A 72,089-nucleotide genomic window follows, 5' to 3' on the forward strand; every position below is an offset into this window, starting at 1 on the left:
TCGTGGTTCATGAATGGTGTGTGAGCCAGGGTTCAAAGGACAAGAGCTTATAAAATAGTTACTCAAAACTCCTCTCCCATGGTCTGTCTCTCGCCTATATATTTAAATGCAGTCAGCAATCACTGATTGCGTGATTTAGTTTTAGAAGAAGTTTCTTCTGAAAGTAATAAGGGAAATGTAAATCAGTTGTTTGTTTTTTTGTTTATGCTCCTGGACAGTAAGAACATAGGCAATTGTTATTCCAAGTATTTCATGGAATATATAAACTCTTTTCAGAGAGGATTTGTTTAACTAAAGATTATCCAGCTTGCAAAGAATTATTTTGTAGGAAATGAAATCTCTGTAGCTCTTTCAGTTCATGCCAATGCTTGCCAGTTGCCCAACCCAGCTCCCTCTCCCTAGTCACAATGCCCATAAATATCTGGGAAATTGTCCATTATAACCAAAGTTTTCATCCAATACTTGAAACCAGAGGAAAAACACATGTTTGCTGTGGGGAATCTGTTCATGTCCATTATCTCCGACGGTCCCTGATAAGCATGTGGTACCGTGCTAGCAGAAGCGTGCTGCACACAATGGAAATATTGCCTGCTTTCAGAAATTACGATTCCCCAGATGGAGGCCTTTGAAAGTAATTTAGTGTTGCCCGACTCCCTGCTTTCAACAGTGTGTACAATCTGGTACCATCTTGCCACTATGTCTGACTGGGAGCGAGGATCCCATTATAAACGCTTAACAAAGGGATCTCCCTGTCCTCGCTCTGTTTTTACTAAACTAATTACTTCATTTTTGAAAGGGGAAAAGGGTTCTCTCTGCATCAGTCAGCACTCACCCTCCCACCCCCTTTGCTGATTTGATCCTAAAGTGCATCATGCTTCTATGGTGAACAAGAAGGTAATATTTTTCTTTTGCTTTCCAGTTGTAATTTGAAGCTGGATTTTCAGAATGACCAAACATTCACCCTTTGCCACCAGTGGAGAGTCAAATGGCATTGGGAGAAAGTGAGAAAGCTTAATTAAAAAAAATCAATGCAGCAATACTGTTTGAAGCACTCTTATAATCATGGACTGGTAATGCCCGCTGCAGTTAGGTCTGAAAATTCTGGATATAGTCTCCTGACAGGGAAGGCATCATATAATCATCTGATGCAACACTTGATCATCACAATATTTGTGTCATTGTGCACTGTTATCTTTATGGATTTTGGACACCTTAATGCTCCTGACAGCTGGCACAGATTGTCCTCTCACCACTGGGACTACCCTAAGGAAGCTTGCAGCCCAATATGGGTTTTTTTCCTCTTTAAAAATAACAGTGTCTCTGATCTTGTTGAGGCGTCTGCAGGTCTTCCTCGCACGACTGCCTGGCTTACCAACGACCTCATCTGCTGCAGGGGAGAGGAACATCTTCTTACGTTGTTCCCAGAAGAGCTGCCTCTCTGAGACAATATTCTAGGGAATAAAACAACAGGAGCAGCAGCAGTCGACTCAGTGATGGCTTACGCACCAGTGTTTTTTCTGGAAAGCACTGCATCTTCTCTACCAATGTGTGTGTCCTTTGTATATGGTATCCAGCCTGACTTGAATTTAGGATAGAGGATGTGAGGGAGAAAGCAATCCTCTTCATCTGAATAAAAAGCTGAAAGCTTAGGTAACAAACAAATACAGTTAACCCCATTTTCTTAACATCAAAGCCAACATTTTAATAACCATTCATATGTTGGCCCAAACTTGATGCAGCTTGGGATGTGCTTGGAGTCCAAACCCAGCTCTGGATTTTGTGGCTTGTCCATTTCTTTAGAACGGGCTGAATCAAACCTCTAGATTCCAACACCCTCGACTTTGGGAGTTATGTTTTGAAAACCAGTTCATTTGCTGCCACACCCTCTTTCTAATAACGAAGGGCTCTGTGTCTTTTAGACTTGCTTGAACAATCTGGATTACATTTACACCATGAGGCAGGGTCTGTCACATAAAGGAACAGATGTTCAGGATGTATTATAAATGCACAAACTATGTCCCACCCATAATTTGTCATCATTTTACCCGCAATGGTCTGATCTTGCAATTATTGTTATTTTTTAAACCTTATGCTGGACTAGGAGTTTTGAGCATGCAGTGACTGCAGGGTGAGGTCCCGAAATGTTGACTCTGCACATTCCCCAGTTACTGCTGCTTTTAAAACTGTGACTAAAGGTAGTATCCTTTGACCCAGCATCCTTTGATGAACAAACAGCTACTTGCTAATGCTCAGAAAATGTATTTACTGAGCTCCATTTTGCAGCCAAACATATATTCTTTACTGTTCCTTTTGGCATTCTGCCCACAATGTTGATCCGTTCTCAGCCTTAACCCTGATAGACCGCCCCTCACCCCCGATATACTTCATCAACACAGCTGGATATCCATCTAGCTACTGTACCCTTTGCTGCCTTCTTTCTGCCCTTTCTTCCTTGGCCCGCATAAACCCAGTCTGTCAGAAGCTCTAAAATTACTTGTTCTGTGAAGTTAAATCTTCAAAGTCCTTTGGAAATCTAGTGTTTGAAAACTCGTCCCTTTATCACATTTAGTATTAGCACAAAAAAATGGCAACATGGTTTTTGCAGTCCTAAGAAAATTTCTATTAACCTTCAGAATAAAAGCAGGGACTGTCATGATGGTTAATTTCCCCAAGGAAGGTGGAAGCCGGGACAAAGCAGAAACCTCACCAACGAGTCTCAGAGAAGCAATGGCTACAAAAAGAAAGCAAGCAAGCTCCTCTGTACTTAGGAAGGAGAGTATTAAGATTGGACCTGAAGCAGAATTCCAGATTCAAACATCTCCCTATTTTGGATGCATCATAATTCCAAAACTGGATCTGTAATTTGCAAATGGCCCCTAACTTTAGCATGGGTTAAACTAAAATTCCAGTTCTAGAGCTTTAGGGTTCACCATCTGCTTCCAAAATTTGTGGTTTAAATCCCTGTATAAGTGAGACAGATACTCATGGCCTGAAAAGTGATTGAAGCTTCAAGCTGCTAGTGATAAGCCTTTGGAATAAAAGTGTGTTGTAGGCCTTAACTTTGTTGTATTTATAAATCTCAGAACATGGTTGGGCTGCTTAGAAGTCTCAAGAGGCCAAAAGTAGGTGGCAATAAAATAACAGAGATTGTTTGCATAACAATAACATACCTTGTTTAGGTACTTTGAAAATCTCAGCAGGGACGCTCACATTGGACGGAGAAAAACCCTTTGCATTTCTAGAACTGAGTGTCCGTTCTCTGAGCCTCTTTACTCCCGGTGCATAGACAATTCATGGGAAATAGTGAAAATAATAAACGTAATGTTTGTCAAAAATCACCCAACCACTGCACATCACCATGAGATTTATTTACCTCACCTTATGCCTCTATAGCACTAATTACTGAAAGTGGCGAGTGTGACTTATAACTTAGTGAAGGTTTTAGATTATTAACTCATCAAAGATGAGCTCACATATCAACGTCTTACTTCTTTTATCTTACAATGTGATTGATTAAGCTCTTGCCAAACCTCTGAGCCATCCAGCCTCTTTTCTGACCAAGAGATTGAAATGAGGCATTGTAGGCCCCAGTCTTGCAACCCTTTGAAGTTACTTTACTCCTGTGAACTTTCTCTGGGATTATTCACGTGACTAAAGTTACTCAGATGTTTGAAGTGTTTGCAGGATTGAGTTTCTGGTCAGTTTACTTGCCCTTTGTCCTGCTCCCGCTAAAGACCATGGTAAAATTCCTATTGACTTTACTGGTGCAAGATTTGAGCCCAAGCTCCCTTAACTGATTAACATACAGTGTTAGGCATGTTTGACAGACACCTACATACTGCCCAACATGCTGACCTTGCTATGTTCCCACCTTGCCATGGGGAAACACGGTACCTGAAGAGTGAGAGACTCTTGAGCGGCTGAGAAAAGGTGAAACTTTAGCAAAGCTGGAAGTAAATTAAATTTTTTCAGTCATCTCTAATGGCTGTGTAAAATGCCCCTATTGTGTTAGTAAATGTGAAACCAGTGCTGCTCTTCCACTGCGATTTTTATCATCCTTTTCAGGGGATTCATTTAGTACAATTAGGCTGCAGACGCATTTTGTTTTGAGTCAGTACGGGGCCACCCAGATGCACTTACATATTTATCAGTTTTCGTTATTGTGGTTGAGGATTTAAATGACATATTTGCATCCATCTGCATGAGAACACCCTATGTTACACAGCCAAACCGCTCCCAGTGAACTGAGCTATACAGGAGAGTTTACTGTAGGTTTCTGCGGAAACTGTCATGTGATGATCTGTGCACCTCCTGGCTGACTTCAGTTAAGCGACTTGACAGTTCAGGTGGAATGAAAAACGTGGTCAGTGGGGGCCGTGTTCCCTACACTCTGGTTTTCCAGCGGACCAAAGAATGACAAATGATTTTGTCATTCCTGCTGATGAGGACATCACAAAAACTGCCCACTGATGTGTATTTTTTCCAAGACAAGGGGAGAGGAGAGAATTTTGAAATCAGAGTGTTTCATGTTTCCCTTTGCTTTCATCTGTCCACAACTGTCATTCACCACTTTAGAGAAAAGCCAGAATCAGTGCCGTCCCTAAGCAGCTTGGGTAGATGTGTGCATGACGAGATCATACGATATTTGCTATTGCAGCCTGGACATGTTTTACTTAACTAAGGGGCAGTCCCAAAGGGTATCTGGGTTGTTAAAATAACAGCCCGTAAAATGTGTATTAATGCCCACAATGACTCCTTTTAGGGAGTAAACTGAATGAGATCCTAACTCAACAATCTATCCGTGTACCCCAGAAAAATGCACACAGAGAGGCAAGTTCTTGGATGCATGTAGGCATAATACCTGCTAGGTCCCAAGAGGCCTGGGGCAGCTAGCTTGTGGCCACACTATCCAAATAATGTATCTAATTCTTCAATTCTCAGCCTGGAGATTCCAGCCCCCAGGTTGGTTGTGACTAGATTTCAGGGGGTTTGACCCCCAGTCTTTATTTACGATTAGAGAGGAGAGGGGTCCTGAAGCTTTGGTAACATGAGGTCACAGTATGGGAAAGGCTGAGAACTACTGATGCACGCTAGTCTATTTAGGTAAAAATATTTACATGGCCCTTAGCACCATAGCATTTGGCCAAGGCCAAAACCCCATTTTCCGGTCAGGTCTGCCAGGTTTGGAAGCAGACAGAAAGGAGTTAAGTATCTGGGGAGTGGATGCAGCTGGAGTTTGTTAACCTATGAAGCCCAGGTGATGTATAAAAAGAGGAAGAGGAAAGGCAGGGGCCCTTGGTGGAAAGGCTGTACGCAATGCAGGAAGGTACTTTGATAGCCTGCTGAGCAGTGAGAACTTTTATTATGAAACCTGTCTATATCCCAGCAAGGCAGGACTCTTATTTGGACCCCAGGAAGGAAAGGAATTAGGCCCTTTTGTCATCTGTTCTGGGAGTGGGCTATTTCCATCATTGGGGAGAGGGAGTCCATGCAGCCACAGTTCACTTTGATTCTTCCATATTGCTATAGCAGCTTGTACCTAGCACTACGCAAGACTGTCTATGCTCATAGTTGTGGGTAAGTAAAGTCTAGAACAGGGCATCTGTGATTTGCCACCCCATCCAGTTAATTTAACCCCTTCAAGTGGCATATTGTACGGGAAACTTTTGAATAAGATGAGTTCACAGTCAACCTTTATGCGCCTTAGAGGGTGCTGGAGGGAGACCAGCCAAAAGAAGAATTTGTGCTGGCTACTCGCTTGGAGTATGATTACCCAGGCTCCATGTGGCGGACAGAACAAAGGGCTGGGGCTGCTGCTGCTAGGTAGTATGCCTGCAGTAAAGCATCCAGGGTCTTATACCCTTCTGAGAACATACAGTTGCTCCCTTGTCTCATCGCCTTTCCGAATCCTTGCACAAAATACCCCTCCTGCAGCATGTGCTGCCACCCTCTACCCTGTTGCAAGATCACTCCCTTTTCTTCTCAGGGGATGCTAGCAGCCCTTGCCTATCACGTACATGTAGATGATACGGTTCTCTCTCCCCTCTGGTTCTTGGCTTGAGGATAGACTGTGTGGTCTTATCCACTGCCGTGAGAACCCAGTACTGCCCCCTGCAAAGCTCTTCTGCTATATGTATCCATACATCAGCGGGAATTTTGGGGCTTCTCTTGAACTTTTGCCCCAGAAATAGCTAAGCCGGTAGGCAGCAGGGACTTCTGGCATCGTCTCTCGTTTGTTTATATCTTGGTATAAAAAAATCCTCCAATCTGCAAACTGTGCATGTAGCCAGTCTGCAGAACCACACCTTCTTGTCACTGAGTCACTCATCCCCCTCCCCTCTCTAGTTTGTTCCATCTATGTGCTGTTCTGGCTTAATTTAAACTGTAAGGTCTTTGGACCAGGCCTGTCTCTCGCTATGTGCATGTACAGTGCCTAGCACATGGCCTCTTCATCTGGGTGTTCCTGTAATGAAAAGAGATCAGTCTGAAGGTTTGCAGGGTGGGAACTGAAAGAGCGTCAGCCTGTCAGAAGCTGCCATGCCGTCTGGTGCACAACTCTTAGGGAAGTCCCAGAGTGTAGCTACATTTGGGCAGAGACTCTGCAATGATGCTGAGAGATTGACAAGTCATAGACCTGGGTTCAGTTCCTGTCTCTGCCACAGACTTCTTCTGTGACCCTGGGCAAGTCATTACATCTATGCCTCGCTCTGTGAAATGGAGATAGTAATCTTTCCTTTCTCCCACCCCTTGTCTATTTTGCCTGGTAGCTCTTTGGGGCAGGGAGTGTCTCTTGTTATATGCATGTACAGCACCTAGCACAGTGGGGTCCAAGATCTCTGTAGGGGTCTCTAGGTGTTAGCATAATACAAATAATAATTTAGTAATGCAGGGGACTATCACTGCTGGAGATGATAGGAGAATCAGTCCACCCCCCTTCCCTTCCCTGCCCCCAAGGATCAGACCTGCCACTGGAGGAGTGTGGGGCTGCCAAGCTTCCTCTGAAAACAAGATCCGGAGGCAGAAGTTCAGTGAAAGGAAAGAAGGCGACCATCAGGATCTGCCTGCTTCCCCTGGAGGTGAGCGAGCAGCTGAACCTGAAGATAGGCTCAGCGTGGGGATGAGTGAAGATCCAGTATGGGCCTTTTGCCAGAAATGGTTTGCCCATCCTCCTCCATGTCTCTGTGAATACTGTGGCAATAGATGGCTGAATACTTCTAAAAAGTGCTAGTGAATGTTCATCTGAACAACACTCAGTCAATTCACTGTGCAGGCTAGGGTGACCAGACAGCAAGTGTGAAAAATCGGGACGAGGGTGGAGGGTAATAGGAGCCTATATAAGAAAAAGCCCCGAATATTGGGACTGTCCCTATAAAATTGGGACATCTGGTCACCCTCGTGCAGGCATTTATGGTTCTTTTTATACACTTTCCATGCATGCCTGAGCAAATTTTTGTTTGCAAGAAGGTCCACACAAAGAGGGGACATCTTGAATATTTAGCCAAATATGTATTTACACAGGAAGTTCTTAATGGCCAACATAGTGGGTTTGGGAGTCAGCTAGTAAGGAAGAAATACCACATGACATCAGTGACCAATCACACAGCATGAATAATGAATATTTTAAGCACTAGCTGAGGCAAACAATTTGCAAGCTAACACATGGGCTGAAATATGTTTGCATAATCAACTTGGTAAATAATTTCAAACAAATTAATAAAGTCTAAATCTATGTAGTCATTCCCAAATAAGAAAAGCGACTAAATTCATCAAATAAATTGCTTGCTGCGAGTACTTCACACAACATTAAAATTGTTGATTTGAAACTGCTAATAAATTTAGCTGTGTTGATATCGCCATTGTATACAGGCCAGTCTGTAGAAATCCACCTGTAAGTCAACCCATCAAAGGGCTTAGAAATTGCAACCAAAAATGTGGAGCAGTTTTTGATACTTCAGTATTCTTCATAATACGCAATTGTTGGATTTGTTCGTTCCCTCCGAGACTTGGGGAAAGATGTGCAATTAAAGTAACATTTCCTTATCTAGACCTGTAAGATCCCTGGGAATTCCCCTCCTTTGTTCTAGCCAGATATATTTGCTCAGGCCTGCTCTTCTGATCTGCTCCTCTCTTTCCACTCCAATGGACTCACTTAAATATCGCCACCACTTGGCAAAGGCAGATTTGTGGCCCTGATTCTCAGCTCTCTGTCAAGGAAAGCAACTCATCTTTGCACTTGTCCCAATCCCAGAGCCTTTTGGCTCCTGGCTCCCCTGCACAGGGTGCAGCAGGACTTGTGATTGAACCCGTCAGGCGTTATGAATTAAACTAATACCTCATGGGGCCTATTCTGCCTCATTGCAATCAGCAGGAGTTTTGCCGTTAACTTCAGTGGCAGCAGAGTCTAGCAGTTTAGTATTTTATTATTTACCATGTCAGCTTTATCTCTGTATTACGTGCTGGTATGCTAATATTTTACTCTTTCCTGGGGTTCAGCATCTTGAGTTATAACATAGTACAATTTTCTAATCCAAACAGCCTACCTTCTGGAAAAGTATTTCCCCCAAATCACTGCAATAATTTTGAAATTCTTTCTCCTGCCCCTGTCAATTGCTTTTTTCATGGTATTCACTTCTTCTGGAAGGAGGTTGCGTATGTTTATTTGTTTCTCTCTCTTGGTCGCTTTTTTTAGCTTGCATTTCCCATTGTGATTATCCATGTACATTTCTAATTAGTTTTCAAGCACTGTTTATATTTGTCTTGATCTGTTCATGCATGTTCATAGCATTGTCTTGGTTTGTGTAACTGGCAGCTTTTCCACCAGGCTTCTGTTAGCAGTAGTCATCCTTGAATAGCAAAGATAAGTTGGGCAGTTAAGGAAAGGGGTTTTGGATGATTCCTGGAAGACATGCTCGGTATGTCTTTCAGTGTGGTTCTCTTTTTCTTTGTTTTGTTGCTTGCTTCTCTACAGACCTCTCCCTATGAAACCTTCTTTTTTCTGTTTCCAGAACACTTGTGCAAAACATTGTCTGATATTCCAGACACAGATCTGTGAATGGCTGCCAGCCACAGTCCAGGGTATTGATTTGGCTTCTCTGTGTGATTTGAAAAACAAATATGAAACTATTAACAGGAAAGTAGGAAATGTTCTCACTACTTTCAGTTATCCCGGAGGAGTTCTCTTTGGCATTTGGCTCCCTCCCAGTGGTCCCTTTTTCTGGATTCTAATTTCCCTCTGTCCCACAAAGGCCTGTTTTTGGCACAGGAACACGCATTTAACTCCAAAATCGAGAGAGAAATTTTTAGTCCCATAAAAGAATTTATTTAAAAAAATAGAATTTACCTCTTACACGCTCCACACCTTCTTCCAACTCTCTTTTTCATTGTCACTGATCGGTGGCTCTATATTTGATTTGCAGAGAGTGTGGCCTAGCTGATAGCACCCGGTGCTGTTAGCTTCCATTCTCAGCTCTGCCATTGGCCTGTTGGTGACACATCATTTCAGTAATCGGTGCCTCAGTTTCTTGAGCTGCAAAATGGTAATTACATCTTTTGGAAGTCTCTCAGAGAGCTATTGATAAAAAAAAGCCTTATTTTAAAGCTGTGAGGTAGTGTTATTATTTATTATAATAATTATGCTGAGCGGGTTACACTCCAGTGATTGTAGAATTCTACACAAACTATAAAGACCATTTTACATCGTGGTTTTGTTTGTTTTCCTAGTGACAGCTGGAAGGTTTTGTATTTTGTAGGGCTGGTTGAAAATTTTGGCCCATAAACGTTATCCATGATAAATCGGGTTTTCAACTAAACGACAATTTTCAAGGAAAGTAGCTTCTTTGGTCAAAAATGTGTGACTTTTCCTCAGAAAACCCAACGCACAAAACTTTCAGCGAGGCTAGTGGTCATACTTATTTTGTCTAGCTCCAACCCCTGTGAAGTTATATCTCCCACAATATCCTCACCACCTCCATCTAGGGTGACCAGATGTCCTGATTTTATAGGGACAGTCCTGATTTTTGGGTCTTTTTCTTATATAAGCTCCTATTACTCCCCATCCCCGTCCTGATTTTTCACACTTGCTGTCTGGTCACCCTACCTCTGTCATTCCATAGTGTCACTGTTCTGGTGGAATAATGCTGGTAGGGGAGGGTTATGGTCATGAGAGGAGTCATTCTCTGCAGTTGCCAGGTCAAATTCCATACAGGTCTTTGAAAATAAGGACAGAGACCTTGAACTCCCTGTGCTCAATAATATAGAGAGCAGTGAATAGGGGTGACATGTTCCCAGTGACCTATGTTACTGGGTTGCTGCATTCTGAACTATCTGGAGCCTTTTCAGGGCCTGGGGCTTCATTTCTAGATATATGTAGAGATTTGCAGGAGCCAAGCCTAGATGTTACAGATGCATGAACCTTTGTGACCAGATCTGAGTCCAACAGATTTGAGTGCAATTTTTTAGCCAGCCACAGAGGGGAATGAACATTTTCTTTTTGCCACTAAATCACACTTGTCCGTGTGTACTGCAGAGTCTGCTAAATTAGTCAGAAGCCTTGGGGTCCTCAATTTGAGGGCAGGTCTTGACAATAGATGGGATTTTTAGGGAGAAGATTTCTTCAAAACACTTCCCTCTTCCTACCAGCGTCACTTCAGTCTTGTCCCGGTCCAGCTTCCTCAGGCACTGATCTCAGCTAGGCATGAGAGAAGCTGTGAAATGGTACTTCTATTGCTGAATGTCATCTGCGTACTGCTGGCATTACAGCCCTTGCTGTCTCACCAGAGTTCCAATGTCTCCATATAAAAGTTGAATGAGGAGGGGAGAGAACTGACTCTGTAAATGCAGGCACGGTTGTCCATAATGCTTTTTTGTTTCTGTCTGAGAGGAAGGAGCGGAGCCATTTCAGAGGCTTTTTCCATAGGCCAAGTTTATTAGGTGTCAATTCATTCTGTAGTGCTGAATTGTTCATCAGCAGTTATTTGTGCTTTGCTGTGTGGATCAGATATAAAACCTGCTGTATTTCTTCCTGGAACATCCCAAGGTAGTAAACAAGGAAAAGCAGACGCGGGGCCTTTCCTGTGCAGCACTGGCTGCAGTGTCTGTGGTTTCTCATTTCTTCATACATTCTTACCCTTGACCCCGGTGTGCTATCCAGTTCCCTCTGTGTCAGAGTCTCCTGAAAGTTGTGATTTCCTCTCCTGACAGGCAGCAGGAAGAAGAGAAAGCTGTTGGGCAACCTTTGATCTGAGAGGACTGGAGGGTTATTAACAAAGGCAGGGGTGTGACAGGCAGGGTTTGGGAAATACAGATAAGATCAGGAAGAGAGAGGAAGGCAAACAAGCCAGTAGCTCAGGGCATAAGGACCGTTCTGAAAGTGGCCCGGACACACAGCTTGAAAAATTGCCCTTTCCCTCCATTGTCACATCCATAAAATGGGCACTGCGGACTGGATCACATCATTTCCATTAGCAGTGGATATGGACCCCAAGCCCTTCAGTTTGGATCCAGATCTGAGTTTGTCAAAGGTGTTTGGATTCAGGTTCTTGGTTCAGAAAATAATAAGGCCAAGCTCTTTCCATCCATAGATCTCAAAGCATCTCCATTATTTCTATCGATGGGCAAACTGAAGCACCGAGGGGAGAAGTGACTTGCCACATATTATGCAATAGGTCAATAGCAAAGCCAGGAACGGGAATTCATGCTACCCAATTCCAGTCCAATGACCTATCCACCAGACCACACTGCCTCTGGGAAGTCAGCCATGACATTCAGCTGGAGACCTTAACTCCCCCACAGCTCTGAGCTGTTCACAGCTAGCATTTTGATGTGGGCTATTTCTCATTATCAATGACTGGCAGATCCAGGACAAGATCAGGGTTTCTTTTTGTTTTGTTTTGTTTTGTTTTGTTTTCTTCTTCATCTTTCTTCCCATCACACCAGTTATCAGATCTAATTTCCAATGCATCCCCAAATCAAAATACCAAAGTGGAATGTCACAGTCGCATTTTCCTAGCTTCCTGATAAAATAACCCTCTTGCAACATCTCTCTACTAAGAGGGAGGCTTTTCTCACCTTAATGTAACATGACAATGGCACCTCCATAAGGCTTGGTATTGAGATTATATCTCTTACATCCCTGCAGTAACTGTTGTTTAGTATGGCTTGTCAGGCTGTCAGATAAAGGCACAAAGCTTTCTATGAGGAATTATTAATGAAGATTCAGCTAGATTTTCTGCTGGAAACGGATCACTTCATTCTTCATCTCACTGACTTTTTACATTAGAAAACTAAAAATAGCTCTGGGTTTACACGGAAAGACCTTCAATATCTGGCAGTTTTTGCCTTGCCTTCCAGTTGTCTGTTCAGTTTCTCGGGAGTGAGGCTAAGTATGCAAACCCTTTTTCTAACTGTAGATGGCTGAACATACCTACACCATTAACATGTATACAAGGTTCTATCCCTGCATGCCGAGCATGTTCAAGTCACCAACCCCTTCCTTCACCCGAAGGCACAAAACTCTTATGTCACATTTTTGAAAAATGGATGAAGCAAGTGAAGTTCTAATAACACCAGCTAGAAATAAGTTCACTGCTGCCAAGAACTGTGCAAATGTCTCTGTTCTGCCTAGTTAAGGCCCCTCTGTCCATTTCTACAACAGGCCTGCTGGTCCAATGCTGGTTCTTTCCTGAGCAGAAGCTTACAACACAATGTATGGTGGTGTTATAAGGTGGGCAGGTAAGGGTTTGTGAGGTGGACAATTGTCCACTAGTTGCTAGGTTCAGGCTAACAAACTCAGCTCTGCTGGTAACCCAGGCAGGTAGGATCTTGCTGAAAGCAAGAAAGGTGACTCCAGGCATGAAGTCAGATGTGTGAACTGCCTTGGTCCTCAGAAGTTCTGGGTTTCAGATGCTGAGAGATGTAGTCTGGTGGTATCTTTTTGTCAAGACGGTGGCCAGCTACTCAACCGGTATCAATGAGCTATCGAAGTCAGTGGAGTTATGACAATTTATGCCACCTGAGGATCTGGCCCAGTATATTACTAATTTTAATGAAGCAGGTCAGTGGGTTTCCCCTTTCAACAAGCACACGTGCCATGTTCCCATCTCAAAGGCCAAGTCTGAAATGCTCAGATGCTTGTTCTAAGGTTTTTCCTTAGTTTGTTAATGACATTTTGCTGAACTAATTTCCCCCATTCTCCCTTGGAGTATGTCATAAGATTTGTGTCCAGTGAGCACACGTCTCAGGTGTGGTTCTGCATTGCTCTACCTGCAGCTTCACTGGAATAATGGTTGCTGCTCTAGAAAGTCAAGAAAGGGAAAGAAGGCCAACCTCCAGTTCCTGCCAAAGAGCCCGAATGTGGTTCCACATGATTTAACAGAACTAACTGATTCTTTGGATTTGTTAGGGCTGCACTTTACATTAAGTGCTTTCCAAAACCAAACCGAGACCACTGGTTTCTCTGCAGTATGAAGCAAAACAAAAACACACAAAAGTTCATGTGTTGTCACCAGACAAAAATTTACTAAGACCCAGCAGAAATGAGGAGTTAATGGGTCCCATATGTGGCAGCTAACCTGGGTTTTATGAGGTTTTCAAGAGATTTCTGTAGCAGCAAATGAGATCAAAAACTCATTTTCCTGTCAAATAGGACAACTAACATTCCAGGACAACTAATATTCAGGTCACATTTTCTCCCGTATTTATGTCTATAAACACTGAAGAAAAACTTGGATATGATTCCCACTCTGTAAAGAATAGATCTTAATATTTAGTGTCCCTCAGCAGTAATATATTTGAAGATTTAAATAGTTTCCTCTGAGGAAGATTAGGCCATGGCTTTAGATACTAATTAAATTTTGGGGAAAAAACAAACAACATTGTTTTTGCTGATATAGACTAACACGGCTACCACTGTGATACTTACATTTGAGTGCATCGAGGAGAGAGGTCTAAATGTTAACTGCCTGGTGAGATATTTGCCTATTCCAGACACACTGTACCTTTCAAATAATATCTCATACCTTGCTTCTAGTACATCAATTGCTCAGACCAACTCAACTTGAGTGGTAATGCAGTCACCAGACATTCCAGTTTCACCACTGCACCAGGATTTCAAAATGCTTACTGGCAGTGGATACACGTGATATCTGGCCATCTAACCACACACACAGTGAAGAGAGCTGTTATTTTCTTTATAACTGTGTTCCAAACACCAGAGACCAGAAACATCACTATTTTCATTTTCTGGCATTGCTTCTCTGAGAAAGGTCAAACCACTGGAATGCTAGTTAGCATTGCTGGAGAGAGTAAAAAAACCAGCCAAGGATTTATTTCATATGGGTTCTCTGGGGCGCTGATGTGATGGCAGATTTTTCTAGCTTGGATAGAAAGGATTAGGGGCCCTTATCCTTGTGGGGATAGTATTTAGAGAATTTGAGTTGGCTCTCATGTCACCAGACATGCAGTATAAAGGAGTCAGTAGCATAGAATCAAGCTCTCTGAAGGACCATCTCTCTTTCAGAATCCACAAGGCCGCTACCACTAATGGAACTCAAGGAAGCTGGAGTACAGAGCCGGCTCATTAGAGTGTTGTACCCACTAAAGACATCTCGGTCCCAAAGGAGATTCAGAAGGGTCCTGTCCTGTCCACCTTCAGACCTCATTGCAAAACTCACCTCTTCAGTAAAACTTTCCCCAAGAAAATCCTGCAGTGCGCTCTAGTGTAGGACCCAACAATGAAATCAAAGAGCAGGACAGATAATTGCTCTCCTTTTGGGACAGATCCCACTGTCCTCTTTCAGCTTTTCGTGGCACCCAGATACTATAAAGGATAGGTACTTTGGAAATACTAATAGATAATTGCCACTTATCATACTCACTCAATTTCCCCATCTCACAGGGATACTGGGAGGCTCAATTCATTGTTTATAAGGTACTTTGTGATCTTCAGATGGAAGTGCTATAGAAGTTCAAAGCATCATTAATATTAAAGTGGAGAAGGACAATCGAGAGGATGGGAATCGGGTAAGAAGCAGAGGAAAGTGGGAGGACAAAGCATTGCAGGTGCATATGTGGGAAAACAGAATGATGCTGTCAAACTATTTATTTAGCCAATTATGTGGAAACGGACAAAATCTCCATTTCCCTGTGTCACAGGGTGAACTTTCCCTTTAAAAATGTTGAGACTCAGCTGTGTCTGTGCCAGACTATGGGGTTAGCTGCACAAACAGGTTGCAGCAAACTGAGGTGTGCATCTAACCCACATTAGCCTGCTGCAGACTGTCTGCATGGACCCTGCTTATGCTCATTAATAGTTCATCAGTGTGCTTTGATCGAGTCCTCTTTGAAAGTGCATTAATGAAATCTTAAAGTGTGTCAGGAGGATCCACACAGACAGTTAGTCCAAGGCTGGCTAGCGAGGGGGAGAGTCACATTGCAGCTGCCATGAACTAAATGCTTGTGTAGATAATCGCTTAGCTTACCTCTCCAGGTGTAGGAAATGAGCGACAAAGGGTCAGGTGACTAGGAGCAGGCTGCTGGAAGAATCAGAGCAGCCTGTAATTCAGTAAGGGGGAGATGAACAGGTACAGAGGAGTTCTAGAAGGAAAAGAAGACCTGGGAGACTGGTGGGAGACGAGACCTGGGCAGCCAGGAGGGCTGGAAGTAGCAAGGGCAGGGATTCAGAGCCTCAAGGGCTGGGAAGGGAACCAGTGAAGAAGGTGGGCATGGGATCCCTCTATACTGCCACATAGTGAGGGGGTGCAGGAAACTCTGCAGCTCTTCTGTGAAGGAGAGAACAGAGACTGTTAGGCTGCTAGCTAGTGAAGTGATGCAGGAACCCCTCTGAATGAGGGGAGGGTGAAAGCACTGACGGGAGCTCAAAAGAGGGGCAGCCTTGGAAAAGTGTGTTGTGGAAGAGCAGATAGACTCGTGGGAAAGAAAACTTGTCTTGTGTTTATATTTGGATTTGGTTTATACTCTAAAAAGGGGGGGGGCAAGTCACCTCAGTGACTTAGGCCATTGGATGCCAGTGACTGACAGGAGAGAGGGAAAGTGTGGTGTGATATTGAGAGGGAAACTGAGGCACTGGATGGGCCCAGAGCCAGACTGGATAGATGTGCTGCTCCCCAATAACTGGCCAATACACAAGGATCATCACTTTAAGAGAATAGTGCCAGTAAACTGGGACATCTAGACCCCTAAAGGAGAGGCTACGACTGTCGATCTTTGGCACTTCTGTATTCTGCTTTTACTACATAATTATGCTCTTGCCAAATCTGTTGTCTCCTCATGTACAGTAACTCTAAAATACATCCTTTCCTTCCTGATCCTGACTGCTGAAGCCCTGGTTCATGGCTCGGTCAACTTACCCTTCATTCTTCTCTTATTGCTCCTTACATCACCTCTGTAGATGTCTTGCCCTCAGTATGACACTTCAGTACTACCGGAAGGCCTCCCCTTTCTAGTCTATCCAAAACGTCACAGCTAACATCATCTTCCATCCTGGCTGAGTCTAACAATCTCTCCTGCTTTCCAAGAGCCTTCACTGGGTCCTTCTGCATCAAATCCAAAATCTTCCTCCTTCTCTTCAAGGCTCTACACACAACTCTGCCCTCGTCTACATCTCAGCTCAGCTAGCATGTTGAACATGATATAAACACCTAGACAGTCAGATCAGTGGATTTCATCTTCAGCTCCCATTAGCATGACCTACACTCGGAACTGTAGAATTCTAGCTAATTTTAAAAGCCTCAATCCTTCAAGATGCTGAGGAACTTCAACTCCTATTCAGTGCAATGGAAATTGAGGAAGGTCAGTGTTTTGAAGAAAGTGCTCAGCATCGAGCTAGGAATTACGAATACAGGCAAAATCCCATTCATTCAGAGCCATGAAATGTGTAACCAAGGGTCTATTTAACAGTGGAGATGCTTGAGAAATGGAGAAAATCTGCTCTATTCAAAACAGAGCCTCGTGTGCTCCCAGGCTGGCACACTGACAATGAATCAGTACCAGTCAAGGTCAAGTTCCGGAGCAGCCTGAGGCCAGCTGGGGAAGAGGTTGACATGGAGGACGTGTAAAGAGTCAGCATGATCCAAGGAAGTAATGGAGAGTTCCGTCTGACATCTGAAATGATGTAGCCAGGAAAAGATAAGGGTCTGGCTGGGAGGGGAGACAGTAATTGTTTTTAGCATAACAGATAACAGATTAGGCCTCCCTTTTGCGATCTGCCACGCTAGAAACAGTAGCTTCCTGTGCCGATGCTAAATATTTAAATTGAAGAATGTAACCGTCCAACCTCTCTCCGCCATCCATCCCTTGGGGGAAGGGCTGAGTCTCCTCTCAGCGCAATTTAATTTTGAACTTAGAGACGTAGATGCTGACAATTTTGCCTTCTTCATCTGATTATTTCTACATAGACTGGCCAAGAACATCCCCCCGCCCCATATGGAGTATTCAGAAGCATGCCAGGCAATGAAGGCCTGTGGAAAGCTCATTTGCCCTCCTTGGGGGTTCATCGTTGCACTATAAGGCATGCCTGGTGGGCTATTCTTAATCCTCTCACACACTGGTGCAGACACAGAAGGGAGACAGGAGGGCCGATTACAGAGTTTCCTCTCTCTGGGAGACAAGCTTTGCTGTTGATTTGTTTATCTCCCCTGAAGCGCTATTACTAAGCAGGGGCTCAGAAGCACTGCTTGGGTCTCATTAAAGTTCTGTTTGCAGTGTGGAACGAGAGAGGTTGTAGGTATTAAACGAAAGCTAATTTTTTTTTTTCAGAAAAGCAAAGTACCAGGCCTTTTGTGTATCTTTACATCCACCTGATGAGTGGACCTGGTGCCCTGGGACATATTAACCTCCTCCCAGGCTCTTCGACCCCCCCCACCTCACCCCAAACAACATACACACCAACATGTACACCAGCATCAATACTCAAATGAAGTACAGAATTGGATTATCTTTTCTATGTGAGGTGGATTTATTTCGTTTTCCCTGTGCCCCACAAGCATCTGCACCACTTTCACACATACCCCTCTCCTCAGGCCCCTAACACTTACACACTGGAAAAACAGTAGTAACTAACATTTGTGCCTTTGGCAATAAAACCACAGGCCTCACAAACCCCAAATGGCAAAAGGACATTTCCATTCCAATCCCAGTTTTAAATTAAACTGTAATGAAAAATCAGCAGTGGCAGCTGGGACCAGAGACACTGATTGTGTCTAGGAACAAAAAGGGGGGAAAGGGAGAGAGATTGAAAGGGAAGCTAGGTCTGCTAATAAAGCAGCTGGTAAACCTTCAAGTAAAAAGAAATTAGAAAAACAAATCTAGTAGAGAGACAAGCAAAGATGCCTGCTCTTCCTCACGATCACAGAGAGGCAAGAAATCAGCTTCTACTTTATGAATGGGTGCTGGGGGAGGGGAAGATATTATACAGTCCTGTGCTGACATCTGGAGGAGAGAGATGGGACTATTGGGGTAAATCCATCTCTGATGTAACTCCATTGACTTCTGCAGAGTTACACTGAGGATGGGTTTTGCCTGCTGGGATCCGCCCCCTTTCTGCTATGTTAGCATTTGAATTTTACTCATTCACAGTAGAAGTGGCTTCCCTAGAATTCTGGAACAGGGAAATGAGGGAAATATGGATCCCACCCCTGGCCTTATCCTGCTGGCACATTCAGTCACAAACAGAGGAAGAGGTAAGCAGGGGAGCGGGTCAGAAATCTTTTTTTGTTGTTGTTTTTAATTGAAAAACTGAACATTTTCAACTAGAAACAAGTCTTTTGTCTTTTGGCAGAAAAGTTTCTAGGCTTCAGTTTTTGGACAAGAAGCCCACATTTTTCCATGGAAAGCTGACACTTTTTGTGCAGAAAAAATGTTTTGGCAAAACATTTTTGCCCCAGTAGGAAGTGACGAAAAAAGACCGCACATCTTTGAAAAACGAGAGGTCTGGGTCTAATGTGAATCTGTTTTTGTTTTTACACTGATTCAGTAAAAAAGAAACACCTTTCCTTTGCTGTAGCCCTTCCTTGGGACACTTTAAAAATGCAATTATGTAAACAAACGGCTCCAGTTAATCCTCTTTGACCAATAATTAACGTATACAACAGCCCAGCCCCATAGATCATATTTAAATCTTTCTATTCTCCCACGCATCATATTATTTAGTTCTATTACAAAAGCATCTAAATGATATTGGGATACCATTGTGCTAGATAACTTATATCAGAGAATTCCTGTCCTGAGGAGTTTACAATGTAAATAGACAAGAGACACAGAGGGAGGGGACATAGCAGTACAGAGAGGAAGTGACTTGCCTAAGGTCACCCAGCAGTTCAGGGGACAATCCAGGTGCCAGAACCCAGCTCGTTGAAATCCTAGGCCAATGCCTTATCTGCTGGACCACACAGATTCTCCTTGGCCTCGGCCACAAGGAAGAACAAATGGACCTTGCAGTGCTGGGTCATCTATGGTGACGTTTTATAACGTGTGTCATTGCATGTATGCAAATACATATATAACTGAGTGGCTAATTCACTTAACAGCCATGACTGTACATGCTAACAGCAACAAACTTCTCATTTGCATGTGCAATTTCCCAGTTTGCATGCACAAATGCAGCACTCATGCATTCATTTTAGAGGTGGAAATGCACAACTGCATGCACACATTTTTGTAAATCAAGCCCACTTTTGTAATAGACTGAATGCGGTCTTGGTGATAAAATACAGTTGTTGACAATAATTAGTGGTTCTTTGAGATGAAAATCATGAAAGTATTATTATTTACATGCAATACCTGATTTAAGCAAATTTGCTATTTTTGTTTGCCCTGTGTTTTTATTTAACTTTCAGTGGTATCAAAAACAGAAATGAGTTGTAGCAGTTTGCTGAATGCTAACTTGGGATTGCTTATAAATTGTGTGATCGAAAAGGATGGTTAAATTTAGGAGCTGTGGCCATATTTAAGCACCTAAACAGCTGGCCTGAGCTTGAAACTGCCCGGAAGAGTTTACTTTGAAGTCTGGCAGTTTCTCCTTCCTCAGCATATTTGAAAACTAGCCCAATTATTTAGACTTTTAAATATGAATTTAGAAGCTTATGTTTAAGCAGTCAGATCTGAAAATCTCAGCCTGTAACTATGTCTCAGTTAGGTTATAAGGTTTTTGGTTTGTGTTTCAGTACATTTTTATTAAAACCCCACATATTCAAAATCTATTTGTATATAACTGTACGACTGTATATAAAGGTTTTGTTTAGTTCTACATCTAAAATATTTTTACTTTCTGTGATTTATTGCTTTGGGAAATGCTCCTGTTTGTACTTGATTTGTCAAGGCAGCCAAGGGACTTAGGTGTCCAACTTCCATTGAATTTCAATGCACCTAATTTCCTTAGACTAATTTGAAAATCCCAGCCAAAAAAGAGACGGGAATTTTGAAAAGTGTGCAAGTGTCAAGTCAATGGGACTAGTCACTTAGATGCTTTTGAAAATTCCACTTATAGATCTACACTTGATACTTTGCCCTGCATTCTAGATTTTAAGGAAGCTTCACGCACAGAACACCTCTGTTCTTTTCTTCCATCTCCTTCAGTTCTCCCTTCCTCACCCACCGCACTTCGTGCATACAGTAATTTAATGGTTCCCCCCCAAAAGTCCTTAAATGAGGCCCTGAGCACCAATCATCTTTCTCTTTGACAGGTTTATAACAGATGTTTTAATTAGCCATGGTTGAACCCCTAAAGGTTCAGCGATTCAGGTTGGATGAGCATGCAGTAGTTCAGGATGCTTATCTGAATTTTATCCAAATGACATCCACACCTCTTGCTCTGGCAAAATTGGGTAGTGCACTTTCAGGGGCATGCTTTCTCATTAGATTTCTAAGGTGGGTACTTGCTATTTCCGAATCTCAGAGGAAGTTTTGACTCTGGTTGCTTCTTACTTTACCCAAGCCCATTGCGCCTTCACTAATTTTATTGTCACGGAGTCCAGAGATCAGTTTTTTAAAAGATTCAGCCAAGAGCAGAGCAATATTCCACAGCTGGGTTTCCCTCTTCCACCCCCACACCCCCGTTTTTGTTTTTTTGATAAGGCATGGGATATTTGCATGACAATGGGCTTTATAAGTTGCTGCTGGATTGCACTGGGTCCTTTTGTCTGTACAGTTATTTGTTGCCTTTCACACTTGTCTACTGGCTGAGGGCCAGATTCTGCCATCTATTGTGTGCCAGCAGCTTCCTTTGATTTCAAGACAATATTCGGAGCCAATGGGAGTTTCCAATGGCTTTGTGCATCTGGGGGCAGATCGTAAACCTCAATCAGTGACTCACTAATTCAATACAAAGCTTCAAGCAATGTGCTTTCAGAAATCAAAATAAACTCATGCAAGTGTTTCAGACTGATACAATCTGCACTGTGAACCTTTACTTTTCAAACTGAGTTATTTGGATGGTTTAGGTTTAAAACGACTTGGGGAGACCACAACTAGTTCCTTATATTTGTTTTTGATTGTGTAACCTTTTGTTTAATGTACAACTCTCTGTGCAATGTGTGTGAAGGGTTTACTGACTCTGAACCATAGCAAAGAAGTTTCTCAGTTTGCTTTACTGAGTCATTTAAATTATAGGAGGACACGTCTGTGTACATTACTTAAAAGATCTAGAGGGCAAAGTCTTTCATGCTATGGAAACAACCCAGTGCACATACAAACATCCCCCCAGCTTTTGATTTGCGTACGCTGCTCAGACACAGGGCTGCTGTGAACTAGGAGTATGTGGAATACTAATATAACAGGATCTGATCCTGTTTCCATTGAAGTCAATGGCAAGAGTCCCACAGACTTAATTGAAAGCAGGTTCAAGCTCCAAAGAAGCACCTCATATGTCCTGCTTTGCTGCACATTTCTCATGTCCAGTGCTGTTGAGGAAGGGTGCTTCACTGGACTGTGACTTGGAAGATCTAGGTCCAGTACCTGGCTCTGCCAAAGACTCCCTGCATGAGCTTGGGCGAGTCATTTAATCTCTCAGTGCCTCCATTTTCCATCTGTAAAATGGGGTTTATTGTACTTCCCTTCTTCCACCACCTTTTATCCATTGAGACTGTAAGTTCTTTGGGACAGGAACTCTCTGTCACTGTGTGGATGTGCAGTGCCTAAAACAGCAAGGAATATTTGTGTATTTGACCAATTCTTAGCCCTTACTTTTCACCTTCAATGCACTTTAAGACATTAACTGTTCAATCCTCACAATACTGCTGTGAAATAGGTAAGCGTTATATCTACCGAGGCCATGGGCGGCGGGCGGGATGGAGGTCAGTATTAGAAGTGAGTTTTGATGACAGAGTTCCTGAATTCCTGGACTGCACCCAGATTAAATGGACTATGTCTCTCAAGACACTTTAGATTTCCCTGGCATAGGGGAATCCTTTATGTGGTATGGAGCTGAGCACCCAGCTCCTATGCCACAAACATGTCCAGCACCTGGTATTGGAGTGTATCCAGGGCCGGCTCCAGGCACCATCTGAGCAAGCTCGTGTTGGGGCGGCAGATTCTATGGGGCGGCTTCCGCCCAAACCTAGGGCAGCACGGCCGCTTTTTTTTTTTGTTCGCTGCTCCAGCCGCCCTGTAGGGGGTGGCGGCGCAGAGGAGGGGAGCGCCCTGCAGCAAACTCAGCAGGGCAGCCCGTGTCCTTCCCTCCCCACCGACCGGAGCGGTGCAGAGCCCTCCCGGCAGGCGGCGCGGCAGGCGGGGCCATGGGGTGAGCGTCCCACTGAAGCACTGGCTGCCCCCCTTCTCTCTCTCCCCACCGCTCCCTCCCCTTCCCCCCCATTAGACTGGGAGTGCACTCTGCAGCACAGGGAGTCCCCTGGCTCCGGCCACCCTGTACGGTTTTTTGTTTTGTTTTTCCCCTGCTTTGCCGGCTGGGCTGTTGTTTCTCCCCCCGCCCCCCCCCCGCTTTGCCGCTCCAGACACTCCGTGTTCCCTCCCTCCCCCCCTGCTTTTCTGCTCCAGCCATGCCGTTTTGTTTTTTTTTCCCCTGCTTTGCTGCTCTGGTGGCCCCCCCCTCTTTTTTTTTTGCTTGGGGCGGCAAAAAAGCCAGAGCTGGCCCTGAATGTATCCATTGTATAGTCAAAGCACTGTGGCATTCCAGCCATCCCCAGCCTCCGAACCAGGCTTTTAGGGCCATAGACATCTGGTGTAGTTTAGAGCAACCCTGAAAAAACACACACACACCCCAGTCCAGCTGATCAGAATTTTTTCCTCCCCATGGAAAAAATTGATTTTTCATTAGAAAAACAAAAGCCCCCTTAACCAAACATTTAACTCTCATAAACTTCTAGCTGAAATTTGGCCAAAACTTTTAGGTTTTCAGGTTTTCAAATTTTCTGGTTGGAAAATAGATATTTTTTTTGTTTTTGAGAAAAGCCGACAATTTCCACAAAAGTGTTAGTTTCATTGAAAACCCAACTTTCCCCCCACACAAAGAAAGAACAGTTTTCCCCCAGCCCTGGAGTCAATGCTGGCATAGGACTGGCCCCAGGATCAAGGAGCTTCAACCAACTCCTTTGTGTCTACTGACCCTACCTAGCTGTTCCTTGTGCTTATTGGATGCAGTGGAGATCTGAGCCAATTACCTCAGAAGCAGGTACAGCACTAAGGTAACGATTTAGGAGCTTGGCAATAACTGCACACTCTTGCCAATCTGTTAGACAAAGGATTCCAACTTGCCCAGTGCCGTTCAAACACCTCTGGCTCTGGGTTCATGAACAGGAGAATCTGAAAATCTAAAACACTACATATGAAACCCACTAAAACCTTTGTTGCTGTTCTGTTTCCTTAACTCGTTTAATATTGTAAGCTAGCAGACCAAAATATCATTGGAGGGAGTGAGCTGTTACTGGTTGATTAAGGAACTGGCAGTCAGGACTCCTGGGTACTGTTGCCAGCTTGGTCAGTCTTTCATACTCTTATTGGCTGAAAAGCTATCACTTTGGTAGACCCATGGAACTAAATGACCTACTTGTGAATCGTCAGAATGAGTAAGAGGTTCAGAATTATGTCCCGGAGCCAATTTGGACCTAGTTGATCAGACAATGCAGTGGGGATAATAAAATGTACCCATCTCTCATGTAGTTGTGAGAATTAATTGATTCCTGAATGTGTACAAAATGCTTTGAGATCTTTGAATAAAAGGTGTTTATGGAAGTTGAAAGTGTTAATAGTTTAGTTAATCTAACGCAGCAAGTTCCTTATAAGATAAAATTGTATCCATTCTATAAAAACAGATCTTCTTCTTTCTGTCTCAAAACTTACAATGGGTTAAAATCTCTTACATCCTTCCTTACTTCTCAAGAAATTCAGTCTCGTGTTTCTGAAGCAACATAAAGGTAATGACAACAAAAATCACCATTTTCTTGCTTTCTCTGCTTTTAGCAGCAGAAAATATAAGTCCCAGCCTTTACTGTTCTTGATCCTCTACATCACAAGTCATTTCAAGTTCATTTTGAAAACTGACTCACTAGTGTTTTTTTTAAAGCTATAATTACAATGCGTCTGTTTTATTTCCATTGGACTGAGTGGCCATCATTTATACATTTTCTGTATTGGGAGGGGGGAAATAATTTGACAGAAGCTGTAATTTGTTTGAGGAAGCCAGGGGTCATTTGATATTAACACAGAGAATAATTAATCAAAGTTAGAGTGGTCAACCAACAATAAATAAGGGCTGAGGTCTTTGGCAGGGCAAAACAGAGAAGCAAGCATTGCCTAAAAAAATATATCAAGGTCACAGATAAATGGAGGAACGTTTGGAGTTTTCAGTCATATAATCTTACAGAGACATGGCCAGCATCACAAAACTGAAAACATATGGGCTAGCCCCTCAGCTTGTGTGAAAGGAGGTAGGTGTTAATATTATTAGATAATATTTAGTATCTATTGAGCACCAAGTGTGTGCCTGGTTCTCCACAATTGCTCCGAAGAACTCACTTAGAGATCACAGCAGAGTCATAAATATGCCAGTTGGTCGAAGATGCTGCAGGGATTTTTAGGATGTGGTTTTATGGTGGATTATTGCTTCTGTGTTGGCTTGACAGAAGAAATGTGCTATTTGAATGATGAAGCTGCGCATTGGACACGCATGGAGATGGGATAAGGCACAAGAGATAGCACAACAAGGAGAGCAGGAGAAGACTGCGTAGGGTGCAATTAGGTGAGAGGATTGGGTGGAACAAAGGAAGTGCCCTTGACAGCCTATTTTTCTGGAAGAACAAAGGTTTAGGATTACCTGATGTTTTTCATCTTACAAAACGTTATCAGTGCTAGCTGGGGGCAGTGAATTGTTATATGCATGGGAACATCTGTGTGGAGGGAGTGAGCATTTGCTCAGCACTCTCCAGCTGGACAGTAGATATAGTCAGAACTCCTGAGTGCTAGGGTGGAGGAAATAAGCAATCACTGTTGTTTTTCAAGCACAGTTATTTAAAATCCTTTATCCATTCTACCATTGCTCAGTCAGCATTCACCACTTACATAAGATGGGTTGGCAACCTGAGTGATCTGACTGGTTACTAGTTGAGTTCAGAGTTTACCACTCAGGGTCAGAAGTCATTTAGTTCACTGATAGATTAGGGGCCTGAACCCTTCTCTGTCTTGGAGTCAATAGGATGTGACCTCAAAGGTTCCAGTCCTGCAGCTTAGATCTGTCTGGGTACTGAAGTCTGCCCAAGGGCAGGAATCCACCCGCATGGATCTAGTTGCAGGACTGGGGAAAGGCAGGCAAGCCATAAGCTACAACAGAGTGTGCATTAGCAGGCGACTGATGTCTTCCTCAGATGTGTTACACTTGCAAGGCAAGGGCTGAATGTTTCCAACTATCTAAGAAGCTCCCTGACATATATTAAATACAAAGCTAACTACATTTGTAATAAAAAATCCGTACAAGTCAAACCAACGAACAGCAATTGTTCTGTCTATTTTTAGTGTTGCCTCTTGCTTAAATCTCAGGTTCTTGACACAGCTTAGATATGTGATAAAGGCAGGCCTCAAGAACGCTATCATAACTCGGTAGGGTTGTGTTTTGGTCAGCACACTTTCCCCTGTGTCATTGGCACCTGAGGGTTTGAACCGTTTGCGGGAAAGTAAGTAAAATGCATTTCACAAAGAAGACTAGCTGAATACTTGAATTTAGCAGGCTTTTGATTTCTTTCCAGGCTGCAGGAACCATTTTTAGTGGTTCCAGCTTGTACTAACATGGGTGCAGTTTGGGAGTGTCCCCTTCCCAGCATAGCAAGACGGATTCCTGGACTCTAGAGACGAATCAAGAGGTTTAGCCTGTTCTCCCACACTGTTGGTTTGAGATTAGACAAAGAGCTCAACCTGTCTGAGACTTGTACGGCAGGCCTGGATTAACCAGTGTGCACTTGCTGCATTTGCACAGGGCCACTATCTCATGAGTCTTCCTCCAATCAGCAGAAAACCAAACAAACAACAAAACCATGAGTGGCACTGCAACCTGGCGAATTTTCATAGTCCACAGGGCCCACCATTTTTTAATTTGGGCCTGCCTGCTGGTCAGAGGCAGCCAGGTGCACAGGAGCAAAGGGGTCTCAGTATCCTCACCCCCTGAGGAGCTCAGCTCCTGGCAGGATCAGGCCTAAAACCATCAGCCATGACCTAGGAGCACAAACTGGCACTCCTCTCCTCCATACAGGGGAGCAAATACCAGTCCACCTCTTCTACCAGCGCAGGATGATGCATGAAGTTCCCTTCCCCAGTCTTTCCTTGATTTCAGTAGGAGAGGAGAGATCTCATGTCCACTGAGCTTCTGGTTCTCCTCTCCCCAACACCTTTTTGCCCCCACCAACAAGCCCCAAGCTTTCACCATTGATGTATTCTGGGAGAGGGTGTCAGCAACATATTCCCTTCCTCCCATTGTCTGCTGGGAGCATTCCCCTTTCCTGGCTTCTGTCTGTAAGGAGATGGCAAAGAGGCCAACCACCCCCTTCATCCACAGGAAGCTATTCTGACAGCTAGCAGTAAGCTTGCCCAGGAACCCTTCATCTGGCAGTGGCTGGACTGGGGAAACACTCTTCCTGGTCATGCTGCATTCTTGGTCAATGCTGCGTTAACCATAGTCCCCTGACTTAAGGGGAAAGCCTGAGCAGGCCCTCTCAGCCCTCATCCTAAGAGCAGGGAAACCTCCCAAACTCAGTAAACCTTTTGCTTCTGGCCACAACTTGGTTGATGGCTGTGCCTTAACCCAGGGTGCTATGGGCAAGACCCTGTGTACTCTGTGGGAAACTGGACCTAAACTGCGTGACAAGGTTGTCCGAATTCTCTGGCACCATCAAGTGAATTAAAGGACATGGTGGCATGACTAGTGTGTCCAGTCCAGGGCAGCATCCTTCTGCTGTTATGGGCTGTTGAACTGAATGTATTACACTGCCCCAAATGCTGGATGTTCCATTTGCCCTGTTGAAGCTGAAAAGTTGAGAGCTGGATAGGGCTGCCAACTTTCTAATTCCAGAAAACCAAACACCCTTGCCCCACCCCCTGTCTCGAGGCCCCACCTCCCGCTTACTCCACCCACCCTTCCTCTGTTGCTTGGTCATCCTAGCTACAGGAGACTTCCCGTGCCCATGGGCCCCTTACCCAGGGGCTGCAGCATTGCCATGCCCGGAATGAAGGTTGGACCCCAGAGCGAAGGGGCCGGAGACTGGCCACCTGGCACTGAGGGGGCTCTACTCTGTTCCCCTCTCCTCCCCTCCAGCACCCCCTTTCCCAGCACTGGAAGACAGGGATACATACCCCAAATTCCTGGGTGCCGGTGATGAGGTGACAGACGGGTCGCCATAGGGGCACACGCCGCAGCTTGAGCTCAGCCACAGGAGGAGCACGAGGAGGAGAAGAGGGCCGGCAGCAGCAGGAGAGGCACAATTGCCTGCTGAGCACTCATGAGTCGTGCTAGTTCGTCTTTGCCCTGACCTGGCCAATGGGAGCTGCGCCTGCTGGCAGGGCAGCACGTGGATGCCCCCTGGCCTCCCCTAAGCCTAAGAGCTGGAAAAGCTGGCTGCTTCCCGGGAGCCACGCAGCACAGAAGCTATCAGAGAGCCTAGAGCCGGACATTGTGGAAATGGGTGAGGGGACAAATGGGGCTTTAGGTGCCCTGGAAGTCAGGTGAGGCTTTTGGCGCTGGAAAGAAGAGACTCTCTTTTTCCTTCTGCTCTCTGAGTAGATGTGACTTGATATGTTTTGAAAGGGGCTTGAATTCCACTCAGAGAACCCATGAAGCAATCAACCCTGTGACTCTGGAGTTTGCTAGAGCTGTTGTAGGGAGGAAGGTCAATATTGTGATATAGAAGACAAAGTACTGGGAGTTGAGACCTTAGTTCTGTTCCCAGTCAGGCCATGGGCTTTCAGGGTGACTTTGAGCAAGTCACTTAAGGCCTGATTTTAAAAATTGCATGTGAGCAAAAAGGTGCGTGCAGTCATGGAGGATAGGTCCACCAATGACTAATAGCCAAGATGATCAGGGATGCAACTCCCATGCTCTTGGTGTTCCTAAGCCTCTCACTGCCATATGAGAGGACTAGATGACAGGGATGGATCATAACTGCCTTGTTCCATTCATTCCCTTCGAAGCATCTGTCATTGGCCATTGTCGGAAGACAGGACACTGGGATAGATAGGCCATTGGTCTGACTCAGTATGGCCGTTCTTATGTTATGGGCCTAAATCACAGACTCAGTTTCTGCAATCAGGCTTCTGAGAACAAACGGCTAGCCTTACCATCACTGTCCATTTTCATATGCAAACACCTCATTTGTGGTATTCATGCAACTATGTGCGCCCAGTTCTAGAACCCAGGCACTTGGGAAAATAACGTGATGACTCAGTTTCCTCATGTAAAATAGAGATAATATTCCCCATTTTCACAGGGGAGCCATGAGGCTGAATTCCTTAATATTTGTAAATTACCTTTAGCTTGCTGGAGGGAAAGTGCTATCAACACATGCAGTGTTGTTATTACCTATGCTAGTTAAAAGTAGCACTATCCGAGTATATGATATACTTGAAAATACTGTTAGTGTTATAATGGCATCAGCCAGGGTAGCGGTGAAGAATTTGTTTTTATGTCTCTGCCTTTAATTTCATCAAGATTTTAAAAAATCCCCAGAGCGTGTTGCAGCTGCTCCTGCATTAGCAGCCTTGAAATAGAATGTGTTACTTAGCAAAATGCAGCTGCACAGGAAAAAAAAAATTGAGTTGATTAATCCACCAAGATGGTTGTTCGTATTTTAAATTCATATTGTTTAAACTCAAATATGTTTGCCTCCCAGCCATTTTTTAGTTATGTTCTTCCTAAAGTGGTGACAATTTTCAAGATCTGGATTAAAAATGACCACCGTCCAAGCAGCTCAACACCTCCTGCTGCTTGTCGGCTTCTGCTCGTTTCAGTGTCACAAGCTGTGCTTCTGAGATTGCTCCTTTGAGGCTCTTTATCCAGTATGATGTAAATAACTATTCCTAGCCTTAGGTTCTTCCATGATCTTTGATCATGTCATCATGAAACTGGCCCTTGCAATGAACAAGGGACTTCATACTAACGTTATTAGAGTGTGGTGGAACACATGGTATATTTGAGCATGTCAAGGAAAACAAGCCCTGGGAGAGTAATAAGAGAAGTTCAAAAGTTTCCCAGTTGATTATTGCCAGCTCAGACGCTGCCATTAAAGAGTATATTCCTGGTCCTTCGCCCTTGTAGTGTTGCAAAGTCATTGCTGCATCATGAATCTAAGCTGCTGAGTTCCTCACGCTATGGCTTGGACATTAAAAAGCCAGTCTTGGCACTCAGATGGATGCATGCTATTCCCACTGATTTTAGTGACCCTCCAGTAAGGACAAAAGGGCCTTTCCAAATGCTGTCATTGGAGAAAGGGTTTGGCAAGGCTGCATTAAATGTTGTTTTGATTTGAACAGACGTAACTATTAAAATTCAAATTTTATATCGGCTGTCACTGCTGAGTCCAGGGCAAGGGGACAGACAGGCACCCAGCCCCAGGATCAGCGGAGCAGCCCCTTTCCATCCCCCATTTCTCAGTTGCACTAGCTGGCCCTGTATCTGTACCTCGTGTATTCTGTTCCTGGTGCCAGCTATCAGCAGACTCGAATCAGGGCACTTAGGGCCAGCTCTTCCCTTCAATATATTTTCCGGTGGAGGACATGGAAACCAGCCTGTGCCGGAAGGGAGCCAGTTTGGCATTCTCCCCCACATCGGACTCCCCGCAAGCCCTGGAATGTGCTCTCTGTGTGGTTTTGGTGGCTGGGAGGCAGATGACCTTAGGAGGAGACATTCTTAGTGGCATAGTTCCCTTTCAGACCTGCATGGATTTCCCTGCAGTATTATCTTATGAGGAATTTCACTTCTTAACTCCCATTGTCCCAGGCAACCTGACTCCTGAGAGACCTGTGCTGCCACAGAGGTGTGCTTGGGATGGTAGCATGGATGCACTAGGCCACCAAGTGAGTGCCCCAGCCCTCGTGCTCTGACATCCGTGTGATTTCCCCACACATATCAGCATATTCATGGACATGGAGGGCTAATACCTCTTCCTGCTCCATGGGAATGTCTAATTCATAGGAAACATAGGAAATTCATGGAGTTTCTGGACCCTCTCACTTGTTTTTCCTGCTGCTGGAGTGGTCTGACCGTATGATTTAGAGAGAGAGCCACCTTTTGGTCAACTTATTGTAATGCAGCGTTTAAGGCTACTTGCCTCACTGACTCATACACACAAAATCTGTTTGACACAGCACCGCCCAGGGGGGCAAGTGAGGCAATTTGCCCCAGGCCCCGCAGGGACCCCGCAAGACCTGACCCGGCAGTGGTCCGGGTCTTCGATGGCATTTCGGTGGCGGGGGGCCTTCAGTGCTGCCAAAGACTTGCAACATCAGGTGAGTACAAGCGCAGCAGCTCCTCTGCTTTGCCCCAGGCCCCCTGAATCTTCTGGGCTGCCCTGTTTGACACATCCAACCAAGTGGCTTTTCCCTCTGTTTCACCACTCAAAAAGAAAACCCACCAGATTAATATTCTATTTCTCATTTTAAAAGGCTGGCTTATCCTGTCACACAATGTTTTTCCCTCCCTCTAAATAATTTCCTCACCTTCACGTTATTTCAACTTTCTATTTAGTGGCTCCCTTTTCTGCTCCTGCTAATTTATTCCTTGAAATGCTTCCTAAATCCTTTTAGTTTGTCTGCCCCTTGCTGATGACATTCTTGAGCCCGAGCTCGAGTGGGTCACAGTAGCTTCGTGTCCTCTCTCAAAAGCTTCACTGTACCTTAAGAAGGCCTTAATCTCCTGTTTTTGTAGAGAATACAGATTTGGTTTGCCTAACCTTTCTAAAACTTGATGGGTGTCTGAGTCCTTTTTATTGCCCTCTGGTTCTGTCTCTAGTTCTGGAGTATCCTCTTTTATAAGTGACCAGAACTGCACTGAGACTGCCAAATGTGGCCTCACAAGTACTTACCCAATGCTCTAATAATTTCCTGTGACTTATATTTGATACCTCTATATTCATGTTTCCCAGGATTTTGCAGTGCATGGCCACTGAGGTTACATTCCTTTCCCTAGTTTGTTTCTTTTCATCTCCCTGGTTTGGAGCTCTCACATATTAACCTACTTCCCCTACATGGAACTGCATAAATCAACTGTCTCCTCATACAAGTCTAGGCAAGATATTCCGAATTACATTCTCTTCTCATCCTTTTGTATTGACTGGTCAATGTCCCCTCTTAGACATGTGTCACTGAGTGTGTCATGTGAAACTGTCAAGTTTGGGACATCAAAACTAATGTTAAGATTTTAAGTGGGACTGAAGTCCTTCATAGTGTATCTGCAGTCAAGTCAATTTCACTCACGTTGATTCTACACACAATACGGATGTGAGCTAAAATGGTTTTGGTTTAATAGCTGGAGTTATTAGTTTGTAACTGTTCCTGGAGTACCTTAGGCGATCCAACTCCCACTGATTTAAAACAGGAGCCGCACTGGCCCATTGAGAAGCAATTCTGCAGGATTATCAACAGTTCAATCCAGTAAGGGAAAGGAGTGAGATTTTAGCGAACTTGTTCAGGAGTTTCATAGCTGCTCTGCAAAGGAAACTGGAGCATGATGCTTTCCCCAAGAGTGTGCGTGGAATTCCTGTCCATTCTTTGGCTAGAAAATATATCAGAATTTTTCAAATCTCTCTTTCCTTCTTCAAAGCCTCAAAAAATGATGCTTTAAAAATACAGTCAGAATCGACAAACCATTAATATTCTCTTTCCCAGTTTTTACAGTTCAAAATCAGGAGCTGATAGCACCCTAGGGCTTGAAGGCAAATCTGAAATCTGGAGAAAGGGAATCTCCTTCAAGTTTAGCCTCTGAGGGAATGTCTATATTGCAGTTAGACACCCGCAGCTGGCCCATGCCAGCTGACTTGGGCCACCTCATAGGGTCCTAGAGCCTAGGCTGCAGCCCAAGCCCAGACGTCTACATACAATTAAACAGCCCTGCAGCCCAAGCCCTGTGAGCCTGAGTCATCTGGCATTGGCTAGCCGTGGGTTTTTAACTGCAGTGTAGACATATTCGGAGTGCTATTTACCTACAAAGCAAGGGGGTCTGTGAGCACACAATAAGCCTTTCTGACTCTTACCCACACTAAGTTACATAACATATATAAATGCAATTTGCATTGCCTGGCTATAGTCTTATCATGGTCTCCTAGAGTAATTCACTGTAACAGGTATGTCTCCTGCCTTATAAAGAGCGCACTGACTGGCTGGGTCCAGATCTATTAAGGTTTTGTTCTCATACAGTCTGTGCCATTGCATCCCAACAAGTCACAGAGCAACAGCACATATGCAGGTGAAAATATGATTGTGAGTGGTGTGATCACAGCTCTGGGTCCATAATTGCTTCATCCCTATGTGCAATTGTTGAGGTGGCTGGGCAAAGATACAGCATAGTGGACGTTGTAGGTGCATGTATACAAGTCAGCTGGCCCGATTCAAGAGTCAGTAAGAATCACTCACTAATTAATTCCTTTGGAATGCTGTGTTGATCTTACATTCAGATGATTAATCCAAGCCACCCAAATATATCAGTAGCAAGATAGGGTATGAATGAATCATATACTTCCTACTGCCTTAGATACCTCTATCTATCTACTCAGGTGTCCCATGTCACCACAGTATCTGAGCACCTCACAGTCATTAATGGATTTTATCCCCACGAAGGCAGTATTATCAGAGGAACTGAGGCACCAGATAAATTAAATGACCTATCTAAAGTTACCACAGAAGTCTATCGCTGAGCCAGGATTTGAACCCCATTCTGAATCCCAGTCCCAGTGGTCTAGCCATGAGACTAGGCAACTTACCCCTCCTTTCTAGGAAAGTGTGAACGTCATGCAGTTCAATGCTTTGTGAACTTCTCGAACTGCTGTTTGGCTTTGCACAAGCAGTTTGAGTTTGTGAACCTCTCACCAGCAGAAGTTGGTCCAATAAAGAAGCTCAGAATGAGCGACAGGGGATGGATCACTTGATGATTACCTGTTCTGTTCATTCCCTCTGGGGCACCTGGCACTGGGCACTGTCGAAAGACAGAATACTGGGCTAGATGGATCCCTTGGTCTGACCCACTGGGGATGTTCTTATGTTCTTATGTACCTCACCCACCTCATCTTGCTAACATCCTGGGACAAACACAGCTACAACAGTGCTGCATACGACTCTTGCTATGATTTAGCCTCATGCTGTTGAGTTTTGTTCAAAGATTATTCGAGTTAGAAACACATCTCCCTGACTATACACAAGACTCACCCCCAAAAGCATGGCTGGCACAAGTGCATGCCCTGTATACTGGGCCAGATCCTCCGCTGGAATAAATTGGAAACGCTCCAGTTAAGTTGAAGGAGCGACATGGATTTTCACCAGCTGACGATTTGGATCACTCTGTACCAACTGTTTTGTTGTGATTTTTTTCCTCTTTCCCTCTTCTCTGCTTGTTTTTCACACACACTCTGTATCTGTTGTTCACCCTGACCACATGCTGGAGCATTTGCCAGCCGGTCCTTTCATTGGATTTCTTTGGACACCTTCTTTCTTGGTGTCAGTCCATGTGGTTCCATTGATTTCAATTCAGTTTATGCATTAGAGTTGTAAAATTCAATTGACTTCAGTTCAGGGGAGCTGTGCCCATTTATTCTAGCTGAGGATCTGGCCCTTTCTCTCCCCATCTCCCTGTCTCTCTCCTTAGCACATATTTGAATGTTCAAACACTATGATGTTCACCCCCCACATATCCTCATAATTCACTAGTAGATATTGTGAATGAGTGCCCGGCAAAGCCCAGAATTTACCAAATCGACTTGGCCTGCCCCATCCTGTCATCAGGCAGAATGTGACAGAGTTAAAACCCTCCATTTTTTTCTACTTTTCACCTCTTTCAGCCTTGCGTGAGGATAGCTTTGTGTGATTCCTTAGCTCCTTTATGTAAGTGCTCTCATTTGAGTCTTAAAATAGCTTTTTTTAATTAAAGTTCTGGTTTTCATGAGAAATTAAAGGAATAATATCTTTTTAGCACCAAATCAGTATTTTAAAAGTCTAATAAGTGAATGTACTATTTCAAAATTAAATACAATATTTCATCTCTCTTACTACTAAGCTCATTAACTATTGAATCTCATTCTAAGCCCAGCTTTATTGTTGTGGGCATGGTGGAGGTGAAGGTGAATAGCACTCTGATGGGTTTGGTCACAGAGACCATCACCTGATGTGCTGAAACTACCTCTGAGCCCGTTTTCTTTGTTGGCTTGTGTCAAAACCTAGTCCCAGATTTGGACCTTAGCGTCCAAAATATGGAGGTTAGCATGAAAACCTCCAAGCTTAGTTACCAGCTTGGACCTGGTACTGCTGCCACCACCCAAAAAATTAGAGTGTTTTGGGGCACTCTGGTCCCCCCAAAAACCTTCCCTGGGGACCCCCAGACCGAAATCCCTTGAGTCTCACAACAAAGGTAAATAAACCTTTTCCCTTCTCCCCCCCCCTCCAGGTGTTCCTGGAGAGATACACAGAAGCAAACTCCGTGAGTCTAAACAGAGGGACTCCACCCTCCCCATTTCCCAGTCCTGGAAAACAGAATTACTTCCCTCTTCACCCAGAGGGTATGCAAAGTCAGGCTAGTACATCTAACCCACACAGATGTCCCCCTGACTTCTTCCTCCCACCAATTCCCTGGTGAGTACAGACTCACTTTCCCTGGAGTTCCTCACTAAAGAAAAACTCCAACAGGTCTTAAAAGAAAGCTTTATATAAAAAAGAAAGAAAAGTACATACAAATGGTCTCTCTGTATTAAGGTGACAAATACAGGGTCAATTGCTTAACAGAAATATGAATAAACAGCCTTATTTAAAAAGAATACAAATCAAAGCACTCCAGCAACTATAAACATGTAAATACAAAAGAAAAACAATAACCCTTATTGTTTTTATGATCTCTGTACTCACAACTTGGAAACAGAAGATTAAAAAGCAGGAAACAGAAATCACTTCTTAAAGCTGAGAGAGAGGCAGGCAGACAGACAAAAAGCTCAGACACAAACTTTCCTCCACCCAGAGTTGAAAAAATCCGGTTTCCTGATTGGTCCTCTGGTCAGGTGCTTCAGGTTACTTTTTTTTCAGGTGAAAGAGACATTAACCCTTAGCTATCTGTTTATGACAGCTTGGGACTCCAGAACCCTGCCTTGTTGAGCCAGACACACTAGCCTGCTGCAACACCCCCAAAGCTGCTGACTTAACCAAAAACAGCTCAGCAAGTACTCCTGTCTCCAGCACCCAGACACCCAGCTCTCAATGGGACCCAAATCCCAAATAAATCTGGTTTACTCTGTATGAAGCATATACAGGGTAAACTCATAAATTGTCTGCCCTCTATAACACTGATAGAGAGATATGCACAGCTGTTTTCTTCCCCAAGTATTAATCACTTACTCTGGGTTAATTAATAAACAAACGTGATTTTATTAAATATAAAAAGTAGGATTTGAGTGATTTCAAGTAATAACAGACAGAACAAAGTAAGTCACCAAGCAAACATAAAGCAAAAACACGCATGTCTAAGCCTAATACATTAAGAAACTGATACAGGTAATATCTCACCCTCAGAGCTTCTTTCACAGACTAGACTCCTTCTAGTCTGAGCCCAATCCTTTCCTCCGGTACAGTCCTCGTTAGTTCCAGCAGACAGCTTAGGTGGAAAGCAAAGGGTGTTCTCATGACTGCAGCCTCTTTTGTTCTGTTCCACTGCCTTTTATGACTTTGGCCCAAGGTGAGACTCCTTTGTCTCTCTGGGTCCCCACCCCTCCTTCTCAATGGATAAGCACCAGGTTTAAGATGGATTCCAGTATCATATGACATGGTCACATGTCACTGTAAGACCTCATTCTTCATTACCCATGTCAGGTACACAGAAAGGCTTGTAGGTAAATAGACCCATTCACAACCCATTGTCCTAGTCACTGGGAGCCATCAAGATTCCAAGCCATCATTAATGGCCCATACTTTGCATAATTATAATAGGACTTCAGAGTAATACTTCATATTTCTAGCTTCAGATACAAGAATGATACATTCATACAAATAGGTTGAACACACTCAGTAAATTATAAGCTTTGTAATGGTCCCTTACAAGAGACCTTTTGCATAAAGCATATTCCAGTTACATTATATTCACACTCACAAGCATATTTCCATAAACATATGGAGTGCAACATCTCAAGCACACCTACCACTGTGCCTGGGAGCAGGCGACACTGTACTCAGAGCCCTAGGGCAGAGCAGTTTCAGAATTCCATCAGGCCCCCATAGGTTTGGTCTCACTTTAACCCTAGCCAGCCCCATGCAGTCTCTGCACTGCACCTGCAGGTGGAAGAAGGGTCATGGACAGCCTTTGCCACTGTAGCACCTCTTTGGGTGAATGCTTTGTCTCCAGAAGTCTGCAGGCTGGGTTGACCCAAAGAGTGAATCTGCTTTCTTTTTCCTGTTATAAGGAGTTGTTTTGTGCAGACACTGGCCAAGATTCTCAGTCACTCTACTCCTGCACACGGGGCAAGAATGGAGGCTGTTAGGTGGTTTTCAGTTACATTGGCACAGTCCCCATATTCTGGGGCTGTTTAGAGCTCTGCCTGGCCTCAGGTGTAAGTCACAACAGCCTTTGAGCTGGTCTAATTTATGCTGTGCCTCCCGTGGGCATTGGCAAACGGACAGAATCCACAGTCCAATGCATTCTGCCATGTGCCCTCTCTACCACTGGCAGACCCACTATGCCAGAGGCGGGAAGCAGGGCTGGTTTAGAGCCCAAGCCAGTTCCATATCAGAAATGGAAAGACTGGTATTCTCAAGGGACCCTATGTGGCGACTTTATGCTGCTAGGTTTGCATCTAAGGGGCCTTTGGGTAAGTGAGCCTCTCCGCTGCATGTGTATCATCTGTCCAGTTCTAGGACCTGGACCACTGATGCGGTTAGCCATTTATTTCGATTAGCTGTTGTTCATTATCTAAACACTTTGCCAGTGCTTAACAAATACTATATAAAAATGATGGCGGCTCATCAGAATGATGATGGCCATCTAGAGAAAGTAACAGAAATGGAATGAGATGCTAAATCATACAGCAGCTCGTGAGCTCACCTTCCACCTCTGGCAGCCTGGCTTTAATAGAAATCCATGGGGGGTGGGGTGGGAAATGTGACTTACCCCCCCCCCCCTTTGGAGTTCAGCACACACCTCCTGGCAATTGGCAGTCTGCTTTAGTGAGGGGGAGACAGCTGAAAAGAATTGGTAAGCTCTTGCAGGTGTTGCAGCTTGCATAATGCTGCTCTTTATCAAGCCTATAATATCCGTGCCTCCTGACCTCCAGGAACCCCAAACGCAGCATTGCAGACTGACATTGTGCCTTCCGGGCGCAGCTTCTGGGAAGGTGGGATACAAAGTTCGGCCACCTGGTGGAAACTCCTGGAGGCCCGGTGTCTGAGTGGGGCCCCTTCCCCAGCCTTTGACAGGATGCAGCAGGCATCTATGTGCACCAGCTCTGCTTTCCCAGTCTGTTTGGTGAGTTTACCGCCACCGTGGGTCTTAACCACCTGTAGTCCTGCCACTTGGGGAGCAGAGTCAGATTGTGCAAGACTGATGTGCAAAAGAACAAGGGAGGGAGGCTCCAGGCATCCTCTCTCCCAGCCTCCACTTCACATCTGCACAGGCCAGGGTGCGATCTTGCCTTTATTGGTTATTTTCTATAGAACACACATCAGGAATGACTTTTATGAGATGAAAAGCTTCTCTCCAGTCGTTGTTGCAGTGTCTGTCCTGCATATTAGGAGACAAAACATACCAGTTACTTTCACTGAAACTGTGTTAGCGAATACACGGAACAAGCTATACAATACAGCTTCCTTCCCCACCACCCATGCACTATAAACCCACACACACACAGCAGCAACGGTGACAGATGCTTCTGACTCATTGTTTGACACCATTTCCTCCACCCCATCTCTTTCTGTCATTCTCTGGCCATAGGTCCCTTTGTCAGATCGAGCCTGAAACATTGGCACCCCCCTCCCCTCTGCCAGCCTCGCTCTCTCTTGGCTACCACTTGATCATTGCTTGTTTGGCCTGTCAGCTCTCCTTGTAGCCAAGTGACCTGCCCACAATCATTTCATGTTCTTTATTGTCTAACTCACATTGTTCTCCTGAGTGTATTGCCCAACTGCAAGAGGTGCTCTCTCTTTCAGCCTGAGTTATTCCAAGCATCAATCACTCCACAAGCACCTCTGCTGCTATTAACCTTCTTCCTGTCTTCCAAATCAAAACCCATTTCTAACTTGCATATGTCAACACCAGCAACAAGCATCGATTAAATGTCAGTCATTTTTAAAGCACACAGCCCTCTCCTTTTGCTTGTATCTTAATACCTCCCATATGCTCCTCATCAGAGTCTACATTTCCCTGTTTGCTTCCCCTGGAATGTCATTCTTCATTATAATAAGTTGCCCTAAGTAAATTTATTCATCATCTTTTTCTATGACAGCCACGTTCTTCCACTACGGGAAATTGAACACTCTACCATATGGTCAGGGCAGCAAACTTTAGTGCTTGCTTGCTCAATTGCTTTAACACATTGCCGCCTTCATACAACTTTCTGTTTGCCACTAGTGTGTCGGGCTTCCACCGACATATGCATTAGACATGTTAATGGAAGGAGGAAATTAAGTGAAGCTGACAACCGTAAGGAAAGAGCAGTATGATCCCATTAAGTTCTACAATTCACTATTTTTACTATTTTGCAAGGGATGGGGAACCTGAAATTAATTCATCAGAACATGCTACATCATTAGCCTGCTGAGCGTCCATCTGACACCTTTCAAAACCATAACAATGCAAGAATTCAGAAGTATGAGGCCTGCATCTACAACTGCCACGGCTATGCTCTGCTTGCGTGCTGCTGGTCTCACTGTTAGCTCACCTCTCATGCTGTGATCATTCCTAAGCCTGTGCTGGGTCGTGTCTAATTAATGCCGGACCATCAGCTGGTGTGAGAGGTTTAATTTTCTTTGTATCTGTATTAATAGCTCACTCTGCCAACCGAACCTCCTTGATACGTTGAGCAAATTGCATTCAGTAATATGGAAGGAACCTAGTATTTCCTTGTCTGGAATCTGTTCCTATTTTCACTTCTTGCACATCCCCTTACATATATGGATCCCTTTTCATAAGATGGTTAATAGTTTATATATCCACCGTACCTACGGGTTGAAGTGCATTGTCTTCATACAATGTGTTGTTTCCACATGGTATCCCTTTACTGCAGTGATATTTAGTTCTTTTCTCTTGGTCACTGTTTGACTCCTTGGGCCAAATTCAAACATGGTACAAACAGGTGCAACCCCACTGAATTCAGTAGGATTGCATTTGTTTACAACAGGACTGGATTTGGCCCATTCTGTCCAAGTTTTCTTCTGTTCATTTACTGATTTTCCACTTCACTTCTGTTGGGCCTACCCATATTCTAATTTTTCGGCTAGATTTACACCAGTGCACCTGATTTACATTGGATTATGGTCAGAATCAGACCTCTCTTTCATAGAATCACAGAATCATAGGACTGGAAGGGACCTCAAGAGGTCATCTAGTCTAGTTCCCTGCACTCAGGGCAGGACTAAGTATTATCTAGACCATCCCTGACAGGTGTTGATCCAACCGGCTCTTAAAAATCTCCAATGATGGAGATTCCACAACCTCCCTAGGCAATTTATTTCAGTGCTTAACCACTCTGACAGTTAGGATGTTTTTCCTAATATCCAACCTAAACCACCCTTGCTGCAATTTAAGCCCATTGCTTCTTGTTCTATCCTCAGAGGTTAGGAAGAACAATTTTTCTCCCTTCTCCTTGAAAACAACCTTTTATGTACTTGAAAACTTTTATCATGTCTCCCCTCTCATCTTCTCTTCTCCAGACAAAACAAATCCAATTTTTTCAATTTTCCTTCATAGGTCATGTTTTCTAGACCTTTAACCATTTTTGTTACTCTTCTTTGGACTTTCTCCAGTTTGTCCACATCTTTTCTGAAATGCGGCACCCAGAACAGGACACAATACTGCAGTTGAGGCCTAATCAGTGCAGAGTAGAGCGGAAGAATTACTTCTCATGTCTTGCTTACAACACTCTTGCTAACACATCCCAGAATGATGTTTGCTTTTTTTGCAACAGTGTTACACCGTTGACTCATATTCAGCTTATGGTCCACTATGAGCCCCAAATTCCTTTTTGCAGGACTCCTTCCTAGGCAGTTTAGGACTCTTCCATTGTTTGAACATGATTCTTCGGTCACTTACACTAGTATAAATTGGGAGCATTTCTGCTGAGGTCAGTGGGGTTACGCGAGTAGAGAGGAGAATCAAACTGATTGGAATAACAACAAAGGGTGTGTTCTTGTGAGTTTGTTTCAGTGGGGTATAAATTGCTGCTGGGAGGTTTCTGGGTATGGTTGTGTAAGTGTGTGTTGTGTGTCTCTACACTAGGCCTGCTCCATAGAGGATGTGAGTCTGTTACAGGTTACAGATTCAGCTCTTTAACTCAAGCTGTAAAATACTTTTAGCTCTGGAGGTTCCCCGTTTCAGTTCCCATTGTGTCAGTCATACTGGTGGCTGTCAAACTTGCACCTGCTCTAGCATCTCACCAATTATATTGTAACCGACAAAATGAAATTCACAAGAATACAGTGGCACCCTCTGGGGATTCAAATGATCTTGGAGTGGGAGAAGATCACAATGTCAATATTACTAACAACTTCCACACGGCAGTGCTGGTTGGACTCTGCCAAATCTCGAGTATGCATTTTTCATAACGAACAGTGTTTAGATCATTTAAAAACTTACTATTTCAAGCTTTTCAGAACTTTATTGATTTTTAACTCATAAGCCTGAAAAAATATTAGCCTTTCCTCAGCATTACTCATTCACCAGAGAACAGATTCACAGTCTCTCTCTCTCCCTCTCAATTCAGTGTCATTGGATGGAGCCCGAACTTGGTCGCACTAGGATTATTGGTGGTGGTGGTGGTTGTTAAGCATTAACGATGTGCTCAGTGGTTTAGTTACAGGGGAAGGGTGTAATAAAACACTAAAAGGATATTTCACATCCAGCATGGGGCTAGGGAAGAAGCCTGTAAATAATCCATGGTTTTAAGGAAAAATCAATGACAATTTCTCAAAGCTAAAGATTGGTTTTCCAAGCTGCTACCACAGGGTAGAAGGCTACAGGCTTATGCCTTCTTGCTGCAATAACCTCCATGTGGATGCCAGAATCTACTCAAATAGAATCCCATCGAGTCTGCTGGGGCTCTGAACAGATAAAATCATCTGGTCACACAGACCCCTTTGCAGCACTATGGCCACTCTCTTTTTATAATGAAATCTGAGACTCTCCTATACACCCCCTAAGTCAGAACAGGGAGGCCCCTGGTCTAGTACTCGGCCATGTACAGTAGCCTTCGGTATAATGAATTTGCCCTTCAAAAATATTTTCTAAACGTTAAGTAGTCATGGTTTGATCCAGTGAACAGCTCCTATGCACCAGCAATAGGGTTAGTCGATTGTACCTGCTATTCCAAACATAGATTATGTCCAGTAGGAATGTTGATGGATTTAAGGGCAGTCACTGCCCTGTAATTTCTGAGACAATGTGCATGCTTCAGAAGACAAGAATGGTGATATCAGCACTGAAATTAGTTGTGGGATAACATTATTTTCATCTGAGTGCTCTCCATGTGTAAGGGATAAAGCTACTAAAATGTACGGGTCATGCTATTATTTTCAAATATACAGTGCAATCACTTTCTGACTGGCTCTAACAGCCATGTATTGTCAGAAGAAAAATCTGTTCCTGACCTGGAGTATAGCTCATTCCTATAATGTTAAAATCAGCTGAGAATTACCATAAAGCACTCCAATTTTTACAGATGTTTATAAAGATTTTAGTTAAGGTGGTCAATGTGAACACACATACACTTGGAATTTAGCTAGAGTTCATCTCATGTGGGCCATCAAACAGTCGATCAGATAATAATGATTCCCAGCTCGAAAGAAAGTCAAGCTAGCATAGATAAAATATGAACTGACCCAAATCTGTTAACTAAAATGTAGTGAACCAAACCAGGACCTCTTTATCATGGGGGCTTGAAAATATTTAATTCTTTAGAATATTTTTTACCCATCTTTGCTTTTTTGTTTTAGCAAGGCCAGCGATAGAAATGGCAAAATTCTCCTTGAAGGGGATTAAGCCAAAAGCAAACTGAGGCCACTTTACTTCTTAATGGGAGCATCCACAAAGAGGGCTAATAGGTTTTAACTAATGCACTTTAACTTCCCACCTTTAGTTAATTCAGCGTAACTTTCCTGAGTGTCCCTGTGTAGACAAGCCCTGAGATTCATCAGTTGCAGTTTACTGCTGACATGGCTGAATGTCTAGAAGGCCCAATCAAAATCAGGGACTTATTGAGCTGGCCACTGTACAAACACATAGTAAGAGAGAGTGTCTTCCCTGAAAGGCTAATAGTCTAAATAGACAGGATATGCAAAGGGTGGGAGAAAGGAAATAGTATTATGCCTGTTTTACAGATGGGAAACTGAAACCTACAGAGAGAAGTGATTTGTCCAAGGTGTCACAAGAAGCCTGCAGCAGAGTTGGGAATGAAACCTATATCTCCTGACACCCACTCCAGCACCTTAGCGACAAGACAGGCCGCCTTCACATGCAAGACTCCATCATCCATCTCCTGAGCTTACAAGAAAGAGAATTTTTTATAGCCTATGTTAATTTGATGGATCTCACGCTATGGATTCTGCCATAAATGATGATGATGTTTAATGAGCAGGCACGTGTCAGGTTTATCAGGAGAGACAGCGAGGAATCTCTGTTTACCACATGAGTACTCAGCTTGCTCGGAGTCTACTCAGGTTTTAATGCTGAGTTCACAAAGGGTGTGCTCAGAGGCTTAATATAGATATGAGTATCCTGACGTTGCATGCTAAGATCACATCATCTCATCTTACTTGCACAGTCGCTCCCCAGTTAATAACTTGGAGGCTGATCCAGTTCCCATTGACTCTAAGGGATGAGCTGGCTTCCTCTAGGGCTGTAGTAAAGCTTCAGGGAGAGTTACCCCACTGGAGTCCCTGCTTGAGAACGTGGGTGGGTTCTAAGTTCTAACTCGGGACTTGTCTACACAGGGGAATTGACCAGAAAAGCTCTTGTGGAATAATTGCTCTGGAATAAATGTGATTTTATTCCCGAATAATTACTCCGCTCTGGAAATACTTTAATTATTCTGGAATAAAGTGATTTGCCCTCCGGAACAGAGATTCTACATGGGAGCTATTGTGGCGTAGCCAGAGCCGGCTCCAGGGGGTTTGCCACCCTAAGCAGCCAAAAAAAAAAAAGCCGCAATAGCAATCTGCGGCAATTCAGCGGGAGTGAGGGACCCTCTGCCAAATTGTGCCGAATCCCTAAAAGTGCCGCCCTACTCCGGAGTTGCCGCCCCAAGCACCTGCTTGATAAACTGGTGCCTGGAGCCGGCCCTTTGAGCAACTGAATTCCAGCCAGAGAATGAGAAGGGAAAACAGCCACTGTTGGCTGTTAGACTGGAGCAGCAAAGCTCCCAACTCCACAGCATGTGCTCACTCTTTCTCTCCCCTCCATTCCCCCTGACACCCAGAGTTTGTACAACAAAAACTAAACTCCTCTGTTAAGGTGCATACAATTTGGGAGGGAGCCAGCCATTTTCACGGGCTTTTTCAAACTTGCAGTTTGCACAGTATTCCCTCTAAGCATAATTTGCATAGAGAGGAAATGAGTCTTGTGAAATAAGTCCTACTCTATTTAGACGCTAGTCATTTAACATCGTTTGTGGTTTTGGGGAGGTGCACAGAGGTAGCGATAAAGAGCAACACGTCTTAGTCATTCCATCCAGACAAAGCACTCATACCATTTTTTTGTACATTCGTATCCCTCATATGCTGTTTCTCCAGCCACAAATCTATTATTTTCTCTCTCTCTCTCTTTTTTTTTTAAATACCATATGTATGGCTTGAGGTTATATTGGAACCCATAAATCTCCTGTGAGCTACAAAACATTAAGCCACTATTATCTTTATAATTTCATTATCTCCATTTCTATCCTAAAACATTTCAAACTAAATTGAACACCCGAGGTTTTCCTGTGAAGTTTATTTCCAAGACATTATTGAAGAACTGTTGATAAAGCCAAAATGTATAAACTCAGCACTTCCTAAAATGGCCTGATTTATTAAATCAGAAATGTTTTTATGAATAGAATTGGAGTGTCAAATTGTTCTTATCTTTGTACGTTTCCAGGCTGTGTATTCTTAGTCTGGTTTCCAAGAACAAATATTCAATTTTCACGAACTTGTTTCTGTTATTTCCCATGTATTATCTCTTGAAGATGCTTGCCTGGTAGTTCTTTTTTAAAACTAAGACTTTATATTGTATCTTTCCTTTGTCCTGATTCTCTATTTGGCCTCTCATGTTCTTGTTGTCACCAGCTGTCTCTGATACTCCATTTGTACTGCTAATGGCTACCAAATGTTCTTATAGTAAAACAGATTAGTATATTACTATATAAGGTAATAAAATTGGAGGGATCTTGTATTCTGGTTGAAATTCTAAGGCCTGTGTTACGTCAGAGTTCAGATGAGATTATCACAGTGGTCCCTGTTGGCCTTAGAATCTGTAAATCTATGTTCTATTCAACTGATTTTCTTGAGGTGCAACTTCATACATTTTTAAGGCCAGAAGGGACAATAATAATCATCTAGGCCCAAACTTTTAAAGATCAATGGGACTTTTGCTCCTAAATGCTTAATTCACTTTTGAAAATGAGATTTAAACTCCTTAATCATTTAGGCATTGCAATGCTGAGCACAGCAGCCTCTAAATACACCTAAATCCTCTCATCCAACCTCCTGGATAATACAGGCCATAGAACTTCCCCGAGGTAATTCCTGTTTGAACTAGATACAGGTAGCTCCTTCATGCTTTTTTTCTTTTGGTTTCTATCCCCCGACTCGCTGCTAGATCATCTTGAATTACTGAGTTGGCCATTACAATGGTCTTCTGTTGGTGTTTATGTGTAATATAGGATTTTTAATTAAGAAAACAAAACTAAATTGGGTAAAGAAGGAGAACATGAGCATTTCCCCCTTTAAAAATAAATAGTTAGTGGTTCCTGCTAACAGTACAGCATTTCCCCTTCCTTTATTAATAGAATAAAAAAATATTCTGTTTTCTCTTATAAAGCATTTAGGAACATTCATCCAAAACACTGGACTAACTAACCATTCATAGTGCAGCAATTCATCTATAATGACAAGTATCCTATGAAGTGAGTATTCACCCATAAAAGCTCATGCTCCAATATGTCTGTTAGTCTATAAGGTGCCACAGGACTCTTTGCTTCATCTATAATACGGTTTATGACAGGGCATAGCTTTGTACGTAATCGAGCTAGCAGAGATGGTCCATTTGACAAGATAGCACAGCCTGCCTTCCGGTGGACCGCTGGCTCTTATAAAAGCACAACTACAATTGGCAATAACTGTTCCGCTCACAGGCAGGATTCAGCAGAGAGGCCAAAGAGTGACTGGACATGGAGATGGAACTACTCTGTCATCACTAAAAGTGATCCTTCCAAGTCAGGTTTGAAGTGCAGAGCAGGTGTGGTGCAGAGAAGCTGCTTAAACAGTAGCTGTTCCTTGTATATGTAGCGAATGTTAGTCTCCACAGTTGTCTGCCTGGCACTGTTCCCCAGCACTAAACTAATAGAAGAAAGGTCTCTATTCACTCCCATTTAAAACCCTCAGTAGTTTACGCTCTGTGTCTCATAGTCTCTCTCAACCCCTGCCTCCCTGGTCAATTTTCTTTCTCCAAAATTGTCAAAAGAATAAATCCAAGCACTTTATCCTGTGTTTGTCATTGCCACTCCCTTGCCCTAAGTCAATCAGCAGCATATGGCACTCAGCAGGCAGGAGCAGGTGCCTAAGCCCTTGCATGCTAAAGCAGAAAAATGAATTGAATATGAGGCAGAGGCAGGCAAAATGGCAGAGGAGTGGAAGGATTTAAATGTTTTTCATCAGTGGGTTTTTATTATTATTATTTTATTCAGAGATTAGGGATGGTGACACTGAGCTGAGATGTGGGAAATAAAAGAAACTATACATGAAATTTAGGTCTGGAGCCAGTGCTGCATTGTTTCCTACAAAATATTCTCCAGTGCGGTGTCCAACTGGCTCAAATGATGGGGCCTTCACCATTTCCCCAGGGAGATGATTGCACAGGCTAACAGAGCTCCTTGCAAAGGCATTGATCCTGGCAATCACCAGGTGATCTCCATCCTGTTTCCATTGGAGGAGCTAGCCATCCTCAGAAAACCACAAGGACAAGTGGTCCTAACTGTTGTTCAGTGAGACGATTCAGAAGAGAGGTCAAAGAGACAAGAGATGAAACTACTCTGTCCGCTCTAAAGGCGACCCCTCCAAGTTGGGTTTGAGGCTCAATGGAGGAGTAGTGCAGGATAACTCAGTCTAAAGATCAAACTACTTATACATTAATCCTGATTATTACCTAGGGCCAGATTCCCAGCCGGTGTAAAGCAGTGTATCTCTATTACAGTCAATGGGATGACACCAATTTACACCAGTTGAGACTCTGCCCTTGTAACCCCTTGGGCCACTTTGAACCTTTTCTTGGGTCTTTACTTTACTTTCTCTGCTACTTTCATCCCTACGTCCTTAAAAAAAATGTCCCCCACACGGTTAAACATTCCTTCTCCTTAATCACCTTTGAGCCAATTTTTTCATCCTAAGGTCTTTTAATCTCTCCTCATAAATCAATCTCTCCAGCTCATTAATCAGTTTTGTTGCTGTTTTTTGAATTCCCTCCAATTTGTTGACATCTGTCTGGCGTTAAAAGTGCCCAGAACAGAACGCAGTATAATGGCCACTTCTCTCAGTGGTAACATATAGAGAAGGACTGCAATGGGGTAACTTTGTGGATGGAAAACATGATTGTTATCAAGCGTATGAGACAGTAAGAGAGATGAATGATTTCCATTGGGGTGTTCTGAGATGAAGTCTTAACTGTGTTAAAAGATTATTTATAATAGAGAACTAGTTGGAATATATGATGCACAGGTAAAACCACAAGAACAGTTTTTAAATAAAATATCGAGGGGTGGCTAATATGGGAATGGTACACTCCGAAGAAGGAAGCTATATTTTTAAAATGTAAATGGATAATTAGGGCCTGATCCTGGTTTTACATATTTGAAATTTTACATTATGCATATGCAGCAGACTTCCACGCATGTGGTTCGTGCTAGAAACATCCCTTCTAGAGCTCTGAGCAGGGCCGGCTCCAGGCACCAGCGGAGCAAGCAGGTGCCTGGGGCAGCACGTTGGGCACTTTGGTGGTAATTCGGTGGCGGGTCCCTTGGTCCCTCTTGGAGGGAAGGACCTGTCGCTGAATTGCCACCGAAGAAGGCAGTGGCACCGTGGAGCTGCTGCTGATCGCAAACATGGCTTTTTTTTTCTTTTTTCGCCGCTTGGGGTAGCAAAAACCCTGGAGCTGACCCTGGCTCTGAGGAGGAGCAACTAAAGAGCCCATCCTTGATCAATCCATCCCAGTTTCATAATGAACTCAAGTGAATGCTCGGACAGGACAATCAGTGCTCCGTGCAGATGTAACCAATCTTGTGCACAGTCTGTGTACCCTGCTAACCAGTCTCATAGCCTTGATTACATAAGAACATAAGAACTGCCGTACTGGGTCAGACCAAAGGTCCATCTAGCCCAGTATCCTGTCGACTGACAGTGGCCAATGCCAGGTGCCCTAGAGGGAGTGAACCTAACAGGTAATGATCAAGTGATCTCTCTCCTGCCATCCATCTCCACCCTCTGACAAACAGAGGCTAGGGACACCATTCCTTACCCATCCTGGCTAATAGCCATTAATGGACTTACCTCCATGAATTTATGCAGTTCTCTTTTAAACGCTGTTATAGTCCTAGCCTTCACAATCTCCTCAGGCAAGGAGTTCCACAAGTTGACTGTGCACTGTGTGAAGAACTTCTTTTTATTTGTTTTAAACCTACTGCCCATTAATTTCATTTGGTGACCCCTAGTTCTTGTATTATAGGAACAAGTAAATAACTTTTCCTTATTTATTTTCTCCACATCACTCATGATTTTATATACCTCTATCATATCCCCCCTTAGTCTCCTCTTTTCCAAGCTGAAGAGTCCTAGCCTCTTTAATCTCTCCTCATATGGGACCCTTTCCAAACCCCTAATCATTTTAGTTGCCCTTCTCTGAACCTTTTCTAGTGCCAGTATATCTTTTTTGAGATGAGGAGACCACATCTGTACTCAGTATTCAAGATGTAGGCGTACCATTGATTTATATAAGGGCAATAGGATACTCTCCATCTTATTCTCTATCCCCTTTTTAATTATTCCTAACATCCTGTTTGCTTTTTTGAGCACCGCTGCACACTGTGTGGACATCTTCAGAGAACTATCCATGATGATTCCAAGATCTGTTTCCTGATTCGTTGTAGCTAAATTAGCCCCCATCATATTGTATGTATAGTTGGGGTTATTTTTTCCAATGTGCATTACTTTACATTTATCCACATTAAATTTCATTTGCCATTTTGTTGCCCTATCACTAAGTTTTGTGATCTTTTTGAAGTTCTTCACAGTCTGCTTTGGTTTTAACTATCTTGAGCAGTTTAGTATCATCTGCAAACTTTGCCACCTCACTTTTTACCCCTTTCTCCTGATCATTTATGAATAAGTTGAATAGGATTGGTCCTAGGACTGACCCTTGGGGAACACCACCAGTTACCCCTCTCCATTCTGAGAATTTACCATTTATTCCTATGTGTGCTAGAGTTTTTCGCGCCCTAGGCGCACGGCCATTTCGCCGCCCCGTGTGCCACTCCGCAGCTCCGGTGGAGCTGCCGCAGCCATTTCTGCGGAGGGTCCGTTGGTCCACAGTTCTGGTGGAGCTGCCACAGCCGTGCCTGCTGGAGGTCCCCTGGAGCCGCGCAGGACCAGCGGACTGTCCGCAGGCATGCCTGCGGCAGCTCCATTGGAGCCGCAGACCAACGGACCCTCTGCAGGCACGACTGCGGCAGGTCCACCGGAGCCACCTGCCGCCCCCCCAGCAAAATGCCGCCCCCCGAAAATCCTGGCGCCTAGGCGATTGCCTAGTTTGCCTCAATGGAAGCGCCGGCCCTGTTCCTACCCTTTGTTCCCTGTCTTTTAACCAGTTCTCAATTCATGAAAGGACCTTCCCTTTTATCCCATGACAACTTAATTGATGTAAGAGCCTTTGGTGAGGACTTTGTCAAAGGCTTTCTAGAAATCTAAGTACACTATGTCCACTGGATCCCCCTTGTCCACATGTTTGTTGACCCCTTCAAAGAACTCTAATAGATTAGTAAGACACGATTTCCCTTTGCAGAAACCATTTTGACTTTTGTCCAACAATTTATGTTCTTCTATGTGTCTGACAATTTTAATCTTTACTATTGTTTCGACTAATTTTCCCGGTACTGACGTTAGACTTACTGGTCTGTAATTGCCGGGATCACCTCTAAAGCCCTTTTTAAATATGGCGTTACATTAGCTATCTTCCAGTCATTGGGTACAGAAGCCAATTTAAAGGACAGGTTACAAACCATAGTTAATAGTTCTGCAACTTCACATTTGAGTTCTTTCAGAACTCTTGGGTGAATGCCATCTGATCCCAGTGACTTGCTACTGTTAAGTTTATCAATTAATTCCAAAATCTCCTCTAGTGATACTTCAATCTGTGACAATTCCTCAGATTTGTCACCTACAAAAGCCAGATCTGACCCCTTGGAAATTCCCCCAGTGCAGAGGAATGGAAGGTCTATAGTTGCTTTATGCTACTGTCAACCCTTGTGGCTCCCTCCCAACATAGAAGACGTTTCTAGGGAAAAGGAGTGTGGCTAGAATGTCACTGTGCTCCAGCCTTCCTCAGCTGCCCAGACAGCTTTTTGGGGTCATGAGTATTTGAGCAGAACTTAAAGCAGTCCTGTGGCCACTCAGCTTGTTCCAGGATGAGGGAGTCACAAAGGTGATTTGGAGCCAAATTGGCCATCACTACCCCCACCCTCTCCTTCTCCCCAACCATCACCGCTGTGCTGCCAGACACATCTGAGGATCTAGTCCATAGACATTTGCAGTGACAACTTTTCAAAGGTTTTACCTTTATTCTATCTGTGTCACATTCTCAGTTAAGGCTGGCTTGTTTGACGATGTGATTCAGTAAGCAGGCAGTCAGTTATGCTGGAGGTTAATTGGGTAGCTGGACTAGAGGTTCTGACCAATCAGTTTTCATAAAAGAGACTCCAGAACCTCAGCAGTGCAGTTGACAAAAGCCATTGTCAAAAGAGACGGTGTGTTCTTTTTCACTCTTCCTTTCGATGATGTAAGCCCTGGTGCTTTAGTAATGTTAGTAGTTGAACAAGGAACTCTCTTCCTGTAGTTACCATTTTGAGTGACAGATATTAATTAGTTTTACTTCGACAGCAGTTCTTCAGTAATAGTTCTTCAATAGCCATTCCTCTTTGACTGATTTATAACAGCTCTTTACCCTCAATTAGTAGATAAAATAAACTTAAACTTAAATCTTATTACTCATAATTGAGAGTTGAAAAAATGATATGGACTTTACAATTTTAAATTTTAATCATGAGTGCATTTAATACTCATGAAAGTGAATGGTTTATTGCTCTGGCATGAACGAGACACAATGTAGGCACTGTACAACCTTTGTCTTGTAGTTAGGCCAATATACTTCAATCTGGAACCTTGCTGGGCTCATTGTCCAGTTTGCAAGTGTGTTTTTAGAAGCTCCACAAATGGGGGGACAGGACTGGTATCACCAGGGCCGGCTCTAGCAATTTCACAGCCCCAAGCATGGTGGCATGCCATGGGGGATGTTCTGCCGCTCGCCGGTCCCGCGGCTCTGGTGGACCTTCCGCAGGCGTTTCTGCGGACTGTCAGCTGGTCCCGTGGCTCCGGTGGAGGCCGGAGCTCCACCGGAGCCGCGGGACCAGCGGACCGTCCGCAGCCACGCCTGCAGCAGGTCCACCGGAGCTGCCTGCCGCCCTCCCAGCAACCGGCAGAGCGCCCCTGCGGCTTGCCGCCCCAAGCACGTGCTTGGCGCGCTGTGGCCTGGAGCCGGCCCTGGGTATCACCAAATTCTTCTTTTGTATCCTAAAGCAGGCTTTTAGTCTTTAAAACTGCAGGAGGCCGCAGTTAATGTAATAACCCATTGTTCAAGGAGAACCTATTTCTTTTACAGCTAAAACCAAATTGTAGTTAAAATCATGCACTTGTGTGTCAAATGAACCATTGTTATGTCAGTCTTATTTTTACTTTATTGTTTCTAATAACATTTTTATGGCTATTTACATTTTCAAAATATTTTATGTCTCTTTCTGCATCAATATTCTACCAAACATATGTCAGTTGCTCACATTATTTATTTTTCCTGTGTTTAATACCAGGTTCCCTTAGACGTGTTAATAACTTCCAGCTTGCAGTGCATGAAATTAATGGCCAGAGTACTGAAGAGCTTGCCATAGATGTTAATAATCCTTTATTTGTGCTGTTTTTGTTACTTCCATCTGTTACCACCGGAAGGATGACTTTGTAATAAACCCTGATTATACCTTCACCACAAAAGAAGGGAGAGGAAATGAGGTGTCAGCCAGAACTCTATTCGTGACACAATTATATTCAGCGATTATTCTTGGCAATTTAGAAATCTCTGAATAAACAAGAATCTCATAAAGATATTTTTTCACGTTTGTACCAATCTATTGCTATTTCTAAAGAGTCAGGGACAGTTGTAAAGGGTTATATTCTCTCCAGCACAGCTGTCCGTTAGGCCCCATCTACATTTAAATGCAATACTCTGTTGTGTCTGCCTAAGCCTTAACGTAATTTGGACCTGATCTTGGGCTCTCATTGCAGCATGTTGCTGTGCTGTAATCCCTCTGTGTGCTTTCATTTGAAAAATATGATTTAAATGGCGTGTGGGGTCTTCAAAGGTTCACATTTACATGGATGGCTAGGTTCAAACAAAATATTTGTCCCACTTTCAGTACAATCAGCCTGCTGGACGTGTGGGCCTCATATGCCAGCCACAGGATCCATACTCTCCTTGACTACTCTCCATACCTTCATATAGACTCAGCTGTATCTACTGAGGCCCAGAGTTGCAAAAAACTGTGACATGTAAATCATGGCTGTATATGCACCAGCTACCCTAATGCATATACGACTGAAGATCCCAGAGCTTGCATGATGAAGGGAGGCAGGGATTTCTGATGGATTGCATTGAGCTAGCTGGCATATAGTACAGCAGCTGCTGGGCTTTGAGGACCTCTGCAGTGTGGGAGGTGCGCGTGACAGGATGGGAAGGGTGTTACCTGGAAACACAGCTTTTTGTGGAGATCTCCCACTGTTTCAGCTGCAACAGTGTAATTTAGACAGGGCCTGGGCATTCTTAGCGCTTTTGTATCTGGATTGGCTCTGGGCAGTGTTAGACAGCTCAGTGGTAAACACCTCTGTGCTCTGTCTACAGTATGGCTGCAGTGGTGGGAAATCTCCCCAAAATATGAGCATATACATAGCCTTGGGATCCAGGTTGCACGTGGGAAATGAGTTGCACTTTCCATGTAGCCTCTGCTGTCTTTCACACCTTTTCGTGATCTGTAGAATTTCACTGGAACCATATTTGCAATAACGCCCTGTTCCTCCCTGGTGCTGGCTACTCCTATTGCTGCTCTCAGAGCAGGAGGGAAAGCAGACTCGGCAGAGCCACTGCATATTCTCCCCTGCCATGTAGGAGGGTGGGAAGAGGCAGGAAATGGGTGATACTGTGGCTCCGCCCCTCCAGCACGATGGGCAGCATCACTGTGCTGGGTGAAGTACACTGCTCCAGGCATAGACTCAATGCCGGTACTCCGTCTCCAGAACAGCGAGAGAACCAGGAAGCAAATTGTGACAATAAAAGTCACAATCTCCCTTCTGAGCTGCTTTTAGGGCAGGGCAACAACCTGCTGCCCCTTACTCAGAGCCCATAGCAAGTAAGCAGCTATCTCAAGTATGGGGCTCCAATCCCACTAAATGATTTTAGTAACTATGGCCTTTCAGGGACTCTCTGCTACCTTCCACCCATTTTCACCACTGAGCTGCCTCTCAGCTCCTGCTGTGGTAACTTAGCCCCTGCTCTCCGGCTCATAATTCAGGGGTGTGAAGTTACGCCTGTGAACTATGAGATTCCAGGGCATCTAAATACAAGTGTGTATTATATTCATTGGAAGTGCATCTCATATCAATACCACTTACAGGGGCTACAGCTTTTTTATTTGTTTTTTAAAAAGCTCCAAAATAGCTTCTTAAAATACACCAGAACACAAAGCAAAGATTGCCAGCGCCATCCTCCAAAGGTATTCTTTAAAAAATCATTTCCCATTAATGCTGAGAATGAACCCAGTGCATGGTTTATAGCTGGAGTCAGAATTTGCCCAACAGGGTAGTTAAGACTGCAAGCAAGTCCTACAACTCAAAGAACTGAAACCTGCCCTAATGCCAAAGTGACTACTAAACGAAACCAAGAGCGGGTTGGGGAAATGTGTTTGGCTGTGGTGAGAGCCATGTCTCAAAACACTGACGCAGGCAGGAAGTGAAGATGGATTGAAGATTGGCTCTGAAAGGAGAACAGTCACCTCCTTTCTAAATGAGACTATTAATGCATTCCAGCTTCATGAGAAGGAGGCAGAGAACATAACATATTTAGTCTTTTAGTTAAAAGCTTAGTACCAGCCTGTTTTCATTTCTTCTTCAAGATAAAGTTTGTAGTACGTCTAGCTCTTGTTCAACGACTGCCTCGGGACTTCACTATGTGGAATTTTACTCTGGTCTGAAATGCATGAGTCCCCTTTCCTCACATTCTATTGTTTTTAGAAAGTCTTTATCTACTGGAGCAAGGTGTGTTTTCTCTGATCAAAATATAACTCTGTTAGGCTTCCCAGTAATGCATTTTCCATTAGGCAGAAACGTATCTAGGGGGTTGGTGGTGGCTGCCTTTGAAGATCACAGCCAGTCTCCAGGTAACAAGGCCAGTAGAAAATCTGAGAGCCAGGATCAGGCAGGCATTAAAAAGGAGGAAGCACATTCAGAGAGCTGGCAGCCCTGTCACAGGAAGGACATCCCTTCCATGCTCAGAGGTAAAGAAGGGTCCTGCTAGGAACCCCACATGGGTAAGATCAGGGCCGACCTGTTGCAGACAATCTTTGCTACTCACTAAGTAGTCAAACAACACAGTTCTCCCTGAGGTAAAGAGAAACTGGTCAAGCACTTTTCTTTAAAAACCTCTTCAACTGTCCTCCTCTATCCTACTGGGATGGGACAAGCCCACATCCCCCTGGCAGCAAGCCTAACGAGCATCCTGCACTCAGGCAGTGACAATTAGGAGCACCTGCAGAGCATGCACAACAAGGAGAGGGCAGTTAAAGAGGTGAAGCCAGCCACAGAACAGGGGGGAAGTTTGCTTTAGGGAAGAGGCTGCTGGGGTGTCTAGACCAAGGCAGTCATCAGCTGCCCTGCAGGCCTGAGAGGGGCTCTGGATGTCTGCTTTCTATTGGTGCCCTGTAGCTGGATTTGAGAAGCAGCACCAATGACTGGAGGTAATTAAACCCAGAAAAGACCCTGGGAGTGAGCTCAACTCCTTCAGGGAACAGTGAGCTTACCTATGGGTGGGGATTTGGAGGTCACCCAGGGGCAAGATCTGTAAAGGACTCACCCCAGGCTCATAGCTGGCTGACTACACCTCCTTCTTCTATCCTGCTGAGCCACTCCAGGTGATGGCAGGCCCTTGCCCAGCCCCTAACATCACAGGGTAGGTAATACACTGTTCTAAACCTACCATTTCCCCTTCTCTTGTGGTTCCACAAAGTCATCCAGGGCAGCTTAATCTTTGCTGATGAGCCAGTATTCTAGCAGCGAGTTTATTACCAAGCCTGAAGTCTTGTCATCTAACATTACTCCATATCAATCTTGATTATCTTCCTCTTTCCTTTGGTTCTCACCTATATCATTCCTCATTATGCCTCTTTAATTTTATCTTGAGTAATCATTTTTCAGCAGCTCCTATAATTTCTTAGCATTCCTTATTTTTTATTAATGTTAACCCTTATTAATGTTCTCATTTATCCATTGCTTCAAATGTATGTAGCCTTATTTTGTGAGGTTCTCAGTCAAAGGTTGTTGAGAGCACTGAATACCAGGATCACACCCAGGCATGCTCATGCTATCTAGATGTATTAAACTAATTGCTTCACCGCCCCTATTCCAGTTGTGGGTTCAAATGCCAACAGCTGGGCATTGCCCTGAGAATTTCAAGGGGGATGACTGAGCACAGAAGAGGTTGGGAGCAGGATTCAGATATTTAATTAGACAAAGGGCTAACAGTCATGCCTGGGTGAGGTGTGGAATGTTTCTTGACATAGTATTTGGAGAGTAACAGGGTGGACTTTGAGGCTTTTTGATCTCTGACTAACATTATCCTACTTTCTTAACAAAACAAACCCAAAAAAAGGAAAAAAAGATCTCCTTTTGGGCTTGGGTGGGAGATTTTAGGCTATATCCTGATAGGATCTTCGCTCTATCCTCAAAAGTATTTTATAATGTGCTTAGAGAGATAAAACTTGCATTCAAGTGATTAAATGTTTTGTCCACCCTGAACAGCAGGTATCTTGATAAATAAGGAATAAACATTTAACAATGATAGTAATTCACCATTGGAACAATGTGCCACAGGTTGTGGTGGATTCTCCATCACTGACAATTTTTTAATCAAGATTGGCTGTTTATTTTCTAAAAGATCTGCTCTGGGAATTATTTTGAGGAAGTTCTCTGGCCTGTGTTATACAGGATGTCAGACTCACTAGATGATCATAAATGGTCCCTTCTGGCCTTGGAATCGTTGAATCAATGCTTTTAATTCTGGATTGGGAGATGGGATTTTACATTTTGAACATGTTCAAGTTTTAAGAGTTATGGCTTAGCAAGCCATTAAGAAAATAATAGTAGTTAAACTATGAATCAATTGTGAAAGAGCTTATAAAATACAGTTTTAGTTTATAGATGCTTTCAGGTAGTAAAGTGTGATTATTGGGATAATTTAGGAAATCTCGTCCATCTAGTTCTAGTAGTAACTCAGCTGGAGCAGTGATCAGAACTCCAGGATTCCTGGCAGTGAGTATGTGCTCAGGCTACTAGATCATCTTCCTTCTGCACCATTTGGTCTGTTAACACATGTAAGTGCTTTAGTGTTGCAGTACTAGTCTTCTTGCCTTTCCCCAGGTCCCCGATGCCTCTATTTTTGAAATAATTTCCAGTGTCCTCACATAAATACCATGAAAATGCCAGATAACTGGGGCTTGGTTGGCTGGTTCTTGCTCACGTGATCAGTCTAGCTGATCACCCTGTGTGGGATTGGGAAGGAATTTCCCCCAAGAGTGATTGGTAGTGACCTAGGGTTCTTAGTACCTTCCTCTGCAGAATGGGTGCAGGTTGTTTGCCAGGAGCATCTGGGTATATATCACTCAATGCCATTGTAGGGGCCTAAGGCTGTGGTGCATGTCAGTCCCTCCTATTTTCTGCCCATGGCACATTACAGTCTAGTCTCCTGAGGGCTGTACTATCTTTGGTCTAATTTCAGTTGTTGGGAATTGGTGGGCAGGTACTGGGTGGTATTGGTGGTGGCCTGTGATTTACACAGGGCAATCAGATTAGATTGTCTGGTGGTCCCTTCTGGCCTTAAATTCTATGGCTATGAGTAATTGTCCAGAATGTGAAAACATAAATTGTGAAATAAACAAGTATAATTTATTTAAATCTTTAAACATCATGTTAAGCTACCGAGGAATTATGTGCAGTTGGGTAGGGTGTGGTTCGTCCAAGAGGCTTACTCCTAATACACATCTGGAAATTATTGATAATTAAAAGAAAGCTGCTAGCTCTGAATGGTTCAATCTAGTAAATGGTACAAGAGCTCAGTGCCCACATTTGGGGCCAGATTTTCCTAAAAGCTCAGCATGTTGGGACTTTTTTGACATTCTGGCTGTAAATCACAGTGGGAGCTGCTGGGTGCTGCACATTTCTAAAAATCTAGTCACATATTTGGGTGCCTAAAGAGCTCAGTTCCCATTCAGAAAACGGGGCCCCAGTTGTGGGTGCTGGCCACTTGATAGTCTAGCCCTAGCAGCCCCAAACAAGGCAGGTTTCTGACACATCCCTTGGGAGATGGGTGCAGATCCTGGGCTGGGTTGTGGCCACTTTATGCTGCACCAAAGCTGCCTTAAAAATGGTATATCCAGCCCCTAGAGGGATCTTCCAGTGGCATAGAGCTAGCACAGCAGCTCTGGTGCTAGCACATCCTATGCCAGCTGGGAGTTATAGGGGTAGGGGTAGGGGCAGGGAAAGCACATCACTGGGGCTTCATTATACCCCACTGATCCCCAGTTGCTGTAATAGTCCCTTGGAGCAACCTGCCAGCTGACAATGGCCATAGCTTAGAGAGCAGCACTGGCCCAGCACACGGTTTCCCCAGGCTTAAAGAATCACATCAGTGCTTTAAAGGGGTACGTTACTTGGCTGCAAGAGAAGATGTGGGCTGGAATTGCAGACTGAATACATCTCCTCACTCAGAAAGCCTTTCTTGGTATTCAGCCTCAATTTTTCCCTTTCTCAGTATTCTCTCTCTATTCCTAGCTATAGCTCCTTATACCACATTAAGGGCTTGTCTACAGGGCGAAATAACCACTCCAGACTAGCTCTCCACGTGGACACTCTTGTGCTGCACTAAAAATGCCTTTGTGTGGTTTAGCTTAGTGCACTTCCAAAGTGGAAGCTATTTTGCAATGGCATTCCCATAGGAAGCTCTTAATAACTCCTTTTCCTTCCTCAGTATTAACATCCTTTGCATATTCACTTACTGTTACCATGTCCCACCCTTTGATATCACTTAGCCAGACTATACACATTGGGTTATCTTTGTCATCTTTCCTCATCAATTGATTTTTCCCAGCCTCCTGGCTATTTTTGCTACTCGTCACTCACCTCTAGCCAATTTGTCAGTAAGAATTGGCCATAAACTCTCTTCTGTGTTTTCTTTGTAGAGATGTTCTGTATCCAGGATTTCTCAACCCTCTCTGTGGTTTGGCTCAGGAGCCAGGATTTTTTCCAGCTCGCAATGTGCTCTGTTTTTGTGATCTATCTCACTTGGGTTTTCAGTGTTATGCGCCTTTAAGTAAATGACACACTCTTATCAGAGTCCTTGTTTATTTGTCACTGGGAGTGGTCCTGAATCAAGACCCAGGATCTAAACACTCTAAAACTTTGGGGAAGTTTAACACTAGCTCTGAAACTTACTGCTTTGGCTTGCGTCTCATTTACTAGATTTTCCTGTGAGGCCATTTTAATATGAAATAAATGTTACAAATGATGCAACATTGCTGCCCTCTTCTGGGGGAAAAAAAGAAATTGACGGGGGGAAAAGTGAAGTGCATACGGACAGATTAGGAAGAAATATTTTGGGATAGTATGTGGGGAGAGAAATTATTCTAGATAAGCAAAAATGAAGTTTCAGGACTGACTTGTGACTTGCACATGAAAGGTGCTGACTAAATGAGTGCCCAAGTGACTGGGATGGTACTCTCCTGCCTCGTCATTAGCTCACACATTTAGGGTGACCAGGCAACAAGTGTGACAAATCGGGACGGGGGTGGGGGTTTATAGGCACCTATATAACATAAAGTCCCAAATATCGGGACTATCTCTATACAGTTGTGACATCTGGTCACTATAAACACATTTCATCTTTGACTGGATCCTGTAGATCTAACATGGCGTTTTTCTTAGCCATAATTGTCATGCATGGCTTCTAAGGTTAGGTCCCCTTTACCTGGTTTTTGATGGCCAGTGGAGATCTCAAAACCATGACTCAGGGATATTTCTTGCTAAATTTTTTAGATCAATGTATTCAGGGACTTTTTCAGAGTTCATTTAATCTTCAGCTACGTGAGACTTCGCTAAATTCACTCAGTCTGCGTGGTTGAACAGTGCTGCTTTTCCAGTTATATGAAGAAATGCCTGTGAGTTCTGAAATGCTGAAACTCTTCTATTGCAAAGGATGTCTCTGAGCTTAGTGTACGGAGAGAGACAGCCGTGACTTTGTAAAGGAGCAGAATGTTTGATTCCGTCTCCTTTAAAAACTGAGAAGAGGACTGTAAGTGGGTGGAGTTTCTAGCCTGGGGTACACACAATGGACACAGTCCACACTTACCACCTCAGTGTCATTTTACAGCTGATAAACCTGACCTTTTCTCGTAAGCTTAGTTCTTCCTAGAGTTTCCTTGTGGCGCCTGTCTGTTCCACCCTCAATTTCCCTCTGCTTTTGAGAGGGCCATTTGGACCCTTACATATATCCTGAATTGGCACTAGCAGCCATTTGATTTGACATGTGATAATGCTGTACCTCTTCAAGCTCTTGACATCGGATTCACTGAATAGAAGAGCCTAGCTTTCTGTGCAGAGCCCTGAAACCTGCTTCCCTGTAGCAGAGACTAAAGGAGTCTATCCTGTCTGCCAGTTAGTCTACTTTACACTGAGTGGGTGGAAGAGCTGCTTTTCTTTCCAAGTCTGCTGGTAAATGCACGTTTAGTGGTGAGCAAAAGAGAGCTTTTTAATGTACTCAAATATAGGGCTGGCCAAAAAATAGGAACTGTTTCATGAACAACGTCAAGGTCTTGAAACTTTCATTCTATATCAGAACAAAAACAAGACCTTTCAAAATCCTTGTGAAAAGATATGGGCAGGAGACCAACCCCAGAATACCCAATGGTCTGGTGGGTAGGGCACTCACTTGGCTTGTGGGTGATCCGGGTTCAAATGCTTGCTCTGAATCAGGTAAGAAAGAAACTTGTTCCCAGTTCTCCCATATGCAAGCTGAGCACACTAACTAACAAACTAGGCAGTGGGCTGCTCTGGAGTGGGTGTTTGTCCTCCTCTCTCTTCCCCCTCCCCCACAGAAATTCCATCCTGGATCATTTCAGCTAATTGACATTTTCTGATTAAATAAATAAAAAGTTTCAACCAATTTCTGACCAGTTCTATTCAAATAGTCAAATATATCTGCTAAGCTGAAGGGCAGAGGGAGAAGGGGGAAGCCAAATTTATGCTGAAGTCCAATTTTCAGCCTAGGCATTGTTTTGGTTTTTTTCCCTTTCTACTTCCACTGGAACTGACTCTCAAGAAAGGAAGGAGGAACAAACACTGACAACTTCCTATCTCTGTCCTTTCTCCCAGGGAGGATCTAGGCTGCCTGGCTCTAAGATTGGTCCTTTCTTGTAACCCAGTGTGTTTTAAACCATTGGCATTCCATTACCAATTTCATACACGCCTTCCTTGAAGCATTTCAGCACAAATGTCAAAGTCTTGGAGCTTCCTTAGCTGCAGGGGTTTCATACTTGAGTGATGTGTATCAAATTTGCCATATCACAATCTGACACTAAGGATTTGACAGATGTAACTTCTATTAGAGTTGATAAACGTTATGTACATAAATCTACTGCACAACAGGAGGATAACAGACCTCTTATTCCTTGACCAGAATAGTGTCTCTCCAGGGAAATACCCAGGGCACTTTACACTGAAACATACAAAAAATTGACACTTCCAGCAAATAACGTGTCAAAACTGTAAGCCTGCTTTCAAAGTGGCTAGTTCCGCAGTCCATAATCCCAGAGCTTCATAAATAGAGCTAGACAAACCAACAGCCTTTTGTCAAGCTGCATCAGGGCCGTCCGGGGGTCATGTGGGGCAATTTGCCCCGGGCCCTGCAGGGACCCCGCGAACCGCCCTGGGTTTTTGGTGGCACTTTGGCAGGTGCCACCCAGTGAGTACAAGCACCACAAGCGGTGGGGGGGGGAAAGAAATCATGATTGGCCACACTTAGGCTGCTCTACTGCCGCCGCTTCATTCTTTGGCGGCAGGTCCTTCCTTCTGAGAAGGACCCACCACTGAAGACCTGGCCCTGCCCCAGGCCTTCTGAATCCTTTGGGTGGCCCAGAGCAGAGGTGCTGACGGCAGAGCAAGCGTGAAGCTCAGAAAAGGATCTGTGATCCAGCCTATTAATGGCCCTAAAATTTGCAACCGAAGTTCTGAAGTCAATCTGTGGCCACAAAGGAAGCCAGTGAAGTGACTGAGGAAGGCTGTTTCCGTGCACCCTCTAATCACCAAGATTCTAGCCACAGGAAAACGTCTACTGGCAAAGCAAGAAAACACATCGTGAGACACAACAATCTGTAGTCTATGTCCATTAGACAGTGAAACTATCCAGTTAGCTGCTGATTTAAAATCTTCCCAAAAAGTATTGGCCAATTCAAACCGCGACAGACAGAATATCAGTTTGGTCCCGGATATGTGGGTTGTGTCACTGCATACCTCGCTCGGGGCTGAGTTTACAGGATATGTGGGGTAAGCACGTGTGTATCTGCAAACACAATCAGACCAGGAGCTTTAGTGGGTTATGTATATAGGGATTTTTTTTTTTATGTAGATAGATAAATGCATACATGTTCTCAACTCTTAGTTCAGTGACTTCCTGTGTCATTTTAGGCAAGTCACTTGAACAGGCCGGGCCTGATTCTGATATTCACTTATACTGGGGTAAGTCAGGAGTAATCCTGTTCTGGTCAATGGATTTGCACTAATGCAAACATACCTTAAGAGAGATTAAAATCATACCTTCAGTGTCTCAATTGACTAGTGTAGACCAGGCCTGTCCTTTAACTATATAGCTCAGACATGTGGAAAAAGCCATACCCCTGAGCAGCATAGTTAAGCCGACCTAACCTCCAGTGTAAACAGCACTAGGTTGATGGAAGAGATGGATGTGGATTCTTATGCCATCGGCATAGGTAGTGTCTATACTGAAGTGCTACACTTGTACCACTATAGACACACTATTCCCCATCTATAAAATGAGGATAGATTTTACTCCCTCTTGTCTTGTCTAATTAGTGCTAGGGCAGATATGGTATTACCACCCACATACGGTCCCAATCCCAGCTGGACTCTCTAGATGCTAAGGTAATACAAATAATTAAATATTCACACAAAATTAAAACCCAAGTTCAGGCTATAATTCCAGAAACTGTATAAAACATTGGAAAGCACTATGAAAGCCTTCACATGAGTTGTACCTGAATGAAATTATACATATAGTGACCTTGCCGGATGATTTACCCACATAAATAAGATACACATTTTTAACGGCATAAGCGATTACCCATTGGAACAAACTATCAAGGGAGTTGTATTCTCAGTGGCTTCAAATCAAGACGGGGTGCCTTATTGGGAGATATGCTTGACCAAAGCATAAGTTACTGGGCTCAGTACATGGGCGACTGGGTGAAATTCTGTGGACTATCATGCAGGAAGTCAGACTAGATGATCTAGTAGTTCCCTTTTCAGGCAGAAAACCTAACATACTGTAGGATTAATTCCTTTAGGGTAAATAACGTTCTATAACCTCAGCAAGATTATTTCCATTGTTATTTCAACGATAACAGTAAGGAGACAAATTAGTATAGAAAGTAAGTGAATTTTGGGCTATAAGTGATGTCCTGAAATGAGGGCTGGTGGAGAGGAATGTTTACTTGACTCCCAAAATGCATCTCAATATTTTATCAATTTATCCTTTTTTGAAAGTCAAGTTTCCTACATATAACACAAGTTACCTTAAAAAGGGCATCTCAGGTGTTTTTATTACTTACCAATTGTGGTTCAGGAGATTAAACACACACAGCCAATTGCTGGAATGGTATCCTTTTAAAGAGATGTGTTCAACTTGAAAATCACATTACCTAGTATGAAAGGTGACCACACTTTAAAAATCAAAATGAAGACACGGGGGTGGGGTAATGCTTGCTTGGATTACAAAACACTCACACAGAAGGCAAAGGTACACTTCTTGTGCTGGAGTTGCTTCTGCCAACTTTTGACTCAGTGACACACAAGTTTCTTCAGAGTGAAGAATATTTTTCCAGTAACTAGGTGTCTGAATGAGTTATCATGAAACACTGAATAAGTGTCATTAACGTTCGTTTTGAACAACTTTAAAAGTGTCTGTAGTCATTTGATTTTTCCCTTCACGCCAAACGCTGTTTGTCACACTGAATATTTGTTCCATTGCTGTGCGATGAGTTTGTTCCTCTGCGAAGACAGAACAAATTCTACTTAGCATAGAAATGTCTTGAACAAACATTTGTTGTTAAAAGGTTTTGACTGATAAACTGGGATGCTTCTGGTGTCCTGAGAAGTTCTTGAGATAGACACCAAGGGACTGTGTAGGTGAAACAAAACCATATTGTCACTTTAAGTACAAGTCCAGGTTCTGCAAACCTTTCTTTGTAAAGACTATTTTCATTGAATTATTTATCCATATATAAAATTTTGGTCAGACTGTTTTTAAGAGTGCTCAGTCAGAAACTGGATATTTCAAAAACTACCGTAATCAGTTTCCAAAAGTTCAAACTGTTGGCTTCTCTTTAATGTGCACTTACTTCTCTGCTTAATGCTGCAGAAGCAATGTTAGTCAGAGCATGGGCTCATATCATCAGCAGCCTGGTGTCTAGATTATTCCTACCCATGTATGGCATTTCTCACTGGTGATTAAATTACTGAGTCTTTTGCTGAATAATGGGAGCAGATAGAAGGGGGAGACAAGAACCTTATTCTCAGTAGCATAAGCGCTGACTTTTGGTTTTGCTGGTGGGTGCTTTCTACTCTCCATCCCCTTCCCCCTGTGAGTGGCAAGTGAGGCCTTGGGGGTAGGGGGAAAGAGACCGAACAGGGATGGGGCTTCTAGGGGAAGAGGCCAAGTGGGGGCAGGATGTTGGGGCAGAGTGTGGGCGAGGCAGGGGCCACAGTCTGGGTGCTGGGGCCCACTAAAGATTAATCTGGCCCTGTGGGTGCTGAGCACCCCCTATCTTTTTAAAATAAGAGAATCTAAGTGTATTGGATGAGTTGGGGATCCTATCCCATTTAACTGGCCATATGCTGTGCCCATCCAATTCAGCCTTTGACTTTATCCTGTCCCACTCTTCCGTCTGACCCCAATCCATCCCACATCAGCCCTATTCCCCATTAGTTCTGTTCTACCCATTCACACCATTTCTCCTAACCCTCTCTCTCCCCTGGCTGCTAAAGGCTCTGTGCTAGCACAAGTCCAGCCAAAGGAGCAGACCATTAGATAGGAGGCACAGACACATCCTGGCTGCCTCCATATCCAGCAGCCCCTGGTATTGGACTCGGGGGGGGGGGGGAATAGCTTCAAGGAAAAGCTGCTTAGGAACTGCGTTCTTGTTGGGTCCACGAGACTCCAGTTGGACTGCAGGAATGGGTGCATTCTTGGGAGACTCAAAATGTAACTGTAACACCCAGTGCGTGATACACAAGTCTGGAGCTTGGTTTTGATGGCTGGTGTGTGGGAAGTGACTTGAGCCCTGAACAGTTAACAAGTCAAATATGGAGGAGCCATAAATTAAACTGCACCAGCAGAAATTACTCTGCAGCTCCGTGCACCTCAGTTCTATAACAAGGACTACTGATCCCTGCAGTGCACTGGAGCTGAGTTCTGTAACAGTGGGAGATGTACAGAAACATTGAGCCAGGGAGGCGTTATTGATCTGTGATCAGTGATGAGCTGCTAAAATCTTAACAACCGGTTCCCTATAAAAAGTTCTGATTTAAGGGATGTGCCACAGTATGTATTTTTTGTACCACTAGTGTTACTATACGTCTGTATTTTCCCGGGAGGAATTTTTAAATTTTAAAAATTCCGCCCAGACAGGGATTTAAGAACCGAAAAGCCTGACATCTCCAGGAAAATACAGATGTATGTTAACCCTACCTAAAGTTCTTTTTTAAAAAAGATGGGCCTGAACTAGAAATGAGCTCCATTTCACATGTGTGGGTCCCCGCCACTCCCTTGGGGTGTGCTAGGGTGACCAGATGTCCCAATTTTATAGGGACAGTCTCAATTTTGGGGTCTCTTTCTTATATAGGCTCCTATTACCCCTCACTCCCTGTCCTGATTTGTTATCTGGTCACCCTAGGGTGTGCACATGTGCTTCCTGCCCCCCTCATTGAAGCAGGTGTGCAGGGTTACTGCCCTGAGAACTGCAGGGCACCAGTGGACATGGGGCTGGCTGTAGACAGGGGCATGGGGCAGGGCTAGCTGGAGGCAGGGAGTGTGGCAGGGGCTTTGGCAGGGGACAGGGGCTGGCTGTGGGCAGGGGCTGGAGAGAGTGGCTGAGCAGCCCAAGCAGCAGGACGCAGCAGGGAACCCACTAGGCAGCAGCAGGAGCCCCAGGGCCAGAGGTCCAAGGAGCAGCCACAGGGCCAGGAGGCAGCCCACATGGCTCTCGCAGTGCAGCGCCCCCCGGTGGCCGGGAGGAGGAATCACAAGCTTCCTGACCAGAGCCCATTCAGGCTTCTCTCTGAGAAGCCAGTTAACAAGCGGTTCTAAAACAGCTTCTAAATTTAACAGCCGGTTCCTGCGAAATGGCTCCAGCTCACCCCTGTCTGTGATCTATGACAGCACTGATGGTGGTGTATTTTAGGCCCAGGTCCACAAAGGTGTTTAGGTGTCTAACACCTAGAGTGAGGTGCCAAAATCCTGGTTTTAGCAACAACCGAGATCTGCAAAACTTCTGCTCAGCGGCTGCCCTAACTTTGTAGACCCCCTCAATTCACATCACCCAAGTTTTTGCTGAAAAAGCTTACTAGGCACCTTTGTTTCTGCCTTTAGGCATGTACACTGCTGCTTTACTGTAGGCATCTAGGTACCTACTGCCTGGCTAAGCCCCCCATGTGATTGGCAAACTGGGGGAAGAGTAATTTCTAGACCAAGGAAAAGCCTTAGATCTAATCTGGATTTCAGTAAACCATTTGATATAGTTAGTTAAATTGGAGAAGATGGGGATTAATATGAGAATCAAAGGTGGGTAAGGAACTGGCTAATGGGGGGACTATCTCAGATACTGTTCAGTTGGAGGAAGGTTAGTAGTGGAGTTCTGCAAGGATTGATCTTGGGACCAATCTTATTAACATTTTCATTCATGACCTTGGCACAAAAAAAGTGGGACTAGGCTAATAAATTTGCAGATGACACACAGTTGGGAGATATTACTAATATGAAGGAGGACTGGAATATCCTAGAAGACTTGAACAGCCTTGAAAACTGGAGTAATAGAAAAGGGATGAAATTTAATAGTGCAGACTGCACTTAGGGACTAACAAGAAGAATTTTTGCTGTAAAATGGGCTGAGGACTTAGCAGCTGAAAGTAACAGAGAAAGAGAAAGATCTGGGTGTATAGGTCCATGTGAAGTGGCTGTGGAAAAGAATTCATTAGGTGAGGTATTTTTAGTAGAGACAGGGAAGTATTACCTTTATACAAAGCACTGGTGAGACTTCATCTGGAATACTGCATGTTTAAGAAAGATTAATTCAAACTGGAACAGGTGCAGAGAAAGGATATGAGGATGATGACAGGAATGGAGAACCTGCCTTACAAGAAAAGACAAAAGGCACTTGGCTTATTTAGCTTAACAAAACAAAGGCTGAAGGGAGATATGATTGCTCTCTATAAATATAACACATGGATAAATACCAGGAAGGAGTTATTTAAGTTGATGGCCAATAGTGGAACAAGAATAAATGAATATAAACTGGCCATCAACAAGTTTAGACTTGAAATCAGATGAGTTTCTAACCATCAGAGAACTGGAGTTCTGGAAGAGAGTTCCAAAGGGGTCAAAAAACATAACTTGTTTCAAGACTGGGCTTGATAAGTTTATGAAGGGGATGGTATGATGAGATCGCCTACAATGGCACTTGGCCCATCAGCAGCTGCTATCAGCAAGTATCTCTAAAGGCTGGAGATGGGAAACTAGATGGGGAGAGCTCTGAGTGACCACAGAAAATTATTTCCCGGGTATTTGGCTGGTGGGTCGTGCCCCCATACTCAGAGTCTAACTGATCATCATATTTGGGGTTTGGAAGGAATTTTTCCTAGGTTAGATTTGCAGAGATACTAGGGACTTTTCACCTTCCTCTGCAGTGCCAGTGGCGGATTAGCCACTGGGTTAACGGGGCTTGTGCCCAGGGGCCCTGGAAAATTGGGTGCCCCCATGTCCCAACCCACTCAGCCTGCCCAGCGCTCCTGCTGGGAAGCTCCACCCACCTGACACTCCTGCAGGGGGAGCAGGAATGCTGGGTGGGTGGAGCGGGCCAAGCGCCCAACCCCACTCCCTGGCAGGAGCACCAGGTGTGTGTGTGCAGGCAGAAGGGGTGAGGATGGGCCCTCATTTGCTCTGCCCCAGAGCCCCACAAAACTGAAATCCTGCTCTGTGCAGCACTGGTCACCTGCTGGTTTGAACTAGACCAAATGTTAGCTTTTCTGTAACTTGAAGTCTTTAAATCAAGATCTGAGGACTTCAGTAACTCAGCCAGAGGTTATGAGCCTATTACTGGAGTGGGTGGGCGAGGTTCTGTGGCCTGCGATGTGCAGGTCAGACTAGATCATGATGGGCCCTTCTGGCCTTAAAGTCTGAGGTGCTCCTTGATCTAAATCACTTGTGGGTTCCAATCTGATAGGTATGATTAGAGGCCTCCTAACTCCACACAAAACAGCCAGCAGAAGGAGATGAAGTAGCCTTTTTTCCAATGGTTAGAGAACTCATGGAATGTGAGAGACCATCAGTTCAAATCCTTTGCCTGGTGAGAGGGGATTTGAACAGGGATCTGTCACCTCTCAAGTTGGTGCTCTCACCACAGCCATAGGATATTCTGATGTGGGGCTCTCTGTCTCTCTTGGAGAAGTTGTTTCACTTAATTAAATATTAATTAGGTCAGAGTGAGTGACTATAGCCCAGGGGCTAGAACACTCCCCTGAGGGGTAGCAGATGCCTGTTCAAATCTCTTCTCTTCCTCAGTCAGAGGAACTTCAGCTGGGTTGAGGGGAGTTGTCTCACATCTCAGAGAGACAACTAAGCTAAAGGCTCTGAGGGAACTGCTGCTCCTTCTCCTGTTGTTTTGTGCGGAGTTAGGTGGCCTCTGAGCATGCCTATTGGATTTGTTGTGGAAAATAGATCACACAGTTGATTTTAGATCAGACAGCCTGAGGCTCCTTTATTTTGATACAAGCATATATGCAAGGAGAGACAGCATGACCCCACGCAAGAGGCAGGCTGCTCTGTTTTTTACAAATTTTACCATGCTTATAAAGGTTAAAACTGCAAAACGTAGCATGCTGGTTACACGTGTTATTTGTCTTATTTGGAATATAATGTTGATAACAAGCAAGCTGATCAATTAATTTTTCCACTTATGACAGAGCCCCAATTTTCCATCTATGGCTTTTCCTGTTATTGTCTTTGCCAGTCAAGTCTGCGGTTTGTCCGTTCTAACACCTTTTCTGTAGTCCCGACGGCAGGCTCTGCTGTTGTAACTTAACAGATCTCCTGGTTCCCCTTTATCCAATTCCAGTTCCTCTTTTTGGGGCCCTGACCGCATCTTTCTGCCTCAGCATGCCCTTTGTACAGAAAAACAAGCTAAGCTAAGACCCTAAATTATTTTTGCTCAAAGGCCTAGGGCCTAAGACAAAGGTGGGGGGGTTTGCTTTTCCCTGACAGATTGAGTCCCACACATGACTTAGCAAAACCAATGAGGAGTACTTGTGGCACCTTAGAGACTAACAAATTTATCTAGGCATAAGCTTTCATGGGCTAAAACCCAGTTCATCAGATGCATGGAATGGAAAATATAGTACATGGGGAAAAATTGGGAGTTGCCTTGCCAAGTGGCGGGGGGCAGATAGGGAGCAGTTCTCACGAGACAATTCAATTAAAGTGGGATATTATCAAAAGAAGGAAAAATCACTTTTGTACTGGTAATCAGGGTGGCCCATAAACAGTTGATAAGAAGGTGTGTGAGTAACAGTAGGTGAAAATTAGTGTGGGGAAATTAGTTTTTTTTTAGTGACCCCATCCACTCCCAGTCTTCATTCAGGCCTAATACGATGGTGTCCAGTTTGCAAATTAATTCCAGTTCTGTAGTTTCTCGTTGGAGTCTGGTTTTGAAGTTTTTTGTTGAAGAATTGCCACTTTTAAGTCTGTTATTGAGTGTCCAGGGAGGTTGAAGTGTTCTCTGACTGGTTTTTGCTAATACAGACTAACACGGCTACCACTCTGAAACCTGTCTCACATGACATAGCTGGCTGAACGCCTATCTTCTCCCTTTTCTCCCCCCCACGCCTGCGCTCCAGCTCTTGGATCACTAGCAGAGACAGGCACCTGTAAGGAGGCACCTATCTCCAAGGGAGAGGCCCTGTTCTCAGACTCTCCCACTGGTAAGCTTAGGTGGCTCCCCGTCCAATATGATAACTTCATGAATTGCTTTCTAGTGTGTCTCTGGCCTGGTCTACACTACACGTTTATACTGATTTTAGCAGCGTTAAACCGATTTAACCCTGAACCCGTCCACACAACGAGGCCCTTTATATCGATATAAAGGGCTCTTTAAACCGGTTTCTGTACTCCTCCCCGACGAGAGGAGTAATGCTGAAATCGGTATTGCCATGTCGGATTAGGGTTAGTGTGGCTGCAAATCGATGGTATTGGTCTCCGGGCGGTATCCCACAATGCACCACTGTGACCGCTCTGGAAAGCAATCTGAACTCAGATGCACTGGCCAGGTAGACAGGAAAAGCCCTGCAACTTTTGAATTTCATTTCCTGTTTGCCCAGCGTGGAGCTCTGATCAACATGGGTGGCGATGCAGTCCCAAATCCAAAAAGAGCTCCAGCATGGATCATACGGGAGATACTGGATCTGATCGCTGTATGGGGAGACAAATCTGTTCTTTCAGAGCTCCGTTACAGAAGACGAAATGCCAAAGCATTTGAAAAAAATCTCCAGGCTATGATACAGAGTCCACAGCACAGAGCTGTGTGACAAGCGTAACGGAAAGCCAAAGAATCAAATGGACACTCATGGAAGGAGAGATGGAGGGGGTACTGAGGACTCCAGCTATCCCACAGTCCCCGCAGTCTCCAAAAAGCATTTGCGTTCTTGGCTGAGCTCCCAGTGCCTGTAGGGTCAAACACATTGTCCTGGGTGGTTCAGGGTATATCTTGTCAATTTACTCCCCCCCCCCCCCCGTGAAAGAAAAGGGAAAAAAATCATTTCTTGACTTTTTTCAATGTCAGCGTATGTCTACTGCATGCTGCTGCTAGACACGGTGCTGGGGCAATGAACAGCAGCATCCTCTCCCCTCCCTTCCCCGGTGGCAGACGGTACAGTGCAGTAGGACTGGTAGCCGTCCTTGTCATCAGCCCGTGAGTGCTCCTGACTGGCTTCAGGTGAGGTCGGCCGGGGGCGCCTGGGTAAAAATAGGAATGACTCCCTCTTATTCCCGGCAGATGGTACAGAACGGCTGGTAACCGTCCTCATCATAGTAAATGGGGGCTGAACTCTATCAGCCCCCACCTTTCATGTGTAAAGAAAAGATTCTGTACTGCCTGGACTATCATAGCAGCGGGATGCTGCGCTCCTCTCCCCTCCACCATTTAATGTCCTGCCTGGACTAGCATAGCAGCTGGAGGCTGCCTCCCCCTCATTTTATCTCACTAAAAAGTCAGTGTTCCTTATTCCTGCATTCTTTATTAATTCATCACACAAATGGGGGGACCCTGCAATGGTAGTCCAGAAGGGTTGGGGGAGGAGGGAAGCAACGGGTGGGGTTGTTGCAGGGGCACCCGCTAGAATGGCATGCAGCTCATCATTTCTGCGGGATCTGACACGGAGCGGCTGTGCTCTCTGGTTCTCTAATACACTGGTTCTCTAGTACACTTGCCCCATATTCTAGACAGGACTGACTCTATTTTTAGAGGGGTCATTCCCTCCATTTTTGTCTTTGCGACCCTGGCTGACCTCAGCAAAGGCCAGCCAGGAGCACCCATGACAGCAGCAGACGCTACAGAATGACTGATAACCATTATCTCATTGCCAATTTACAATGGCACAGCAGACGGTACAGAACGACTGATAACAGTCTCTGCTACCTTGCAAAGGCAATTGAATGCTGCTGTGTAGCGCTGCAGTACCGCCTCTGCCAGCGGCATCCAATACACATACAGTGACAGTGACAAAAGGCAAAATGGGGCTCCATGGTTGCCATACTACGGTGTCTGCCAGAACAATCCAGGGAAAAAGGGCTCAAAATGATTGTCTGCCGTTGCTTTCATGGA

This window comes from Gopherus evgoodei, chromosome 11 (genome assembly GCF_007399415.2).
Source record: "Gopherus evgoodei ecotype Sinaloan lineage chromosome 11, rGopEvg1_v1.p, whole genome shotgun sequence".
Lineage (NCBI taxonomy): Eukaryota > Metazoa > Chordata > Testudines > Testudinidae > Gopherus > Gopherus evgoodei.